General features: G+C 35.6%; 1 protein-coding gene across 1 annotated transcript; it reads left to right on the top strand.

Annotated features, from left to right (window-relative positions):
• The first annotated feature begins 33,752 nt into the window (after window positions 1–33,752).
• On the top strand, window positions 33,753–36,033 carry LOC131067089 (AT-hook motif nuclear-localized protein 24). The gene has a single exon (XM_058002020.2). It carries the CDS (start codon window positions 34,698–34,700, stop codon window positions 35,595–35,597), a length of 900 nt encoding a protein of 299 aa, XP_057858003.1. The 5' UTR covers window positions 33,753–34,697; the 3' UTR covers window positions 35,598–36,033.
• The last annotated feature ends 36,056 nt before the right edge of the window (window positions 36,034–72,089 follow it).

Here is a 72,089-nt window from a genome sequence, read left to right as displayed (position 1 = left end):
AACTTGCAAAATAAAAGAAGTTAGAAAAGCATAAAACCTCCTTGTGGGCTTACACAAGCCTAAATTCCAAGTTTAGGTTACAATTTTGGCCTTTATTACAAATGCGTTACAACAGAGAATGTATGCACTAAAGGATTTAATATATGCACTATAAGAGAGGACAAATGCACTATAGAGTACTTTGAATGCACTAAAAGAGACCACATATGCGCTAAAAGAAGTTTATCAGACAGAAAGCCAAAAAAGACAGAAAAAATCCACAGGACACAAATGCGCTAAAAAATTGTTTATATGCGTTGTAACAGAGCACATATGCATTGGAACAGAGCACATAAGTGCTAGAATAGAGCACATATGAGCTATTTTGTACCATGTATGCTTTGCAACAGTTGATGCATGTGCTAAAAGAGTGTCAAAATTCTAGGCCGAACCTATGCGAAAAGGTTAACATTTTGAAAAATTTAGGGGTTGAGCTCCACAGTGGGTGCCAAAAATGTATACTGGAAAGTGTGGTACCTACAAGAGAGACTCAAACAACATCAAACACACACGTGAAACATTATGTTAGAGTTAGAAATCAAAATTGAAACTAAACTAAGTTAGCTTCAAAATCAAGAACCCCAAGCACATCTCATGTTCCTCTATCTCCAACGATCTTCAAGAATTAAGGTGGCTCTTACTTGGAAGAGAACTTGACCTTTTAGATGTCAACCTAAAAGAATTAGATTGAAAGATATTCCAAGATCAAAATGAATGCAACTAATATCCTAGCTAGATGTGATAGTCCTAAAAATAACTGCACAAGAATTTTCATATTTGAGCCAAAATATTGGTCATTCTAGATTTACTTTGCCCTTTGTCAAAGTTCAAGGTCTAGGGTTTAGGGTTTGTGAATTTCTTCTTAAGTCTTATGAAGAAAAAAACCTAAGCCTGATATTCATGGTATGATGAAATAATAAGGATCTAGTCAACTACTGAGAGGGGGGGGGTGGTGAATCAGTAGATAGAACTGATATAAACTTTCACCAATCTAAAAATCAACCTCTCAATGCAAACTCTAAACTAACTAGTTTAAATACTAAACTTCAAATGCAATATTACTGATAAGTTAAACCGGTTGACTATATAACAGACTAATAATAAAACAACTCTGAAACTCTCAAAACCTTTTAACTGAAACATCCAAATACTTTATTGACATAAGTAAAACATATTTCAGATTGCTGTCAGCTAACATAAAATATCAAAGTTGATTTAGTAGTTAAGCAATTCAACCATAGTAAACATAACCACAAAAAATTAACCACTTGACACAATATTTTTGACGTGGAAACCCAAATGGGAAAAACCACAGTGGGGATGAATACCAACAAGTATTCAGAACTCTTCTGAAGTTCACCCTGTTAGGAGTCAAGCTTGTTAAAGCTTTACAAGTCCTGTTAAGAACAAATCCTGTTAGGGACCACCCTGTTAAGGGATTGACTATAATGCCCTATTAGAAGAAATACTCTATTAGGAGTAACCTTGGTATAGGACTTGAAATCTAGGCTAATGGACCACTTGGTTAGAGGATTTGAATAACACTAAGCTTGTTAGAGCTTACCCAGTTAGGGGATTTAACTATTGTAATTGTTAGAAAACAACGAGGATTTTTTGATCTCTTTGAATAGCACTACACTTTCTTCTTCAAGTCCTTTTCATGCTCCTATCTGCCTTTACACAAACTGCAGATACATCATCTAGTTCTGCAACCATACTCTCTTACTCTCAACTACAAATTGCCAACTCTTTAACAAAACAACTCATCGACCTTATAAACAAAACAATAGGTCAGTAACACATCACAAACCTAATTCTCTCATAGAGATTACAAACAAATCGGTTCAAGTAATGGCCATTGGATTACATAATAATCACTACACATCATTCAAGATATCCTTGACCACTCCTAGATCACCAGTTCATCAAACTTTGTAACTCATCACGCAGTTTACATTACGTGCAATAGACTTGCTCATTCCCAAGATAAAAACTGTTATCTCTATGCACCAAAAACCATTTGAAACTCTTCTCATACAACATTCATATGTGTCATAATCATTATCTCTTATCATTAGATCATAAATCAATACAACCAATTCACCAAACTTCATTGGTTGGGGTTTATCATATCAACAGGTAGGGTTTACCGGTTGATCTCACTTCTTCTCTAGTAATATCAGTTTCCTTCACAAGCTCACATATCGGTTGCAAAACAACATTATAACATCATTACCAGTTAATTGACATCAATGACAACATAACATTTCATTAATGAAATCATCATGCAAATGCCAACGATCTCCCCCTTTGGCATTGATGGCAATATAAGTATCAATACCCTTGATTGCTATGGTTGTGAATAGGAATCCTGGTTTACATTTTACCATGTACTCACCTTGTCTTTAGCTGGTAACTAGCTATAGATATTCTCTTTGTTAATCATACAATTCTTATTCGTCATAATCACATAATTCTTCTCCTCCTTTGACAACAATGCCAAAGTGAAAGTAAAACATGCAATGTAAAAATTCATTGTTTAAGCATCATCAACCTGCAACTTGATGCTCCTCTTGTGGAATAACTCCACTCTACACCAATCCTTCTATAAAATTCTACAAGTAGCTCAGGGACTGATGTAATATATATCATGCTCAATTGACATCATGTAGGGGTACACCCCCTAGCTGAATTCTAAGATACTCAAAAGAAGTCCTAGGCAGAGGTTTAGTAAAAATATATGTGAGTTGCTCCTTGGTAGAAACATGCTCCAATATCACATCTTTACTTTGCACTTTTTCTCTCAAGGAATGATACTTCAATTAAATATACTTGGTTTGTGCACGCAAAACAGGGTTCTTTGAGATATTTATGGCACTAGTATTGTCACATAAGATCTTTACCGGTTCTGAAATCTTCATCTTGAATCCTTCCAAAATGTGTTTCATCCAGATAGCCTAGGTACAATTCATATAAGCTTTAACATACTCATCTTCAGCAGTAGATTGTCATATACAGCTCTGCTTCTTGCTACTCCATGAAACAAGTTTTTCTCCAGGAAAGAATGCTCCACCGGTTGTGCTTTCCCTATCATCAACATTATCTGCCCAGTTTGCATCTGTATACACCTTCAAATCAAGGTTACCTACATATGGATACCATAAACCATAGTCAATAGTACCTTTCAAATATCTGAATATCCTCTTGGTTTCTATCAGGTGTGTTTCCTTTGGATTCTTCTGAAATCTAGCAACTAGACCAACTGCACAAGCTATATTTGGTCTATTGTAAACAACATAGTACAATTTCCCAATCATTGACCTATACTCCTTTTCATCAACAGATGTGGCTTCATCCTCTTTAGATAATTTACAACCTATAACCATTGGTGTCCCAACTAGTTTAGAGTCACTCATTCCAAATGTCTTTAATATCTCTTTCACGTACTTAGACTGTGTGATGAAAATACCACTCCTCATTTGTTGTATTTGCAAGCCTATGAATTTTTTTATCTCTCCCACTAGAGACATTTCAAACTCACTGTTCATTTCATTTACAAAGTCATCACTCATGTCATCATTGCCTCCGAATATGATATCATCCACAAACACTTCACTAACCAGTATCTTATCTCCTTCAGATTTGAGATAAATGTTGTTGTCTACACTGGTTTGCTGAAAACATTTCTTCATCAGGTGTGAATGTATCCTTTCATACCATTCTCTTGGTGCTTTCTTTAACCCATATAGTGCCTTCTGCAATTTGCATACCATGTCTTTTTCATCAATCAAAGCATAACCATCTGGCTACTCAATGTATACTTCTTCCAGTATCCCATTCAAAATGTTGACTTCACATCCATCTGATATACTTTGAATCCCTTATATGCTACAAATGCAAGTAAAGTCCTGACACCTTCCAGTCTAGCAACTAATGCAAAATTCTCACCATAGTCTTCTCCTTCTTATTATGAATAACCTTTGCAAACCATTCTAGCTTTGTTTTGGACTACTACTCCATCTTCATCTAGTTTGTTCTTGAATACCCACTTAGTACCTATTACATTTTTATTCACCAGTCCAGGTACTAGGGTCCATGTATTGTTCTTCTTAATTTGATCAATATCCTCCTCCATAGTTTTAATCTAGTGATCATCTCCAAATGCTTCCTTAGTAGTTCTAGGATCAATGGTGGAGATCATGCATGACTCCTCTCTAATTCCCCTTTTGGTTAATACTCCAACATCCTTATCAACAATAATCTGGTCAGGATTATGATTGAGTCTAACATACCTCAAAATTAATATGATCATTATCTTCAAGTTCTATTCTTCATTCTCATCATCTTCTTCTTAATCTACCTATTCTGGTTGAGCTAGTACAACAACATTCTCTTTATCAGCTTCTGGTTTCACTGGTTTTGGCACCAAAATTAGAATGCAAGGGTCATCATCCTTTTTCTCCATACTAGTTTCCCCCGAGTCTTCAAGATACTCATCCACTTGAACATCAACACTCTCAATAATTCTCTATGTCCATTTGTTATAACATTTGTAGGCCTTACTCTTGGTGGAGTAACCAAGAAATATGCCTTCAGCACTTTTAACCTCAAACTTGCTAACATAGTCACCTCTCTTAATAAAACATTTACTACCAAATATCTTAAAGTAACTGACATTAGGTGATCTACCATACCAGTATTCATAAGGAGTCTTATCCTTACCTCTCTTTACCAAAATCCAGTTCATAGTGTAGACAGTTGTGCTGACAGCTTCTCTCCAGAAATTGTTTGCTACACCTCCTTGCATCAACATCATTCTAGCAGCTTCAACTACTGACCAGTTGTTCCTCTTGATGAATAATGATGAACAACAAATGCCCTAATCAGTACTGAGAGGGGGGGGGGGGGGGGGGTGAATCGTACAGTCAAAAACTTTCTCAACAGCTTATCAGCTTATCAAGTTAAAGAAATACTAACTAGTTGTCTTCATCACTAAACTTAACCATGGAAATATCGGTTAAACATAGTAAGACTACAGACAACATAAACTGATAAGTCTAAACACTTCAAATATATTCAATACTTGATAACAACTTCACCCATAAACATATGCATGTGGTATACCAGTAATACCATAACCTATTACCTCTACATGCATAATCACCTAAACACAGAACACTTAACCATCACATGAAAAACACACAACTCCTGACACACAGATTTTTCACGTGGAAACCCAAATGGGAAAAACCATGATGGGGATGAATACCCACAAGGCTTTTTTGAACTCTTATGAAGCTCACTCTATTAGGAGCCTAGTCTAGTTAAAGACTTTACAATAAGGTTTTGTTAGGAACTAATCCTATTAAAGATCACCCAATTAAGGGATGGCTATATACCCCGTTAAAGGTTGAAACCCTATTAAAGGTTACCTCGCTAGAGGATTTGAAGAACTCAATGATCTTGAGTCACCCGGTTAAAGGATTTACAATAAGCCTATTAAAGCTACCAGGTAAAGGGATTTTCCAACTATTGAAATGGTTAGAAGACAATAGGTAAAACTCTGATCTAATAACAACACTACATGCCAAGGTAGATCCTTTTCATTTCCTCTCTTCTGCAATCACACTTTGCAGTTTTCCTCTTACTGGTCTGGCAAGTATCTCATCACTCGGATACACACACAACATATGCCAACAAAAAACAATAACAAACATCATCAACCTTATAGACAACACTTAGGTCGGTAGCATAAACCCTAAACCCTAAGCATTTAGGTTTACAATACAAGCGATCCAATCCTGACCATCCAAACACTTTGCATAGAGAAATACAATTTTAAACAGATCACAAGACTATCTGTATCATTCATTCTTCACCACATATGGGAATCAGTAACCCATCACACTCTCTTCTCATACCACTAAGAAGAATGATCATTCCCGAGGTAGACATTTAATGCAATCGATCTTCACATGCAAGATCCTCAAGGAAATCCTTCACGCGTACAAAACTGATGTGGCACCTTGATCTCATTCTCATCTCTTAGCTAACTCATCACAAAATTTCATTGGTTGCATTGCACAAACTGGATTGCCAAACTGGAAACCCTAGAGTTGAGACTACCAACCGGTAGTCACACTTAGTGAAACCCTGACACCGGTTCACTTACAAATCTTCATACCGGTTCACCGTCTTCTTCCAATCTGCATACCAGTTCACTTTCACTTATTGACATCAATGACAACATACATTATCACCATATCATCATGTCAGTTCATCATATGCCAATAATATCTAGCACCTCTCTGCAATACCATTCTGTTGTGGTGTCCTCGGTGCAGAAAGCTATCGTTTGATACTATTTTCTTCACAATATCTAGTGAATTCCACGGAAGTGAATTCACCACCTTGATCAGTCCTCAAACACTTTATCTTCTTACCACTTTCCTTTTCAGCTAAGGCCCTGAATGCCTTGAACTTACTAAATGGTTTTGTTTTATTCTTCAATAATGTGACCCACATCATTCTTGAGCAATCATCAATGAAGATCATGAAATATCTATCACCTTGAATACTTTTGGTCCTTATGGGTCCACAAAGATACGTATGAACCAAATCTAACAAATGTTCTGCTGAAAAAGATTTTCTCTTAAAAGTTGAGGATGTCATCTTTCCCAACTGACATTCCTTACATAGAGCATTAACCGGTTTGTCCAACTGAGGCAAACCTCTCACTATCTTCGACTTACTCACTTTAAAAATGTTATCAAAATTTATATGAAAAAATCTCCTATGCCAAAGCCAACTATCATCTACTTCAGCAATTAAACAGTTGTTGACTTTAGAATTCAGGTGAAACAGGTTACCTTTAGTCTTCTTATCAGTTGCAATCAGTTCACCTTTTCTCCCATAGATTTTGCACATTCCATTCTTAAACTCCAATGGATATCCTCTATCATTGAGTTGTGCGACACTCAAAAGATTGTGCTTTAGTCCTTCAACCTAGTAGACATCATCTACACTGCTCTTTCCATTAAGAGAAATAGTTCCCTTACCTTTTACCATGCAGGGTGAGTCATTACCAAATCTCACAACTCCTCCATCAAATTCCTTCAAGGAAAGAAATTTTCTCCACTCACCGGTCATGTGGTGTGAACAACCACTATCAATGATCCAATCATCAGAATTATCCATGCAAGAAACTAAAGCTTTTTTATCAGATGTCTCCTCTTTAATGGCTACAAAGACAATGTCTTCATTAGCATTACCCTCAGATTCCTCATCAGTGATACCACCATCAACTGTAATGAGACAATCTCTTTTGCCTTTTCCTTTGTACTTATTGAACTTCTCACACTTATGCTCATTGTCACCATTAGGATAGTTAGCTGCAATGTTTCCAATCTTGTTGCATGCAAAACATTTCAAAGTTAATTTACCTCTGTACTTATCGGTACCTCTGGGAAACCGCTTGGCCAATAATGCTTCAAGCTCAACCAAACTATCTTCATCATCAACTTCTCTGCTAGATCTAGATTCATAGTTGTGCCTAACATCTCTACTTTTCCTCATAGAAGGGTTGTCATATATATGTTGCCATAGAGATCAGCTCTTTGTCTTCTGAATGATATTTCAGTATCCTCACTTGCCTTGTCCTGTGCAAGTGTTGCAAGCTTTAGTGCTTGAACCAAAGATAGAGAACTAAGATCAATAGGTCCTTTGGTGAGATCATTTGTGTCAGTGATTATTTTCTTGCCCTTGTCTACACTCATAGTGTCTCTTGCTGCTAGAACTTGTTCATCTTATCTCCATCTATCTCCTTCTCCACTTCCTCTTTTTCTTCACCTTTCTCTACATCTTCACCCTTTCCATCTCCAATCTCCTCAACTGCCTTCTTAGATTCAACATTTATTACCAAAGGATTCTTGTCAGCTTCACCGGAGTAAGTAAATTTAGTAGTATCAGTGTCATCTTGATCAGTTGTTTGCACATCCAGAGTGGAGGTATCCTGAATATGCACTTCCGACGGGGTGTCAGCTTTTGCTAGATTAACCTCATATCTATGCTCTTCCAAAAATTGTTTCAAAATTGTTTTAGTCTCCTTGGCAACTTCATCTATCTTCCTGAGAATGATCTTATTTACTCTCTTTTTTCTTTTGCATCTTTCCTTTGCAATATTTAGCTATCTGTCAACTTCAGCCTTAGAAATGACAGAACACAAGCTAACTAATACATATTCTTTTATTCTATCATCCTCCAAACTAGCAATATGCCTTCTGGCATCCAAAATATCATACAAACCTTTCAGAATCATAGATGATAGTTCTATCAGGGCTTTTCTATATACATTCATGTATTGTACAATGGCTTCCTCTATTGCTCTTTGGTCATTTTCATCACAATTCTCATAATATACAAGTATATTCTTCAAATTACCTTCCTATACCACTCCATCAACTATTTCATTCAATGACATTGGGGGCACAATAGTATGAGTACATTCTGTTTTACTGGATTTCAGAGCTTCATCAAGCTCAGACTTAGACTTCCTATTGAGGCGAGGTCTACCAGATTGTTTAGCTCTAATTTTGTGCTTTTTGCTTGTATGTCCTTCACCGGATGGTGACTTCTGGACTACTCTGACAGAGGTGGCAATCTTCTTTACTTCCCACATTGCTTCACTAGACTCTATCTCTTCCTCAATAGTGGCTACCACATTGCTACCCCCCCTTCCCTCTCAGTTGTTCACCAGTTATCCTAACAATTTGTATCAGAGCTTTGGTCCTCTTTTGTAGAAGCTTAACCACTTGAGGTAGATCCTATGGTATCTAACACTTCTAATCCACCGACAAGTATTTTCAGAAGAGAAATCCCTAAGCTTGATGGAACAAATTATGGGATATGGAAAATTCGAATGGAGACTCATCTTAGATGCCTTGGCAAGGATATTTGGAGATCACTGAGAAAGGATACACACCTTATGATCCCACATCTAGCAATCCTGCTCCTGTAGACTTGGATAAGAATATTGAAAATGATTGCAGAGCTAGAGAAGCCCTCTTGTGTGCACTTACTGATCAACAGATCATGGGATTGACTGATAAATCATTGGCTAAGGTTATGTGGGATAAATTGCAAACTCTGAATGAAGGTGATCCTAGTGTCAAAATTACTAAACTTGATGGTTACGGGGTAAGATATGAAAACTTAAAGATGGAAGATAATGAGAGAATTGTTGTGTTTATGGAAAGAGTAAATGAGATTGTTATGGGAATTCAATGTTGTGGAGGATTTCTAAGTGAAGATAAAATAGTTTCCAAAGTCTTGAGAGCCCTTCCACCAGCTTACAAGATGAAGGCAACTACAATTAATGAGTTAAGAACAATGGTAAACTCTTCAATTAACAGAGACATTCTGATTGGGAAATTATCTGCTTTTGAGCTTGAAGAATTTAGATCTTCTGGAGCTGTAAAGTCTGAACTTGCTTTTCATGCATCATCATCATCATCTACTAGCAAAAGTGATTGGAGAGCCCTATAAGAAAAAGAATTGGAAGACATGAGGAAAGAAGATGAAGAACTTGAGCAACTTGAAGCCTTATTTTCTAGGAGAGTACCTAAAGGACCAACTGGAAGTAAGTATGAAGGAAAAGTACCTTTTAAATGTTTTGCATGTAACAAGATTGGTCATTTTGCATCTAGATGTCCTGAAAGGAATGCAAGGTTTGAGGAAAGAGTTAAGAAATCTTATAAGCCTAGCTAGAATAGATACAGATTCAAGAAAAGTAAACAATGCTACGTAGTAGATGAGGAGGGAGTAACTAATGACTGTGGAGATGAACCGAGAAAAGACTCTGCTAGTGGATCCAGCAATGGAAAGGAATGGGTATTCTATTATTTGAAGGAAGATGAACCATAACTGGCTATCAAGAATGAAGAAAAGGTCCTCGCAGAAAAAGTTGAAGATAAGGATGAATGGGTAATTGATAGTGGATGCTCACATCATATGACTGGAGGTAAAGGGAAATTTTTGTCCCTGGAAGAATACAATGGCGGTCAAGTCAGATTTGGAGATGACAAGGCATGTATGATCAAAGGTAGAGGTATTATTTCTTTGGATGGCAAGCATAATACTAATAATGTCTATTATGTAGAAGGTTTAAAGCATAATCATTTGAGTGTAGGTCAATTGGTTGATAAGGGTTTTCAACTTCTGTTTAAAGATAGAAAATGCAAAATCATTAACAAGACTAGTTTGGAGATTGCAACCGATATTCATACAGGAAGTAATATCTTTCACTTGAAAACTAGTAATAAGATATGTTTTATTACTCTATTGGTATTTTTGATGATTATGTTGTGATTATCATTGATGGAGACACACTTGCATTGAGATCATTTTTGTATGTATGAGTTATGCTCAACCAACAATTCTTCCAATCGGTATGATACATTATAGTCCTTAGACTATTGGTGTTTTGCAGAAAGTGTTTACCGATCTGAAGTGGTATGTTAATCCCAAGCGGTTCGAGGATCTCAAGCAGTACAAAGGATCAAAGCAGCAGAACACATATTTCCCAGTCTTCATTTTATCAAACCGGCAACCGACATTTTGCTTGAACCGATATTTTCTATGAACCGGTAATACTCTACGATGAGTTACCAACCGACATTTTGTGATGAGTTACCATCCACCGATTGTTTGACGATGCCAACACTTTAACAGTGCTTTTTGTATCATGTTACCAGATATGTCTAGATGCATTGAACCTAGGAAATTGTATTGTAATCCTACTGGATCGACATGAAATCAAATTCCTTTATAAGGACATCATGTCTAGGGTTTTAAGTTGTTGTTGTTGCGGTTGATGTTGTTGCTAGGGTTTAAGGTGGTTGAGGAGTCAGAGAGAGTATGAATGTATAGAAGACTGAAGTAATGTTGGAATGCATTAGGAATGAGCTATCAAGGATCTAACCAAGCAATATGTGCTATTTTCTAGATCACTCACTTGTTGATTACTCACATCTTCGACAAGTTTGTAGCCCTTAACCAGGAAGGCCCAAAAGCCTTTTGTAAATCCTCTAACAAGGTGGTTCACATCTGTGGATCTAAAATCCTCTAGCAAGGTAGTCTTTAATCGGACTTATCTCCTAATAGAGATTGAGATTCCTAACAGGATTTGTTCTGGTAAAGAACATTGTATGACCTTAACCGGTCTAGTTCCTATTCTGCAGATAGTTACTTGTGAGTTCCATCTCACCATGGTTTTTCCCATTTGGGTTTCCATGTCAAAATCTCTTGTGTTATGGTGTTTGTGCTTTTGTGGGTGAATGCATAATTTTCTATTTGGTTTGCATGTGTGCTAACTGGTTTGTCTACTAAATTGTTTTACTGGTTTATTGTTAGTCTTGCAAAGTGTTTAAGTGCAAAGATTTTTGGCATACTAATTCACTCCCCCCTCTTAGTATTCATCAATTGGTATTAGAGCCTACCTTTCTATAAGTTTAACCACTTGGAAAGAGATATGGGGGAATACACATTGAGGGAACTTACTCATTGGCTCACTCAGTCTGAGGAAGCCTATGATGATCTTATGGTCAAATACAAGGCATCTCAAGCAAAAAGGAGAGAACATGTAGAAAAGATGATGGAGCTATCTGAAAATAGTTCCTCTGATGAAGCAAACATGGAAGCCCTAATTCAAGAAGTAAAAAAGATAAATGAATCCAATTCCAATCTGAGAAAAGAATTGGAAGGACTGACTATCCAAATGTGCCAAAAGCTTGAGAACTGGAGGAAATCTAAAGATCTGGTCAAAGACAAAGATCATGAAAACTCCAAGCTAAAGCAAGAGATCAGTGCCCTAACTACTCAACTCCGTGCGAGCAAAGTGGAAAAGGAAGACATGCAAGGAGAACTAAACATTGCCATCTCTGAGAATGAAAACCTGATGGAAACAAATGCTACTATTTCCAAAGAACTCTCTGAGTCAAAGGAAATACTTGCTAAGTTCAACAAGAGTACTGTCAAGCTAGAGAAAAAGATTGAATCTTCCAAACCTGTGAAGAATATTGATGGACTTGGTTATTTCGGTCATGAGGAAGGTGAGACCTCTAGTACATATGCTAGAACATCAAAGAATCAACCGGCATCAAAGGATAAAGGTAAGAAAAAGTTTAAACTTGTTTGCTTTAACTGTCTTAAAGAAGGACATACTGCCAATGTGTTTAGGAGTAAGGCTTACAATAATTTTCCTTATTTTCTAAATGATAAGCCTAGATCCTATAAATTCAATGGTAACTGTTATGCATGCAACAAGTTTGGGCATAGAGCATCTGAATGCAGGTCTGTTATGAATAACACTGGAAGATATCCTCAGAGGACCCAAGGAGTTGGTCCTAAACCTTTTGTGAACCAGAATCACACCGATTTAATGCCTTCAATCATCAGCCAAGAAGCGGTGGCTATCAAGCGGCAACCGGATGGAGAGCAAATTGTATGGTCTATCATGGTCATGGTCACACTGCTGCAACATGTAGAAGGAAGAATGACAACATGAATAATGGACCTTGGAGAGCACCTGGATTGGTCTACTATCACTACAACAAACCGGGTCACATTGCTAGATTCTGTAGATCAAGAAAGAACATATCTAATGATATACCGGTCACTTCGAAAGGAAACATTGATGTTGAAACTGTTAAAGTGGATATGAACAAAACCTGGAAGAAGAAACTAGCAATGTTGCAAGAGGAACCAATTTCTGCACCTAGTGTGGAAATCACAGATCTGACAAACTAAGCTTTAGAAAAGCTTAGGGGGAGCAAACGGTGAAATACTTCGAACCCCCGATTTACACTGGTAAAAGACCTTAACCAGTATGCGATACCTATCATTTAGCAGAAGACCAGAAACAGTGAAAGGCAAATTAGGGTTTACACCCTAATGGTGGAGCATTAATTGTGGTAGGTGAGGAATATGTTTAAAAGGAATTTTTCAAATCATTTCTCACTATCAGTTTTCAAGTGCAGAGCGAAGAAAAGTGATTTGTGCTGCGATTCTGAGAAATTAAGGAACCTTGAAGGAGATTCAAATTTAAATTGCAAATGGTCAAGTGAAGAATGCAAAGCAGTGATTCTGCAACCGACGAAGTGTGAGGTGGAGAAGAATCTGAAAGCCCTAAATTCATGATTTCTGAAAGGTATTTTTTGAGTTTTCAGTTTCTATCATGGATTTTGCATCCCATACTAGCTCTAGTGCATCTATTGATTCAGCAAGCTTTATTCAACACAAGTCTAAATATAATGCCCTATCACAAGTTCCAGCCAGTGTGATAGTAGAAGAGGGAATCTCAGATTCAATAGATTGTAAAATTGAAGACCTAGGGTCTCTAACAATTCACTCGTAGCTAGGTTTATTTTGTTGAAAAGATAAAAAGATCAAACCGGAGTATAGTATTTTGGAGAAAAAGAATCTCCATGATGTTGTTTATTTCCTAGAGGATTTCACAGATGATGACATTAGGATCATTCTGAGTAGAGTTCATGGTGACAAGATGTACCTGGAAAGAATGCATGATATTACAGCACAAGCAACTCATGTCATCACCGGTTTGTGCAATACAGGGGAAGTGCCAGCCCTAAGGATGGTAAGCAAGACTGAAATGTCCAAACTCATCAGTTCAATGAGTGACTCACGAGGTATGACCATCAATTCAATCAAGGACGATCTGGTCAAGTATGCCTACATGGTAATAGGCTACCAGACGCTCTCTGCCAATAGACTTAACTCTATATCTGTTGCAGCAGTAAATGCCGCTTATCAGATGATCAAGGAGGATGCATCATTTGACCTGTACACCAGTATGCAAAGGCAACTCCTATTGAATCTTAAATCAATCAAACAGGATAATGCATTGAGGTTCAAGTTTGGACAACTACTGGTTGGGTTGTTCTTTTACTTCCAAGGCTACTTTTCAGGAGTAGGTGATGTCCAGTGGTCTGTTGACCAACTGGTAACCAAGCAAATCAAGGAAAGCCTTCAAGTAGTTGGAATCGGTTACCTTGAAGTTCTGAATAGGTACTTTGATGAGTTCAGACGCAAAATGAGTTAGAGGATGAGAATATCAGGTGATATTGTCAAGAAATATGAAGATGATATATGTTTCACCATTAAAGTGGATCAATGCATAATGGAGGCTGTTGAGCCCAAACAGGAGGAAGTGAAGCCTATGGGCTATGAGGTAATGAATGATATGGTGGAAGGATATGTGTCTACCCTTATTGCCTCACCACTTGATCCAAAGGAAAGGAGAACCGACACCTACCTAGAAAGGATAACACCGGTTGAGGAACCCTCAGCAAAGAAAGGAAAAGAACCTTTAGTGAAGAAGGAAAAAGTAGTGCCTTCAACATCAGCACTGGCTACTATAGCCAGTCCTACAGTGACCAAGCGGTCACCGGCTAGAAAGAAACCGAAAGTGGCACCTGCTAAAGTGTTCGAGAGAAAGAGGAAGACAAGGAATGCCTCACCAGACTCAAAAGAAACCATGTCTGAGGAAAAACCTAAGAAGACACGACAAGCAAAGAAAAAGACAAAGAATGAACCGACATCATCGTCACCGGTAAATATTGACATCTCCTCCTACAAACCTTTGACACACTATCAAATAACTATCAAAAACATTAGGAGAAAAGTGTTGAATAATTTGATTGATTGTTTTGATGGTTTTAATGATGATGAAAAGGAAGCGGTTGAAAAAGAAATCATTCAGTATTTATGTGTTAATGACCGATCACCTTCAGAAATTAGATCTGAGACACCGAATTCTTTGTATAAGTCCTTAGACAATAAATGGCACATTGCCATAGAGAAGGAATAGGAAATGAGAGAGAAAGTTTTTGCTGAACATTTTCCTGATGTATCAAATTCAAAACTGTTTGAAGTAATGAATAAATACAAAGGCTTCTTCTTCATGAGAAGAAGAAGACTCCTATTACTGGAAGGGAAGGGTCAAGAAGTGCTCAAGAATACACACACTCTTGCTCTAGAAGCTCTTCAGATGCATAGAGTGGCTGAAGCCAACATGAAGGCTAAACAAGAATCGACAATAACTAAACCAGATGAAGTGTTTGATGATGAAGGAAATCCAGTTGTTGAACCTATCGACACTATTGATGTCAATGCTCTGGATGGAGAGGATGTTGCTCAGGGTACACCATGGGAAGCTATAGGATAGGAGAAGTAGGCAGAATATGAAGTAAAGCAAAAGGAAACAAAGGACAAAAAGGAGGAAGCAAAGAAGCAAGCGGAAAAGAAGAAAGAAGAAGAGGAAAAGAAGAAGGATGAAGAGGAGAAGAAGAAGAACAAAGAGGAGAAGAAGAAGAAGGATGAAGAGGAGAAGAAGAAGAATGATGAAGAGGAGAAGAAGAAAAAGGAAGAGGACAAGAAGAAGAAAGAAAAAGATGAGGAGAAACAGAAATAGGAAGAAAAGAGAAAAGAAGAAGAGAAGAAAAGAAAAGAAGAGGAAGAAGAGACAAAGAAACAAGAAGATGCAAGGAAGAAGAAAGACGAAGAGGATGAGGAGAAGAGAAAGGAAGAGGAGAAGCAAAAGGAAGTAGAAAAGAAGAAGGAAGAGGAAGATAAGGCAGAAGTGAAAAGGAAGGAAGCAAAAGAAGAAGGCAGAGGAGGATAAGGAAGAGGAAAAGAGAAAAGAAGCAGAGAAGAAGAAGGCAAAGGAGAACAAGGAAGCTGAAGTGGCAAAGAGAACATAGATGGGGACTCCAAAGGCAACTGGTAGTCAAGCCAAACCGATTGACCTCACCAGTCTTATTGACCTCTAGTCCGCAAGTGAAATGGAGCTGCGACAGAGCATTAAGGTTGCTCAAGAAGGCCCTGAGGTGTTAAGGAGGAAGATGTGATCCAAGCGGCGGTGGACACTCTTACCGGTTTGTTACCCCGTACAAACCTCCCCAGTACCGACTCATCATTGGCACAACTGAAGCTCCTATGCACAGTAGTAGATGATCAAGTGCAGAGCTTAGAGGAGGTAGCAGAGGCAAATGCCAAGAAAGAGCATCAAAAGGCTCTCAACATTGCCCTGGTGAAGAAGCTTAATGAGCTCTAGTTTGAGCTGCAAAAAGCACAGAAGGATATAAGAAATGCTCTAGATGAGGGGAATCTTCTACTCAGCAAGATTTGCCAACCTCATCTATTCTTTGACGATGTGCTTGCACAAAAGTAAAAGCTTCAATCTGATTTGCAGTTATATATGAGCACCTTCAAGTTGTCATATGACTCTTTTACAACTTATGGGCAAACTATTCACCGGTTTCATATCCAGTCTACTAAAATAGAGCATGAGATCAACACCCGGTCATGAGATTTGTAGGAGCTACAACTGGTTCTACTCCCACATCTGCAAATACTTCAGAAGTGCTATCTTAATCTGGATGCCATAATGGCAACATAGGAGATGAGCACAATAGGCGCCATGGAAGAATAGTTATCCCAGATGCAAATAGAGAAAGAAGTGGCAACCTCCCTAATTGAGTCCTGGTCCTTATCTATGAAACAATTTTTGCAGGACTTCAAATCTGTTTTTGACAAGTTTTACTCCTTATTGTCATAAACTCTTATTCTTTTAATCCTAATGACACAGGTTTTAATCTATAATATTTTGTTGTCATTGTTGGAAAAGGGGGAGAAGTATAAATTTTGAATGTTTTGATGTATACTTTCATATTATTTCTGTTAAGAAGTAGTATACATTGTATTTTCTGCAAAAGGGATAGTGTATATGCTTAGGGGGAGTAATTTTGATTTTGGCATATTTTTGTCGTAAAACACTCAGATGTCAAAATTTCCTAAGTGTTGCCATCAATGCCAAAGGGGGAGATTGTTGGCATTTTTGATGATTATGTTGTGATTGTCATTGATGGACACACACTTGCATTGAGATCATTTTTGTATGTATGAGTTATGCTCAACCGACAATTGTTCCAACCGGTATGATGCATTACAGTCCTTAGACTATTCGTGTTTTGCAGAAAGCGTTTACCAATTTGAAGCGGTATGTTAACCCTAAACAATTCAAGGATCTCAAGTGGTACGAAGGATCAAAGCGGCAGAACACATATTTCCCAGTCTTCATTTTGTCAAACTGGCAACCAGCATTTTGCTTGAACTAGTATTTTGTATGAACTGGTAATACTCTATGATGAGTTACCATCCACCGATTGTTTGATGGTGCTGACACTTTAACGGTGCTTTTTGTGTCATGTTACTAGATACGTCTAGATGCATTGAACCTAGGAAATTGTATTGTAATCCTATTGGACCGACATGAAATCAGATTCCTTTATAAGGACATCATGTCTAGGGTTTTAAGTTGTTGTTGTTGCAGTTGATGTTGTTGCTAGGGTTTAAGGTGGTTGAGGAGTCAGAGAGAGTATGAATGTATAGAAGATTGAAGTAATGCTGGAATGCATTAGGAACGAGCTATCAAGGATCTAATCAAGAAATCTATGCTCTTTGTTAGATCACTCACTTGTTGATTACTCACATCTTCGACAAGTCTATAGCCCTTAACTAGGTAGGCCCAAAAGCCTTTTGTAAATCCTCTAAAAAGGTGGTTCACATATGTGGATCTAAAATCCTCTAGCAAGGTAGTCTTTAATCAGACTTATCTCCTAACAGAGATTGAGATTCCTAATAGGATCTGTTCTGGTAAATAACATTGTATGACCTTAACCGGTCTGACATTAACCAGTCTGGTTCCTATTCTACAGATAGTTACTTGTGAGTTCCATCTCACCATGGTTTTTCCCATTTGGGTTTCCATGTCAAAATCTCTTGTGTTATGGTGTTTGTGCTTCTGTGGGTGAATGCATTATTTTCTATTTGGTTTGCATGTATGCTAACTGGTTTGTCTGCTAAAATGTTTTACCAGTTTACTATTATTCTTGCAAAGTGTTTAAGTGCAAAGATTTTTGGCATACTAATTCACCCCCCCCCTCTTAGTATTCATCATTCTTATATTGATGAGAGTTGGTTATGGCATAAGAGGTTGTGTCATGTTAATTTTGATTGTATTATTAAGATCAGTTCAACTAAGGCAGTTAGAGATATACCTAAGATTATGAAGCCTCACAATCCGCTATGTAAGGAATGTCAATTGGGAAAGCAAGTTAGAAGTTCTTTGAAGAGCATACATGATAAATCTAATGATGTACTTGATTTCATTCACACTGATTTATGTGGTCCAGCAAGGACTAAAAGCTTTTAGGTGATAGGTATTTCATGTTGATTATTGATGACTACTCTACAATGATGTGGGTGACTTTTCTAAGGGAGAAGTCTGAATCTTTTGAGAAATTCAAGATCTTTAAAGAAAAGTTTGAAACAGAAACTGGATTGAAAATCAAATTTCTAAGATTAGATCATGGCAGTGAGTTTACTTCTCATGAATTTCATAGTTATTGTGAGACAAATGGAATCAGGAGACAACTATCTACACCTATGACTTCTCAACAAAATGGAGTAGTGGAAAGAAAGAACATAACCATTTTGGATGCAGCAAGATCTATGATAATGGAAGCCAAATTGCCTCATATCTACTAGAGAGAAGCAATGAGTACAACAGTCTACACATTCAACGGAGTTCACATCAAAGGTGAAACTGGTAAGACCCCTTATGAACTATGGTTTGGACATACACCTACTTATAAGTATTTCAGAATCTTTGGAAGTAAATGCTATATCAAAAGAGATGATTCAATTGGAAATTTTGATCCTAGATGTGATGAAGTGATATTTCTTGGTTATTCAATTCAAAGCAAAGCATTATGATGTTATAACAAAAGATTGCAGAAAATTGTGGAAAGTGCTAATGTGAAAGTGGATAAGTAGTACATAAATCATTATATATCATATGACAAGGAACATGACAGTGGAAATGATCATAACTGAACCGGCAATACCTTGACCGGTACGAGAAACTAAGACAGTTACACTAACACAATCAAAAAATTCAACTGTGACTAATGATCAGAGCAGTGAACTTGAAGTTCATAAGACACCAAGGTATGTAATATTAAATCATTCCGAAGATCAAATTATTGGAGTTAGGAACAAGGGAGTTATGACAAGAAGAAGACTGGAAAATGAAGAGGTGTGTCTTATTTCTCAAATTGAACTGGCATCTGTTATTGAATCTTGTAAGGATAAACATTGGTTAAAGGCTATGGAAGATGAATTAGATTAGATAGAGAAAAATGAGACTTGGTCTTTAGTTCCCCGCCCTAAAAATAAGAATGTTATTGGAGCTAAATGGGTTTTTAGGAATAAACTGAATGAGGATGGTCAAGTTGTAAGAAACAAGGCTAGATTGGTTTGTAAAGGATATTCTCAAATGAAAGGAATTGATTATGGTGAGACATTTGCACCTGTAGGTAGAATTGAAGTTGTTAGACTATTTCTTGCCTATGCAACTTACAAGAACTATAAGGTTTATCAAATGGATGTTAAATGTGCATTTTTGAATGGTGAGCTTGAGGAATAAGTTTACATTGAGAAAACTGATGGATTTTCAATGACAGATGATAAAGATATGGTTTACAGATTGAAGAAAGATTTATATGGTTTGAAACAAGCTCCTAGAGCTTGGTATGCAAGGTTGGATAAATATCTTTTGAACCTTGGGTTTATTAAAGGCAATGTTGATAGTAATTTATATTATAAGATCACTGATAATGATATTCTGATTATTGAAGTATTTGTTGATGATATCATTTTTGGAGGAGAAGAAAAATTGTGCATGGAATTTGCTAACAGCATGAAGAATGAATTTGAAATGTCCATGATTGGTGAGATGATTTTTTTATGAGGTTTGTAGATTATTCAAACTGAAAAAGGCATTTTTATCTGTCAAACTAAGTATCTGAGGGAGTTGTTGAAGAAGTTTGGTATGGATAATTCCAAACCGGTAAGTACTCCTATGTCGACAAGTGAGAAATTATCTATCAAGGATTCTTCTACACTGGTAAATCCGACAAGGTATAAGTCTATGATTGGTGGTCTGTTATATCTAACTCAAACTAGACCCGATATTATGAATGCAGTAAGTATTGTTTCAAGATATCAAAGTAATCCTAAGGAAAAACATGAATGTGCAGTAAACAGGATATTTCAGTATTTGCAAGGAACAACAGAATATGGTTTATGGTATTCTAAAAATGATGTTATCACTTTATGTGCATATATTGACTCAGATTGGGCAAGAGATACTGATGATGGGAAGAGCACAAGTCTAGTGGAGCTTTCTTTCTTGGAAAGAAATTGGTTTCATTGATCAACAAAAAAAAGTCATGCATTTCTTTATCTACTGCAGAAGCTGAGTATGTTGCAGCAGCAACTAATTGCACTCAAGTCTTGTGGATGAAGCAAATTTTGAAGGATATCAGGGTAAAATGTAGGGAACCGGTAGTTATCTACTATGATAACTTTGCAGCTATTGACATGTCTAAGAATCTGGTATTTCACTCTAAGACTAAGAATATTTCAATAAAATATAACTTTCTGAAGGACAAGGTAGAAGAAAAGGAAGTCAAATTAGTTTATGTGAACACTAAAGAACAGATTGCAAATATATTCACTAAATGACTGTCTAAGGAATCATTTGAGTATTTGAGAAACAGGTTAGAGGTTTCTACCCCTCTGGTAGAGACTTGATTGATAAAGTTTGTCATCAGTCAGGCATGCATTATTAGAGACATTATTCATTTCGGCACTGATGAGAGGTGCTACTACTCAAGTGGAGTAGTCAGCTTTGAGATTCAAAGGTTTACATTATTTCTTTGGTATTTTTGTCAGATTTCTGGCATTGATGTCAAAGGGGGAATGATATTGATATGAAAGTCATTCAGAGATATCATTCATAGGAGGAGAGCTATTGATATTCAGGAGATTGTTGATTTTCTTCCATGTTGGTATTATGGATGACTTTGTCATGTCTTGCATTGGTTTTGTCATTGATTTCAACACTTATCTTCTTGGAGGTCTACATTATGTTCATCGGTATGGTTAGTGGCTTATGCACAGTCACCGATATATGTTCGCCGATAGGTTATATGGTTCACTGATAGCAATGATAACTTGGAGATCATTTAATTATGTCAAAGACATGGATTGGATGTTTGGATTTAGTGTTTTTCTTATTGGTGTAATCGGGTTGACAGATTTGCATTTACTAGCAGATAGGTCTAGGTTATGGATCGGTACATGATATCTATTCTAGATCAGCACGACACATTATGGAGATGGTTTATTGATTGGATAATGTGGTAAATGTATTGAGCCGACATGTTGTATCGCATCAAGACTTATTTATAATTGATTTAATTGTAATATCTTTAGTGAGCCAACCTATACATTTGGTCTTAGGTTTTGTATATATGATTGAAAGATCTTATTGAACATTGGGATATAGGAATATGGTATGAGTGTGTTCGAATATTGAAGAGAAAAAATAAGCAGATCCTTGGGCGAATCACGTAGACATTATTTGAAGGTTGAAGGAAGGTTATGAAGGTGTTTGACACTCATGTTCAAAGATTAAATCGGTAATGAATCTAGCATTGCAGATGCTATTTTGAGAAGTACATTATCATTGGATTTAACCACCCAATTGTAGTTAGTGTGACTCCTATTTTGTGATTGAGCAGTGAGATCTAGGCGGTTGGCCTTTTTGCATGTGCAAACCCCATTTGTATACACTTACTATCTACAATATCATCTGATTGTGGGTAAGGTTTCCCACCGTGGTTTTTCCCCTTATCGGGTTTCCACGTTAAAATATTTGTGTCATGTGTTGTGGATGTTGTTTCTCTTTATGTTTCATGCATTAAGTTAAACTGGTACTGCTATAACTGTTAATCTATTTTACCGACACTTAAGTTTGGTTTACCGACATTAAGCTTAAGTTGGAATAATTTGCATTTGGATCACAATTTATTGAAAACTAGTTTACAACTAATTCACCCCCCGCTCTTAGTTCCTAACAATTGGTATCAGAGCTAAGTCCTCTTTTTTCAGAAGCCTAACAACTTGAGGAGATCTTATGGCAATAAATATTTTCAGGAAGGACAGTCTAAATCTTGATGGAACTAACTATGGTATATGGAAGATCAGAATGGAAAAACATCTTAACTACATTGGAAGAAATATATGGGATGTTATAAAGAATGGCTATGTTGGTCCTACTCTAAATCAACCTCATCCACCAACATTGGCTAAGGACTTGGACAATGATTGCAAAGCAAGAGATGCACTTCTGAGCACATTATCAGATCAGAAAATCATGGGATTATTAGACCGATCTATTGCTAAAGCTATTTCGGATAAATTGGAAACATTGAATGAAGGAGATACCACTGTAGAAATTGCAAAATTGGAATGTTACTGGGTCAGGTATGAAAATTTAAAAATGGAAGAAGATCAAAGAATTTATGCATTTATGGAAAGAGTTAATGAAATTGTTTGAGGAATACAATATTGTGGAGGATCTTTAAGTGAAGATGAAATTGTGTCTAAATTTTTAAGAGCTTTTCCACTAGATTACAAAATGAAAGTGACCACTATTAATGAATTGAGAATAATTCCTAATACATCAGTTTCTAGAGATACTTTGGTTGAAAAACTTTCAACATTTGAGCTTGAAGAGTTTGGTCTTGTTGCTACAGTAAAGACTGAGTTAGTTTTCAAAGCATCATCATCATCATCATCATCTGACAAAAATGATTGGAAAGAACTTTATGCAAAAGAACTTGAAGATATGAGGAGAGAAAATGAAAAACTTGAAGCACTATTTGCAAGGAAGATGCCTAAAGGTCCAATAGGAAGTAAGTATGAAGGTAAAGCACCTTTCAAATGTTTTAATTACAATAAAATTGGTCATATAGCTTCTAGATGTCCTGATAGACATGCAAGACTAAGGGAGGAAGCAAAAAGATCATATAAGCCTAACCCTGAATATCAAAGATATAGATCTAAGAAAAACATAGATAAGTCATGTTACTATGCAGATGAAGGTGTTACAGATGATTCAAATGAAGATCCAGTAGATAGCGGATGGGCTTTTGTTGCAATAAACAAAGATCAACTGACACCTATTATCAAACCGGTAGAGGAGGCATTGGCAGCAAAAACTGAAGAAAAAGATGAATGGATTATAGATAGTGGATGCTCGCATTATATGACTGGTGATAAAAGAAAATTCTTATCTTTTCAAGAAATTCATGGAGGTCTAGTAAGGTTTGGAGATGATAAAGCTTGTTTAATCAAAGGAAGAGACACTATATATTTGGATGGTAAGAATAATACTGACAATGTTTATTATATAGAAGGTTTAAAGCATAAGCTTTTGAGTGTCAGTCAATTAGTTGAGAAAGGATTTTAGTTACAATTCAAGAATGGGAAATACAAAATCATAAACAGAACTGGATTGGAGATTGCAACCGGTAATCAAACTAAAGATAATATCTTTCACTTGAATACCAATAATAAGACATGTTTGATTGCACACATTGATGAAAGTTGGTTATGGCATTAAAGACTGTCATGTGAATTTCGATTGCATTATAAAGATCAGTTCAACTAAGGAAGTAAGGGATTTACCTAAGATTGTGAAACCTCATAATCTAGTATGTAAGGAATGTCAAATGGGAAAGCAAGTTAGAACAACATTTAAGAGCATTACTAAGAAATCCAATAATAGTCTTGATTTGATTCATATTAATTTATGTGGTCCAGCAAGAACAAGAAGTCTACAAGGTGATAGATACTTTATGCTAATAATTGATGATTATTCTAGAATATGTTGGGTTACTTTTCTTAGGGAGAAATTAGAAGCTTTTGAAAGATTCAAGATATACAAGGCAATGATAGAGAATGAAACTAGCAAGAAAATCAAATGTTTAAGATCAGATCAAGGAGGAGAATTTACATCTAGAGAATTTAATGCATTCTGTGAAGTGAATGAAATCAAAAGACAACTATCAGCACCCTAGACACCCCAGCAGAATGGAGTTGTAGAAAGGAAGAACAAAATTATTATGGACGCAACAAGAACCATGTTAATGTAAGCAAATCTACCTCATGTGTACTGGAGAGAAGTAGTGAATACAACAATTTATACTTTCAACAGAGTTCACATTAAAAGTGAAACTGGTAAGACCCCTTATGAACTATGGTTTGGTCGTATTCCTACTCTTAAGTACTTCAGAATATTTGGAAGCAAATGCTTTATTAGAAGAGATGAATATATTAGCAAGTTTGATCCTAGAAGTTATGAAGGAATATTTATTGGTTATTCATTTAAAAGCAAGGCATATAGATGTTATAATAAAAGGTTACAAAAAATCATTGAGAGTACTAATGTGAAGATAGATGAACACTTTAGAGGAGATTCAAGATCTGTAGAATCGATAGTTGAAATGATTATAGATTAGCCAAGATAGATTGCACCGATACAGAGTGAAGATCCAGTCACACCGACATGATCAGAAAACTCAACTGTGACTGAAGAACAACAAAATGTAAGTGGAAATCAGAACAAACCTAGGTATATAAGATTGAATCATTCAGAGAATAAGATAATTGGAAACAAGAATCAAGGTCTTATGACTAGAGGAAGATTGGAAAATGAAGAGCTATGTTTAATTTCTCAAGTTGAACCAACATCTATTATTGAAGCATGTCAGGATGAACATTGGATAAAAGCAATGGAAGATGAATTAGAACAAATTGAAAAGAACAATACTTGGACATTGGTTCCCTGAGCTAAAGACAAAAATGTAATTGGAACTAAATGGGTATATAGAAATAAAATTAATGAGAATGGTGAAGTAATCAGGAAAAAAAAAAGATTAGCTTGTAAAGGTTATTCATAGAAAGAAGGAATAGATTATAATGAAACCTTTGCACCGGTAGCCAGAATTGGGGCAGTTAGACTATTTCTTGCATTTGCAGCTCATAAGAACTATAAAGTTTATCAAATGGATGTAAAATGTGCATTTTTGAATGGAGATTTTGAGGAGGAAATTTACATTGAACAACCTGATGGATATTCTTTGAAAGATAATAAGGATATGGTTTGCAGGTTAAGGAAAGCTTTATATGGATTGAAGCAAGCTCCTAGAGCTTGGTATGCTCTAGACTGGATAAAAATTGTTTGAAGCTTGGTTACTCAAAAGGTAATGCTGACAACAATTTGTATTGCAAAGTTACCAATGATGATATTTTGGTTATTGAAGTATTTGCAGATGATATCATTTTTGGAGGTGAAGATGGATTATGTAAGGACTTTGCTAGCTAGATGCAAAAAGGATTTGAAATGTCTATGATTGGAGAGATAAAAAAATTTCTAGGTTTGCAAATTTTTACAAACAGATAAAGGTATATTCATATGTCAAACAAAGTACTTGAAGGAACTCTTGAAGAAATTTGGTATGGAAAATTCCAAACCGGTAAGTACTCCTATGAGTACAACTGATAAATTGACATTGAAGGATGATTCAACTCCTATTAATCTGACAATGTACAAATCTATGATTGGATGATTACTGTATTTGACACAAACCAGACTTGATATAATGAATGCAGTGTGTATTGTTTCAAGATTTAAAGCAATCCTAAAGAAAATCACGAATTAGCAGTTAAAAGGATTTTCTGGTACCTACAAGTTACAACAAATCTTGGTTTATGGTATCCTAAGAATGAAAATTTTGATTTATGTACATACACCGATGCAAATTGGGAAGGAGATGTAGATGATAGAAAGAGTACCACTAGCAATGCATTCTTTCTTGGCAGAAGATTGATTTCATGGATAAGCAAAAAGCAGACTTGTACATCATTATCTACAACAGAATCAAAATATGTTGCAACAACAACTAATTGTACTCAGGTATTACGGATCAAGCAAATGTTCAAGGATATAAAGGTAAAATGCAAAGAACCAATAATTATTTATTGTGATAATTCAGCAGCAATTGATATATCAAATAATCCGGTATTTCACTCTAAGACAAAGCATGTTTCTATTAAGTACAATTTTTTGAAAGAGAATGTTGAAGCAAATGAAGTAAGATTGGTTTATGTGAATACTAAAGAGAAAATTTTAGATATCTTTACAAAGCCTTTGCCTAAGGAAACATTTGAATATCTCAGAGAGAAGCTTGGGGTAATTTCCCCACTGGCAGAAACTTGAATGATGGAGATTTTAATCAAACCGACAGGGACTAGCAGAAAAATCTTTTTCTAGCTTTGATGGAGGAGAGCTACTTCTCAAGGGGAGTAGTTGGTTGAATGTTATGTTTTTGAATTCTTAACTACTTTGGCATTTGATGTCAAACGAGGAGAGATATCTATGGAAAAACATTATACCTTGAGGGAGGGATATACTCTTTGGATATATGTATTTTGGTTTTGGTTTTTGTTTCTGTTACATAACTTTGTATTGATCTATTTTTGGGAGATTGTTGGTTTATTGGTTTTTGGCATTCTTTTCTTGGCACTTAGATGTTTATCCATATAGTGTTGCCATCAATGCCAAAGGGGGAGAATGTTGGTATTATGGATGACTTCGTCATGTGTTGCATTGGTTTTGTCATTGATGTCAACACTTATCTTCTTGGAGGTCTACGTTATGTTCACCGGTATATTTAGTGGCTTATGCACAGTCACCAGTATATGTTCAACAGCATGTTTTATGGTTCACCGGCAGTGATGATAACTTTGAGATCATTTGGTTATGTCGAAGAGATGGATTGGATGTTTGGATTTAGTGTTTTGTTTATTGGTCTAATCGGGTTGACAAATTTGCCTTTACCGGTAGATAGGTCTAGGTTATGGACTGGTACATGATATCTATTCCAGATCAGCATGACACGTTATGGAGATGGTTTATTGATTGAATAATGTGCTAAATGTATTGAGCCAGCATGTTGTATCGCATCAAGACTTATTTATAATTGATTTAATTGTAATATCTTTAGTGAGCCGACCTATACATTTGGTCTTAGGTTTTGTATATATGATTGTAAGATCTTATTGAAGATTGGGATATAGGAATATGGTATGAGTGTGTTCGAATATTGAAGAGCGAAAATAAGCAGATCCTTGTGCGAATCACACAGACATTATTTGAAGGTTGAAGGAAGGTTATGAAGGTGTTTGACACTCATGTTCAGAACTTAAATGGGTACTGAATCCAACATTGTAGATGATATTTTGAGCAGTACATTATCATTGGATTTAACCATCCAATTGTAGTTAGTCTGACTCCTATTTTGTGATTGAGCAGTGAGCTCTAGGCGGTTGGCCTTTCTGCATGTGCAAACCCCATTTGTATACACTTACTATCTGCAATAGTATCATCTAATTTTGGGTAAGGTTTCCCACCATGGTTTTTCCCCTTACTGGGTTTCCACATCAAAATCTTTATTTCATGTGTTGTGGATGTTGTTTCTCTTTGTGTTTCATGCATTAATTTAAACCAATACTGCTATAAATGTTAATCTATTTTACCGAGACTTAAGTTTGGTTTACTGGCATTAAGTTTAAGTTGGTATAATCTGCATTTGGATTATAATTTATTGAAAACTGGTTTACAACTGATTCACCCCCCCTCCCCCCCTCTCATTTTTCCTTCTCGGTTCCTAACATTCCACAGGGGATACTTGTTTGGCACTTAGATGTTTTTCACATCTAGTGTTGCCATCAATGCCAAAGGGGGAGATTGTTGGCATTATGGATGAATTGATTATGTTTTGCATTGATGTTTTGTCATTGATGTCAACACTAGCTGTTATGGTTGGTTACCAATAGACAAGTTTTGGTTACAGGTAGAAGATCTAGTGTTAGCGGCATAAGAGACTATCTGTTGGACACTTCTAACATGTTTGGATCAGTGAAGTATGTTTGATTACATGTGATACGTGCTTCATGAGCATGTTTTGGTCATTTGTTATTGGCTTGGTAATCAGATGCTATCATACATTCTAGTAAACCCTTACCAGCATTGGTTTAAGGCTCTACCAACAGAGCTTTCACTAAGAAATCTTGACAAGATGCATAATTGATGTTGGTACAACTTCTATGTGGATTTTAGGATCCTGAAGATGTTCTTTGATCGTGCTTCAACTGCTTCAAGACATTTCTTTGGCATAGTGGACCCAGAATAGGTCCGATACCTATCTAGGTAATGGACGAGTATCATGCTAACGTGTACTCTACACATTACCAGGATGTTTCGAGATGATTTATAGATTTTTTATTATTGTTTTGGTCTTAAGCCGACATGGCATATCATTGGAATATGGAGGGTGAATTCACAATACTGGTTCCCACTTTTTGACCAGCGTTGGCACTTAGATGAATATTTTGAAAAAAACTTTCACTTTCCGACACCTATAATTTTTAAACCATTAAGAATTTGAAGATGATATAAACTAGTGATTTTTAGCATCTTGTTTGTAGATTCTAAATATATTTTTTTCAAATTTGTTTGAATAAAATTTTATCGATTTTTCCATCTCCCTCAAAAAGTAGTTTTTTACAGCAAACAACATTTTTTAAGAGTGATGTGGGTCCTAAAACACATAATTTTTTTTCTATAAATGATAAAAACTTAATTCTTTTGAATTTTGGTTTGTAACATCAATACTGAGGGCATGCAGTTGGTTTGATAGTGATATGTTGAACACTTTTTATTTTATTAAGTTTTGAAGTTCAACTAATTATCAAAATTCAATTTTCTTTTTTTTGTTAGAAAGAAAATACCAATACCTAGTGCATAGATATTTTTCAGAATTTTTTTGAATTAGTTTACTATTTTTCCCAATGCATTGAACAAAGAACTTCATGTTCGGTGAAAAAACTACATTCAAAAGAAAAAAAATAAAAATATATTAATGAAATTAAATATATTAAAAGTTATACTATTTGGAAAGTTTATAATAAAGACTAAATACGTGAAAAAAAATTAAATTAAATGAATTAATTTGACCCCCCAAAAGCTAATGTAAAATTGGTTTTTTATCAGCATTTGATAGATGCAAAGGAGACTCCATTGCAAGTATGATTTAGAAGTAGAGAGGTTCTATCCAAGAAATTTTGATCTAAGAGCCTTTGATTTAACTCTCTTTAATTAATTACTTAATTTGGGACCTCTTAAAGCTTAAATCATTATATTTTCTAAAAAATGTATGATTTCAACAAAAATCAGGACGTACCAAAAAGTGGGAACCAGCTTTGTGAGTTCACCCTGGAACTATGTAATGATCTTATTGTAATATCTTTTAGGTGGCCGACCTAATTGGTTTAGGGCTTAGGGTTTGTATAAATAAGAGGTAGAAACTCTTTGTAGAGTATCATGGTTATCGAAAAGGCCATGGTCAAGGAATGTAATGTGCAAATATTGTAATATCATTCAGGCAGAGGAGTTGGTCGATCATTTGTGATCGAATTGGATTCAAAAGAGGATTTAGTCCTCCGACTTTGGGCTAAACCAGAACTGTAATCAAGCATGGTAGATGTTATCTTAGGTAGTTCACTCTATTGGATTGTTGTCCATTTATCTTTAGATGTTTCTAGCCTCTTTGTAGTTAGTGAGACTCTTTTGTAATGAGAAGTACGCTCTAGGAAGTGCGCCTTCCTGCATGTGCATTACCCTAATTGTAACACATACTTTCTACAGAAAATAGGAAGATCAGTTTCTATTCGACCAGTTTCTAACCCTTATCTTATGATGTGGGAGGACTATCTCTTTGTCTTACAAAGGGTGAGGCCAACCACTTTGGAAAAATTCTCAAAGAAGCCATAGTTGATTAAAAAAATTAGGATCAACATAAGAATGGCTAAAAGATATGGATTTGACCATTAAATCTTTGAAGAAGTGTAGGGACAAACTAATAAAATATCAAACCTCCACAAACCAAGTATTATCAAAGATTGAAGAATTTATAGGAAGCGATTCCTCTACATTTCCTGTCTAGAAGAATATTTTTGAATAAGACATATTTATTAGGAGAGATTATGACCGTTACATTTCACAAGAGAACCTTTAATTATCTAGAGATGGAACTCATTTACTTCTCTATTATATTAAAAGAAGATCCACAATAGCCATCTATGTTATTTCCATAATTTATTCACTAATTTCTCCCTTAATTCTCAACTCCTAATTTTCTATGATTTTTCTTCTTACCAATTAATCTAGAAGTATTTTCTATTTAGAATTTTAGAAGCTAAGTGACAAAGCACGAGAACAATGTATCTTCCAAGCAACTGCCTTGGTTTCAAGATTAATATTACACTAGATACCCATTGAGTTAGGATATGGTGTTTTATTTTAGAAGTTAAGACAAGGAGAACAAAATCAAATTTAATAAAGGACAAGTAACTTACCTCCATATTCTATTTTCTTTACATCCAATCTAATATTTCATTATTCACAATCACTTTTCCTCACATTACCCTACTACTACCCTTGAGACAAAGGGTTTGACATTTTCTATATCTTATTGAGGATTAAGATGAACTTTAGAGACACTAACACAAGCCTTTCCACATGAGGAGAGTACACTTGCATACTATTTTGATACATATTACTAGCATCTATAGAGGATTCCATAAACACTTACCTTTAGATAATGATTTCACTTATTCCTTCAAAAATATTCTTTAAAATAGTTTATAAAATAATGATTCTATGATTTTACTCATAAATATTCAATTATTCTAATTTGATACCAAAAGATCTACATGCAAAATTTTCTATATTTTTTTCATAGCCAACCCTCCTCGCTTCCCATTAAATGTTACCCAAAGAGTACCTATTATATTTCTAGGACATAACACTTTACTCAAAATTTAACAACTAACATTACTATTACACTATGTTATTTTTTCAAATCCTTAATGATATTAAAATTGATTTCCCCTCGTATAAATTTAGAAGTATTACTATAATATCATTTTAGTAATAATTTTTTCTTGATATGAATTATTAATGACATTTATTTGTAATGATCAATATTTATAAAGTAAAATTTTACATATTTGTAATATAATAGTTTTTTTTATAGATAAATTTTATTTCTAATATATTATATTTTTTATTGATATAATTTATTTTCTTTTGGATTGATGATATAACTCATTCTTATTAATCAATATTTATTGCATTTTAATTCTATTTTAAAAATAATTATTTTAACTTTTATATCAATTAAATTAAGCTTTTATTACATTTTCAAATTCTTCTTTCTTTTGAATTTAGTCTTATGAAAATATTTCTTAGAATCAAAAATATTTTAATTGAAAAGAAAGTTGAATTTCAATTTATTTTTATTTTTAAAACACATTTGATACTTAGATTTTAATTTATTGTCACTAAGTCATTTGATTATTTTATTTCAATATATTGTTTCAAATTTTGTCCAATAAAGAAGAAACATAAGGAACATTATTATAAATATATAATATCAACTCTAACTTTATAAATTGATATGATTAATTTGTAATTTATTTCAAAAATCATTTATATGTATAGTGTTAAAAAATATTTAGATATGTAATTGAATTTATATTTCCAATCTTAAAACTTATATTTTTATATCTTCAGATATATTTTACTTTGTCTTTTTTCAACAAAAATTATCCTTATTTTATGTCGCAAATAATGTAAAATATTTTTTTGAAGTTAAAGAAATTATAATATTAATTTAAATCATTTACATATTTGATAGTGAATTATAATTTCTATAATAACAAATACTATCATTAGCATCAAAAGTTATTATTTAATTATATGTAAAAAATAGCTTACACATTATTAGTTAAACATTGAATTCATATATTCTCTATTTAAAAATTATAAATAAAATAAATAAAAAACACTTATGAAACTATTTGAAATTTTTTTAAAAATTATAAGTCTAATAAAAATACTTTCTTAAATTTCTATGATGTCTATTAATATTATATTAGAAAGTTAAAATTGTTATTTTAATTAAAAATTAATTATGATTAAACAATATCTATAGATATTTTAAACAGGAAACAATCATGTCTTCAACCATAGATTTATAATATAGGATTAAAAATAATTATCCTTAACTTATAAATGTCTTTATCTTTAACTTCTTGGAAAAGGGATTTTATCTTTAGGCTATAACATGATTTAATAGTATGATTTGCCAAGTCATTATAAAGATTGACAAAGAAAGTTGAAATATCTCATTGTTGTAGAACAATATATTTATTCAAATAAAATAAAGTCTTTAAAACTTTTAAAAGAAACAATTAAGAATAAAAATATCATAAGATCTCTTTTATCATGTTGAAATACAGTACACCATAGAAAACAATTCTCTATAATGAGCCATTCAAGAATTTTGGAATATGCTGCCCAAATTGATCCCTCTTCATTCATAAAATTTGTTAGACCTGCCTCAATCTTTGAAATGTAAGAAGTCCTCTGCCCTTGGAGATTGTACAAGGTTTCAGTATATTTGTACCATGGAGAGGAATGAAGGGTAGATATGAAGCTAAGAACAGTGGTCACAGGTAGAAAGAAATAGTGATGAATAGGGAAAAAAACACTCGACTCCTTTCAAGCACGAGGTACTACTTCACACAGTAACCCAAGCTAATCCCACTAAGAAAAAGAGAACCTGAATTTCAAATGCCTCAAAATCACTGTTATTCATCAACTTTCCTAATAAGATGCATAAACTATTTGGAATGTGGAGCACAGGATTTTTAGCAAACAATATATTTTAATTTCTCAACTTTTTAACGGGTCATTATTTATTTTTTAACTATTTTTGATGAGATCATGATTTCAACTCGCACACAAGCATGACAAGTGAAGGGGGAGCACAAACAAAGCATCCATCAAGCCTCGGGAGAGGGGACCGCATACGAGGTGTCCTGGAAGATCCCTTGAGAATTAAACAATTATTTTACAAATTTATATGCGTTTTCACTGTATTGACTTACAGGACCCAGAGCTTAGAAATTTTTTAAAAGGAAGCTTCTCAGATGCCCACATAATTTGTTGTGGAGAGAGAAGAAGCTGTTGGTGACATGGCTAACAATATTTAATTCACAAACTCCAATTCTATGTTTAGATTTTTTTTCTATTGCAGGTTTGATCCGAAAACTTGCATTTCACATGTGATAGTGGGAAAGCTAACTTGTAGATGAAATAAACATATGTAGGTATGTCATGCCATAAGACGGCTGGTTGGCTAGGTGCAGTTGGAAGTGACTTATTCTATGACACAACCATATATAAAAATGGAATTAAAATTAATATATGGGTGCTGGGCTTTCAGTAATGGAGAACTTACAAGTACCATGAGAGTGGACAACAGTGAATGTGGAGCATATGACACAACTGTATATAAAAATGGGAATTAAATGAACATATGAGTGCTGGGTTTTCTGTAATGGAGAACTTAGAAACCATGAAGATGTGATTTAACAGTGAATTAATAAAGAATCTATTGTTGTAAGAAACCATGAAAGTGGACAACAGTGAAATAAATAAAGAGTCTAGAGACATTTGTTTATAAATTAAGAAGAGGAGAGAAAAGGTTGAATAAAGAAAGAAGTGAACCCTATTGGCAGCAGAGAAAGAGGTGTTTAAAAAAGAGAGAATATGTAGGGGTTCGAGTAGTTTAGTGTTAGATGCAGAGCGAGATGTATAAAAAATGAATGAATATTTAGGGGCTCGAGTAGTTGTGGAGTTAGAAGTGGAGATAGGAGAGCGTTGGGAATCGAGCAGGAGGAGGAAAGGAAAGAGACAAGAACGCGGCCCATACCCCACTTGCCCACGCGCAGGCTGCCCCACTGCCACAACCCTAATTTCTGTCCAAAAGAAACAACCTTAAAAAAAACCATGGTTCGCGGGCCAAAAAAAGCAGTTTTGATTTTATATTCCTATTTGGGCTTTATTTGTTTTGTCCCGTTCACGATGCTTTATTTTTTATTTTTTTACTTATAGCTCGGGGGTGCTGGTCTTTATTCCTGCTGCTGGGCGAGAGAGATCAATCGATGGGATTTCGAGTCTCCCAAGAGTCGAACCTGTGACATGAGGGCAAAAAATTGAGTCATTCTGAGCTTAGCCTCCTCTCCAAGGGCTTACGGCTGAGTGCTCAGGGCTGAGGGCTGAGGGCTGAGGGATTCTCCAACGCATGCCACCCACAGGCTTGTGAGAATTCAACTGGGTATATATGGATTCGATCCTTGGTACGGTGCACAGGCATTCTCTTGCCCTAAAATAGACTCCAAGGGAATCAAAATCAGTGTTGGAATTAAGTTTAGTGTTCCTGGACTCCCAGGGAATTGAAATTGAAATCTCTTCACTTGGGCTCCAAGGAATTGAGATTTCTCTGCTTGGGCTCCAAGGAATTGAGATTTCTCTACTTGGGCTAGATTTCTCTACTTCGGCTCCAAGCAATTGGAATTAGTGGGGGAGGAGAAGACAGTAAAGGATTGTATAGGAGAGGAGAGGGATTGGGTTTTGTTTTTGAAGTGAAATTCAGAACGCAGAGCTGGCAAACCGGTGGTGGACAGGGAATGTGGGCATGCCGGGCGTGGATCCCGGCGGGGCGTCCGGGCACGGGCCTGGCCCAGGCCATGGGCACGCCTCTGCTCATGCCCACGGTATGCAATCCACCAGAGACCTGCAGAACACTTCGGAGGACGAGAACAGCGGGAACAGCGGGCTGAAGAAACGAGGGCGTGGGGAGAACAGCAATACTGTGAATAACAATAACAATAAGGACGAGGGGCAGCACTCAGGAGAAGGCGGAGACGGCAACAGGCGTCCCCGCGGACGTCCACCGGGCTCGAAGAACAAGCCGAAACCGCCCATAATTATTACCCGTGACAGCGCTAATGCGCTGCGTGCTCATGTCCTGGAAATCGCCAATGGGTGTGATGTTGTGGAGAGCGTTGCGACCTTCGCGCGCAGGCGGCAGCGTGGTATTTGTATTCTGAGCGGCAGTGGAACGGTGACCAACGTGACTCTGCGTCAGCCGACTGCGCCCAACGCGATCGTGACTCTGCACGGGCGCTTCGAGATCTTATCTCTGTCCGGGGCTTTTCTTCCTCCACCTGCTCCACCTGGGGCAACGGGTCTGACGATTTATCTGTCGGGTGGGCAGGGCCAGGTTGTGGGAGGGAGCGTGGTGGGAGCGCTTCTGGCTTCTGGACCAGTAGTGGTGATCGCGGCAACGTTTATAAATGCAACATATGAGAGGCTTCCTTTGGATGAGGAGGAACCGCCGATGCAGTTGCAGGGTCCGAACGCCGGTGGACCTTCGCTTCAATCCTCGGGTCTCACGGCATCACAGGTTCAGCAAATGACGGATCCATCGGTGAACATGCCCATCTATAACGTTCCTCCTAATCTGCTCACCAATGGCCAACTGCCTCATGACGTTTATGCGTGGGCTCAGGCCCGCCCACCTCCGTATGTTTAGTACCTGACCTTTCTGTCAGAAACGAAGAACCTGAGGATCAGCCTGTCTTGACCGGGCGGTCACTTGGCTGCCTTGCTTCTTCCCCTTGCGCTTTGCCCCTTGATGATGATGATGACGATGATGATGATGGCAGACCTTTATGAGGTCAGCGAATTCATAAAACTGGAACGAAAAAGGAAGGAGATTTTATGTACAAATTATAACCCAGAGTTGTATTGTGGTTTATTCATTTTTATTTTCAGGTTGGGTTTCGTCATGGTGATTGGGTGATCACCGGCCTGAACATGAGCCAGAAGAGAAAAAAAACACACATATTGTTACCTAGCTAGCTTACTTGCTGCTGCATCTCAGGTGTAATGGAAAAAGGTTTCTTTTGTTTTCGTTTACTTATCCTTTGTAAAGGTTGCTAGATCTAATTTTAATTCAAATTTTCTTCCTTCTGAAAATTTTGTGGATGTATGTCAGTGGAGAATAGATTTTCTTTAAAGTTGCTTTCCTGGGACTGTCAACTGTTACAATAGCTGCAGATCTCTTCTGTTTTTGTTTTTTTTGGCTTTTTCTTTTTAATCATGATGTTCATGATTGTTCTGGGCTGCTCAGGCTTATTACTCCACCATTAATTATTCTCTGTATTAGTATATGTATGAACCATCCACAAGAAAATAAAAGTGGTACTGAACAACAGTGCATACGAATTTACGAATTTCCCAGTGTTTTAACATCAGCAAATAGGGCTTTAACAGGGCCTGAAGATTGGAATATTTTGAAGTTAGGACATGAAAATTTCAAGTAGTCTGCATTAATTATTGAGCTTGGAGATTGATTTAAGTAAGCAGTCATGTGAAGTATTTATGATTTAGAACCTGACAAAGAGCGGAGATTATCAGAAATCTCCTACCAGCTAAATTATAAATATTAACCTTTGTGTACTACTTTCATTTCTTCTCACCTGCCCCGGGAACCAGATAGAATTTTGATTCACAACTACAAGTCTTCTGCTTCATCTATGTCTAATCTTTTCTTGTGGATTTCTTGGTTTTTTCCTGCTTTGTAACTCACTTTCTACATTCAACTATAATGGCTTCTGGTTCATTCTTCTCTACTGTAGACATTCATTTGTCTAGTATCTTCTTTTGGGTTTGTTCGCTTCTACAACTTTCTATTTTACTTTCTACATTTAGCTGTATTCGAGAGCAATACATTCAAATTTAGCAGCTTGGCAGTCACGACGTCTTTTATACCTTTTATTTTTCTCTACTGTCGTAAACTACCAATTTTTATGAATTTGATCTTGAAGTTGGTGAGGTTAAAATTTCTATGGTTATTTTTTTATTATTAGGGAGTCTAAGTTCAAAGGTGGGCTAGAGTAGCAGCAAGCGAGAGAATTTTGTTTTCTTCTTAGAAGCTTATTAGCAAGTTTCAGTGCTAAACCATTTTCCACAAGTTATAATTACTAGAAGCTTTGTTCAATTTCAAGCTCAGTTTCGTTGAACTCTTATCGGGTTTCAATGCACATGTGAATTTTCAAGATAATGTCAACGGCGATGGATTTTTTCCTTGCGTTTTTTGTTTTTTGTTTTATGCTTTTTTTTTTAGCTCCTTCCATTCAGCTCGTACGCACTTGTTTTAAAACTGCTTTTTTGTTTTTAAACTGTTTTTCTAAAGAAAATTCTTTAATCACTGCATGCAGATAACTTATAAGAAAGTTCGTTTGTAGTTTGTTGTTGATATCTACAGCCAATTTCATATGCAGAAATAATTGTTATCTTTCAATGAGAGCAATAGTATCTAGCAATTGTTTTAGGTTTTTTTTTTTAAATGAGAAACCGCTTTTCAGTATAATGTTAGACTTCAATTTATATCTTTCAAATTTGACCTTTAGAAAATCTTCAGTTTGTTGCTCGGATTGGGCTCAGACTCTCCACATCTGGTAATCCATCAAAATCCCATGTGAAATATAGTTGCGTTTTAATTAGGTGGAATCACAAATACAATGCCTTCTAGCTTTTGCTCTCTTTACATTCTATTTTCATGGAATCACAAATATAATCTCTTCTAGCTTAATCTTAGTTACGGGACTAACAGGACATTACTGAAAGCGTCAAATAGTGAAATCCTCACAAGACCTTACATTAGCAATTAGTCTAGAAATGTCAATGATTTCCATAAAAATTGCAGATTCCTTGTTGAAGATTTCGTTCAACTATGATACCAAACACACTACTTTATTTGGTAGTTCATACAAGCCCTATAATTAATATTCTAGTGGCTAAACAGCTTGATTCTTTAGATCATCAGGTGGAATGGTTCCATGGAAGTAAACAACATAGTTCACTAAGTTGTGTATTCTTTATTTTTATTTGGTTATTTGTGTTCAAAATTGGTCTGTCATAAATTCCTAGTCTCTGGTACATTTCTGATCACATTTCTGTAGTAAATTATCTACTGTTGCTGGAGGGGTAAACTAAATTCTTCTGTCATATGGGCATTGGACATCCGCTCCATTGATCATAATGCATCATCTGTATAATCTCTTCCATGCACATCCGTATCACCTAAATTAAGTAGCTAAGTCTGTTAGGCATTTACTCGTAATGCAATCGAAAATCTAGTGTAATTTATCTATAACAGTTAAACCAGTGAAGCTCGTTGTAGTTGCATACCAATACTTTTAAGCTATTAATTACATAGAGGTGACAAATGGGTGTTTTCTCTTTTGCATTAAACCTTAGATGAAACAACCATTATGACCTCGAAAAGTTTTTGACAGTTAGTAATATGACGATAACGAGCTCCTTTGATGATAATACCATTTTTATTTCACTTAGTGACAGTGTACTCGTTGTGCCATTAATGGATTTTAGAATGTGAAAATTTTGAGATTTAAATGTGAAGTAAATGGAGTTAGATATTTTTATCTATTCTAAATCTCAAATGCACATCAAATGCTACCAAATTTAAGAAACTAGCTTGTTTACAAAGGAAAACCATATGTGTTCATGATATTCAACAGCTGCTATTCATGAATCCAAATCTATATAGGAATTAATGCAGTCCAAAAAAGGCGTGATGTCATATAACATAGAGAATTTGTTTCAATTACTGTAATTTGCTGTATATAGTTAAGACTTTTGAAAATGCTCCATCTATAATATCTTAGAGTCTTATAAGATCAAACACATTATCCCTGTCTGTTCATGGCCAAGCATACAGAAGAATGTTTGGATAATCATCTTTGAAACCCTTTCCAAAGAAAATGTATGGACGGACGGAGAACATCATTATCCTATCTCTCTCTATTAAACGCATTCTTACTTAACCTAAATTAAGTATTGAAATGCCCACCTTATCACATTATTAAGGATCAAAAATGAGTTTTTTTTCTTTGTGATTGTTGGTTGTGTACATTACAGAACCTTTTTTCCTGCTTTTTGGGGATTAGATTTTCTGTTTTCTAACATGAATTCGAAACTTATTTTCACCAAAGGTTGGGCTATAACCTAATTGTAATTAGCTACCTTTAAATCCAGTGTTTTTCTGGAAGAAAATCAGATGCCCACCAACTATATTAGCAATAGTTGACGAAGCACCAATATAATTAATGTAACAATCGTTGACAAAGCACCGATACATGGTTTGCGAATAATGTATATATATCGTATCCATGTATATCTATTGAATGTTTTACTACACTTATAGATTATGAATTGAATTACAAGTTTTGCATGGTAGATGACCAATATCACAATTTTTTCTTCTCCAAACGAGACTCATAACATGACATTTTTATGGGCTGACAAGATTGAAACAATATAGTTGACTGCTTCACTGCATCCATTTTTTTTTAAGAATTTGAGGTTGATTTCACATGACGGCTTCACTACTTCCTATTTTTTAAAGGATTTGAGGTTAATGTCACATGTTGGTGGCCTCAATGGTTGAGTAATACGACTATACAATATGCCACTTAGCTACTTATGCGTTTTTTAATTTTTCAAAGTTTATGAGCTTATATGCAACTCATTCATCCACAACCAAATCTTGAAGAGCACGCTCTAAGTTTTACTGGAAACATCTGGAGATGTATGCAACTATTCTACTCAGAGATTATAAATCATATACTATTAAATATCCATATACTATATGTACTATGAATGATATTATTCCAATTGTCTTCCATTTAGAATATTTATACGATGCTCAACCTTGTCTGCTTAATTGAATATGAGCATACAACTTCTATGAGTTCTCTCAACGAACCTATCTTTCTAAAGTTCTCAAGGCCCTCTTTCATTAATTGTTTAACCTACAATTTCATCTAACTTTAGTAGCCATTTCTTATCGTAATTCGTCTGGTGTAATCCTTAGTTTAGTTTTCTCTTAAAAAGTTTTGATAATAAAATATATCCAAAATATGTGAATATAAGACTGTTAATTTATTTTGATATATCTGTTTTTTATTATAATATTTTATAATATTTTATTTTATTTTTCAAACTTCCATATAAATTAAATGATCTACAAATAAAATTGATTGAAAATCCAGAAAAAAAAAAGAGAAGTAAAATGCTATTAGTGAGCTTGGAGGTTTGATAGTTGAAGATAATTAATTAAAGAGAGCACAAAAGTGTGTAAAAATTGATAACTATTGGCATTACTTCTTACATTGATAGACTTTACAATTTTCATTGATTTTCTTTTCAATTCATGTGTGTGGTAGATTTTTAAATATCAAGGTTTTGGATCAAACTTCTTGAATCATCATTATTATAGATAGAGTGATAAAAAGAGAATGTCACAACTATCAATTTTCACACACTTTTCATGCTTTCTATTATTATATTAAGTGTTAGCATTCTTATGTGAGAATATATGCTTGTCACTCTTTTTTTTTTCCATGCATTTTAGGTATGATTCTTTAATAGCAACATATTGATGTGTACCATTATATGCTTGTTATTGGTTATTTTTTCTAATATATTTTAGATATAATTTTTAAATATCAATGTGTTAATTTAGATGATTATTTAGTGGTTTATATTTTCATAATTAATATTTTCAAGTACAAAATAGTTTTTATTTTATTTTAGATCAGTATGAATATATCTTTACTTTGGTTTGATTCAAAGGAGATCATAATTACAATATTTTCTCTTATAATAGTAAAAGTTGACAATTAATATCATTTAGATATCAATATTTCAATTTTAATTTAGATCAAATGTGAGCTCTAAGAGACTCTTAGGCATATCAACATTAAATTTATAATCTAGATGTCAACATGGGAATTCTAAGTCCCATAGATATCAATTTTCTATTTAGGTAACACTATTAGAAGTTCAAGAGTAATAGAATATCAACATTAGATTCTAAATTGGATATCACTATTAAATGTCAAAATTGGAATTGAATTATTCACAACTTAGATTTTAACATTAGATATCCCATAGAATTCCATGAATCACAACTTAGATTTCCACATTGGATGTAACTTTGATAATTGAACTTGGTTTTTCGCAATTCCAACTTAATCATTTGAGGAAGTCGGTTCAACCAATTAAAAATAATATTTCAGATTTATCTAATTAGGTCATTATTTTCATATATTTTTATTAAATTCTCTTTAAATATATATACTATCAACTTTGTTACAATAATTTATTATCATTTTCATTTTGTAGAAGAGGAAAGTGTATACCCTTACACTTTGTATCAATTTTTATGTCACTTTGAATGATTGTCTTTAATATATGTTCATAAGATTTAGTTGAGATCTCTTCACAACTCTACAAAGAACAATAATTTTCATAGACGTTTTGTATTCCAAATAATGGCACCTCTAGACATATCCTATCACATCCATCAACAGTGTAGTCACATACACTATAATAGGAAGTGAATAATTCATATAAGCATCTATAACACATTCAAGTGTAGAGAAATAGGTGCAACAAATACCCCCATGCCAACAACAAAAATACAATGTATCATAGCATGCACCACACAACTCACTCATTTTAGGCTAATGACGAATTTCAGTTGCACCTTCAAAGGTAACACTTTAAGGGTCCACACTAAAAGATGAATGCTATGAAGTATGGTGCGTACACCACTATGCATGAAATTGTGAGAATACTTTTGTTCTTGATCTCTCACAATAGTTGGGCTTGTACCTAGCATTCAATGAGGGACTTCTTAAGCCATATTTTCATCCACTCTTGGAGCTAGCAGCAACTCAACATCCTTAAACTTGGATCCTACAAATTTGCATACAATTGTGTGGTTAAGCCACATTTACTTTTACTAGCTGCAATGCACATTTATTGTTTCATGTAGTTGATGCTGAGAAATCTACAAATTAGGCTAAGTGGTACAATCTTCAACAAATCCAAAGGTAGTTTCATCAACTTACCAAATATGCGATGGGGGCATGCCCCTCTTTTTACAATCTTGTGATTTAACTCTCAAAGAATTACCCTCCTTATAGTAGATCATGCATATTTTCTATCTTCTAAGGTAGAGTGTATCTATGACCTCATCCCTCTATCCTCAAAGTTAATTTTACTATTTTTCAATGTCAACTCTTTCATATTATAATTCATATCTTTTGAAAGCATGCCAAAAGTTTCAAGTAGTGTTTTTATAGATTTTATCTAAAGGAATTTCACCTTAATTTTGATTATTATATAAATGAAAGTATTTAGTAAAAAATATGATGAAATATTAGAAGAATATATATTATGACAATTATAAGTTCAACTATAGAATATGCTATCTCTATAACAAAACTTGGCACCTCTATTATAATCTAATTATTATGGTCAACGTCGAATCTATCGTTTGTCTAAAATTCTTATAAGGAACTTGACCAATCTTACCAATTGTTGTCTAAGGTTCTAAAGGTGTTTTTAAATACCACACATTATTCCTTACATAAATATATATCCAGAAAATGATTTTAATATGTATCAAAGGTTTATCTCTATCTAGGATGAAACCAAATCATCGTGATATAACTACTCCAAGTGGATCAAATGTAGGGTGTATGACCTAGTTTTAAAAGATCAAATTCTTGCATCTATGATTTTGATTCACATTCCCAACTTCAATCTATGGATGATACCACCTTGATATGTGTAGTTAAAATCTAGGAGTATATCAGTTTTACTAGTGCACTAGATATGTTTTTGTTTTCTTATGGTAAATAGATTAGTAGTGCAAGTCATATATTAATTTCTTTTATTCTTGATTGGCCATTCAATAGATAAATTATCTTAAACATATATTGTGAAATTGGAGAGCTTTTATTGGATTATCTTGCTATTTCTTTGTTATTGGGTCTTCTTAATCAAATTCTTTATAAGATTATTTTTTATAGGTTTAGAATGCGGATTTTTCTCTAAAATTTTGGATGGTTTTTTTTTTTTAAATTGGGTGTCTTACCCTTTTAAAATTTGTGATGTAGGATTTTCCAATTTATAGATTTTTGGCTCTTCCTTCTTATATTTTTTCCCTAAAGGATTTCAATTCTATTTCTAGTAAATTTTAGTGAGCATGGAATCTAGACTTCAAAAAATAGAGTCTTATTAGCCAAGATTGAATTTGTGAGCATAAAGAAATGGTTGTCTGGGTCTATAGTTTTTTTAGTTGAATAGTCAAGCCTTTGCTACTAAAATTTATTAGAGATGGTCTAACCAATATGATTAAGATTTTTCAAAGTTCTAACCTAATAAATATTTATAAGGTGATGATGTTACTAAGGTTCCTACAAATTTTGATTATGAAAGGCTCTATGATTTGGAATATTATTCAGAATTGTGCATAACTTGTTGCTATTTTGGGCTGCAATGCTCTTTTTTGGATAAATTGATGGGATTATCACCCCTTGATTCTCACCTCCTCTTCCCATATGCTCACTTTAAGTAAAATAATTTTATATTCTATTTATTATAATGTGTTCTACTTTAAATATTATTTCTTAGAGGTGATTTCACACATTTTTCATTAAAGGGATCCAAGTTATTGGCCTTTGGGTGGAGATTTGATGCTTGGGTGGACTTATCCTCTATTTTGGTAGGTTTCCCATGATGTTCTTCTAAGGAAATTGGTTTTCTCTCTTGGGGATACATGATGTTCCTTATTGGATTTATTCAATTTTTCATTAGTATAATACTTTTGAATATGGAAAATTTTAGTCCAAAGAACACCTTTAGTGAAAAATATTTGGATAAGTATTATTGGCCTAGATAAAAAAATTCTTCTAACTTTCTTTTCTTAAATAAATGTCTTACCTAGGAAAAAATAAAAAGAGAGGATTCCAAAGTCCTATATATGCTCTTTGTGGAGTTAATAAGGAGTGGGTGATTCATCTTTTCTTATCATGCTTCTTTTCTATGATCCTTTAGAGATGGTGGTGGAAAATATAGAACTATCCTATACCTCATGCTAATTCTCTATATAAATTTTGAGCTAATATGGGATATCCTCTTACTTATACCTCTTTAATTTTGGTTTCCTAGGATATTGGGTGAACCAATAGGCTTTGCCTTCATTCAAGGGTTACTACTATTGGGGAAATAAAGAGCATGCCACTACCTTAATGATTATTTTGTTCATAAGATTCTAGACGTGATAATATAAACTTTAATGGCTAAATTTTCCATTGATGAAATTTTAGTTTCTTAGGATGTAGTTTTAAGGAAATTAGATTTATCTCGTTTGGTTGGCTCTAATATTTCTATCTCTAGATCATATCTTTTACAAGTTGAGCAAATTAGGTGAATTTTCCCTCTTCCCCATTTTTCTTTTCAAAAATTAACATGGGTGGTTCTTTTTGTGGAAACTTAGCTTTTGCAAATTTTAATGGACTTAAAAAATGTAATACCAATTTACTTCACTTTGTTTTTCTTTTTCTTTGTGGTTTGCCACTAAGAATAAGATGGAGGCTCACTAACTCCTTGTGGTTCTAGAGAAATCCTATGAGCTAGGCTAGAAGAATGCAATATACGATATATATTCCATGAATTTGGTTCCCCTTATAAATAATTAAATATGGACATAACTATAATAATTAATAAAAAACCTTACAAATATAACCATCTAAAGAATAATGATCATATAAAATACTAAAAGCTTTAGATAAGTTGTTATATAACATTAGTTAATAAGAATGGTTAACAAAGAGAAAATAAATGTGTTGGTAATTTAAATGATGTGTACTTTTGAACACTTAGCCTTGGCTTCTATCTCCTCTTAGTTAGTTTAGACTGAAATTATTTCTAATTTAGTTCCTTGGTGAGTTCTAAGGTTGACATAATAAGATTTAATATATTTGACTTAAGTGTTCTTTAATAAAGTCACTTTATAACTTAAGTGAAAGGGTAAGTATTCATAATTTTTCTCCCCTATTTCTACACCTAGGAAAGAGGGCCACTTTAAGTATTTTTAAAAATAAAGTCGAGACTCCAAAGGTGATGCCAAGAAAAGGTGAGGTGCTTAATATTTAAAAAATTTATTTATTTCCTCAAGAGGTGATGCCAAGATTGGAGATAGATAAATTATTTTGAAAAGATGATTTTGGTGAGATCAAAAGGGGTCAAACTAGAAGAGGTAATTTCTTTTAATTTAAAAAAGTGAAATGAGAGGGAAATGGATTCAAATTCAAATGGTGTTGCCCTAAATCTTCCCTCTTCTTCTAAATTTGATTTTGAGCTCTCATTTGTGTATATTGGATTTGACGACTTAGAGAAATGTTGCAAGTATGAGCTTTGATAATTCTTCTTTTTTTGCTTAAAGACAAAAATCCTCTTCTTGGTTCCTAGTTTTGGTGGTGAAATATCCACCCTAGCTGGTTGGTGTGGCTAGTTTTAGTTTTACAAAAAATTTGACTTCTTTGGTGATGTAGGTTTAAATATGTTGAATATTAATGAGTTTTTTTGATATGGGTATTGAGTTTTTAATGTGGTGTGAGCTTTGTTAGACTGATGTTAAATTTTGGTAGTAATTTGGTGATTTTTTAGTGAGCTAATCTTTATTTTCAAGATTTTTTAGGAAACATAGTTCTTCTCATAACTCAATGGGGGTTCAACATTCCTCATAGTTGCGTGTCATCTTTTGGTATGTCACTTGTATATTTTAGTGAAGGAATAATTTTACTAAATAATTAACCCCTCTAGGTTGGGCACCATTCCTTATTTTGTACAAGTTTTTCTTATCAATTTTGTAATGGTGAAAATGTTAGGGTTTCCACCATGGAAAGAAAAAGCCGCTAATTTTTACTTAGATACCATTACATTGAAGGAGGGAGTTAAACCTAATGGACCTAGCAACAAACCAGCAAGGATAATACATTAAGGTAAACCTAATGGATCTAGCCTCTAATGGATTTACTGGATTTGATTGGATTGGCCTCTTTTAAGTTGAATTGTGAAAATACTGAAATTGGGGTGAATGTGTTCGAATTGATATAAAAATGCATAAACACTGAGCTATAGTCATGAGATCGAGCCACAAACTTGGATCTGAGGATTGTAAGTATTTAGACCTATTCCTAGAAGGAGCTCCTGATTTTCCAGGACCATAGCGATGGTCGCTCTGGTCCTCTGCACTTTTCTCACTCCAATGGGAGATTAATTCTTCACTGTGAATAAATCCAATTCTAAAGATCACATATCTGTACCAATTCTTGTGCACAGTAGAGAAGGGAAATAGGTTGGGAATAGGGGTTTGCCTTAGGTCAAACCCCAATTTTGGAATTAACCATGAAATAGAAATGAAACATAATTGAATTAGAATAATGGAAGTGTTCTCCTTTTGAGGGAGATGTTGAATAGTGACTAAAACACAAATGTTATGCCCCCATGTAAAGTTTTGTTTGTCTCCCCATAGAATTAGGGGTTTATGAAATCTTCAACAACATAGAAGATGAATGTCAACTCCAATGCTTGAATCTTGACTTTACTTCTGCTCCAATGCTTGAAAGAAGATTGATTTCTTGCTTACTTGCTTGATTGCTTGAATTGGTTTGTGTATATGCTCAAATGTATTTAATATTTATCAAAATGAGAGGGGCAGACCTATTTTTATACTTGCTCATCGAAAAACAACTTAATTTTTTGACATGAGTTGACATGGGGTCTGGATTCTTGCCCAAACCTTGTGACCATTAAGGGGCCCAAAAATGGGTCGTAGTTGGGAGGAGCACTAGAATAAAGGGGGAAGTGAAGTGAAGGGGTCACAAGTATTCTAAATATGCACGGCATGAGCAAAATCAAGTCTCCAATCAAGCCTTAAGGGATCAACACCAAAGTGAGGGCCCAAATGATGAGAAAATTGTAAGAGTATAATTTAGGACGCTACATTTAGCCCCCACTTTAGTGGGAGTATGAGACTAAGCATACTCCTGGTAAAGTACAAAAGTTCACATTAAAATTATTTCATCCAAATGCTAAGGAGGAAAGATATACCAAGCCCCCAATAGACTTTAGGTATCTTACATCTTCAAGATCAAGATGAAAGGGAAATCATAAGAGAAAGAGAACCATGGCTACTATCCTAGTAAGGTTCACTTACCATAAGTCATGAAAAGGAAAATACCAAAATTACAAAGCAAAAGACTAAGTTTGCAAAGTAACTTGAGTATCAAGATATGAAAAAGTGAGAAACACTGAGTGGAGTGTATGCCCCCATGTTAAAGAAATTGCCTATGCCACAATGGGAGCAATTAGTTTAAGGTGGTATATATTCATCTGAAAAGAGAAGCATGTTATCACAATGAGATGCCCCCAAGAAGGATACATCAGAGGATAATGATCATAAAATACGAAACACATAAGGGTTCTACTTAACTTCAGGGTCAATGTTCTCTTATGATAATTAATGTATATCATCTATTTATTTTCATTGAATTGTCCTCATCCCCCAAAGAAAGTAGAACCACAATGGAAGAAGGGCACATGTGTCTTTTGAGTCAACATGGGAGAGACCAAAAGAGATCTCAATGGTTTGTATTGTCCTCAAGTAGAAAACACTAGGGATAAAAAGTAGAAGAATTGAGAAACAAATAAAAGAAGGTTATAAACAATCAAGAGAGGAGTGAGGGAGAGAATCGACAACACAAATGAAGCTAATCAAGAAAGTCATCCACCTCTCAATCTTGCTCAACATTGTTTTGGGAAGGTGGTAAATATGCAAGAGGAGAAAATTCAAGCACAGTTAATGGAGCTACCAAAAGTTCCAAACAAGAACCATGCTCTAATGATGGATCACTTTGTTTGTTACTAGGAGCTAGGATTAATGCTTGTGAAAGTTGTTTAGATAAATCATTGTCAACATCAACATATTAATATTTATAATTGGAATCATTAGCATAAACATTGTTAGAATGGACATTATTTTCATCCATCTCTTCATCAAGATTAATCAAAATAGGATCTTTAATATGAATAGAACATGAACCAGCATCTTTCTTAAGCATTTTATGTCTTGGAGATTTAGGTTGAGCTTCCTCGCTAGGTTTAGGTGAAGGCTGGACAAATGGAATCATGTCAATATTTAGATTCTTTGGGGAGGAAATGGGTTGAGAAGCAAGTTCACGAGCCTTGGCCCATGACGTCTCTATCAGCATTCTCACACAACAATTTCTTTTATTTTTAGCTGAAGGTTGTGAATTTTGGCTTCTTCTCTTATTTTAAAGAAGGATGCACAAGAGAAGGTTTATTAGGTTGAAAGATAGGAGATGTTAGGCACTTCCTTTTGTAAGATGTAGGAGGCAGAACCATAGCATATAGAGGAGGAATAGAAGGTGTAGTAAGAAGACCAAGTCCATCATGAGGAGGAGAAATAGGTCTATCATAAAGAAGAGGAACGGGTTTAGGATCTCTAGGCTTACTCAAATATAACATCATTTCATTCTTCCACTTTTGGTAAGATCGAAAAACAACATCACTTTGAGGCTTAAGAGGTTCAAATTGTTTAGACTAAAATTAATCAAGATTAAAATCTCCATGCCTCACCGTGGGTTGATACATGCTATGATTAATTATTATAATTTTGTCATTAAGAGGGAATTTCAAACACTTATGAATGGTAGAAGGAATACCTTTCATGGAAGAGAGCCAAGCGTGTCCCAACTTCACACAAAATTGATGTGATGTAGGAATGATAATAAAATTGGCATCTAAGCACTTAGTACCAACCTCCACGGGATGACTAATAGAACCAATAGTGGGACAACAAAAACCATCAAAGATCTTAATCACCATATCAAATCTCTCATATGTTACTTGATGCAATTGTAAGGTATAATGATATTCTTCAGTTGTCACATTCACCATACACAGTAGATCAATGAGTAACCCTCATGAGAGTATGTTTTTAATCATTGTAATGATATATAGTGGGTCATCAGGTGCTTCAATAGTCTCACTACGATCAAAGGTAATGCATAATTCCTTAGGAGGTGTAGACTTATCAATAAGATTCACCACATTATTAGACTCAAGTCCAAGATCATTAGGAGAAAAGGCAAGATGCTTAGACTCAATCACATTAGTAGAATGAGAAGGCAAAGTATTAGTAAAGATTTGGAGGAGCTAGATTTGTTTCCTCTGTCATTCACACCAGCTACAAACCTTTTTTTATCAATAAGGTCTTGAATTCTACTCCTTAGGGAATAACACTTTTTCAGTTTCATGACCAGGTTGACGATGATATTGGCAAAAAGCTTTGGCATCATGATAAGGTGGCAAAGGTTTGGATGTGTCAATTGGTTTGATGGGAGGAAGTTTCAACACATTTTTATTCAATAATTATCTTATGATGCCAATGCAAAGATTCAGAAAGAGGAGTAAATTCTTTTCTAAAATACTTGGATAAAGAAGGCATACCTATTGTTGTGGCTACTACCCAGGTATTGTTTTTGATAAAGATAAATAGGTTTTATAGGGACCTAAAACCCAAAGTTTTACAGACCGAGGCCAGCAACCAAAAAAACATTAATCATAAGCGAAATAGGGGATAAACCCCACAGAGACCCGACACCAAAAAACAAAATGAAAAGTCTCCAAAAAAGATAGGAAAAGGCCCTCAACTGAGTGAGTTCACCAATTCAGTATTCTTTTAAATAATCTTCTTACTGATTTTCTCCAGATCCTCCATGATGAATCTGGAGGTACCGTGGTCCTAGCTCCAGCTCCTGGTCCTAGTACAGGGACCAAAACTAGTCTTCCCTCCAGCAGCACTCTGACCACCCTCTGAAGAATTATTTTTCTATTTTTCCCCCAAGGGAGGATTGCTGCCTATGGGTCTAGTTCTATAGTCAACCATCATGGCATTGATTTTCTCCAAACCTTCAACACCATTACTCATTGCCTCCCTACTACATTCTAAAACAAAACATGTTTCTATCAAACTGAATTTTCTAAGGGAAAAAGTTGAAGAAAAGGAGATAAAACTAGTTTATGTGAATACTAAAGAACAACTTGAAGATATTTTCACAAAAACCTTTGCCTAAGGAGACTTTTGAATATCTCCGAGATCATCTTGGAGTCATACCACCACCGATAGAGACTTAGAGAGTTGATGATTGTCATCAACCGACAGAATTAACAGACAAATCTTTTATTCTGGTCTTTGATGAGGAAGCTACTTCTCAGGGGGAGTAGTTGGTATATTGAATTGATTGGTATTTTGTATATGAACTTAGTTTTCTTGTAACTTTGGCATTTGATGTCAAAGGGGGAGAGATATCTATGGAAAAACACATTATCTTTTAAGGAACTTTGGATAACACATGTTGCTCCCAGGGGGAGAGATTGTTTGGGAGAGACTATTACTCTTTGTATTCTGGTTATGATCTTTTTGGAGATTGTTGGTTTTTGGTATTTGGCATTTCTATTTTGGCACTTTGATGGTTTTTCCATCTTGTGTTGCCATCAATGCCAAAGGCATACCAAAATACCAACACTCTCCAGATGCAAAACTAGGAAAAAGAAAAACCACAAATAGGGTGAGCTGAAGTTTCTAGAGTTTCTCAAAGTGGTAATAATTTGAATTACCATCCACATGGCTCCCATACCATCATAATCTTCCAACATTAAAGTCATGTGTAAGGCCAAAGATATTGATATCATTTCTCACCAAGTTGCACAGAGTTTTTGGGAAGGTTCCCCTTTCGCTCCACCATTTTACCGCCACATTATCAATAGCCAAGTTGGCAGCATGATTGGCCATTTTATTTCCTTCCCGAAAAATGTGCGAAATATTGAAATCCTCCAAGCCGGCAATCATTTCAAGGCAATCCTTGATTGGGTTTGAAATAGTCCAGCTTGGCTCCATACTACTCCTGATGCATTTCACAATGTTAAGCGAGTCACTTTTCAACCAAACCCATCTAAAGCCCTCCTTGGTCATCATGTGTAGCCCTATGTAGGCTGCACTGGCTACCTAGGTATTGTTTTTGTCATTGAACTTGATGAATCCCTTGTTTAGTTTAAACTTCACAAAATTTTGTTGAGCACTTTCATTCTTATCAACCAGAGCCATTAAAGATGATTGTTCAAATTGACTCACTTGAAGTTAATAGTTATTAAGTACTACACACAATTGCATAAATGAAGTAAACTTAGAAAAGAGAAGCTTATCCCTAATGTCTTTTTGTAAACTAGAAGTAAAATATTTGAATATTTTGATTAGGCATAGGATAAGAAATTTGAGAATACAAATTCTTATATCTACCAATAAAACTAGTCACTTTTTCTTTAACACCTTGCTTACAATGCATCAAATCAGTCAAAGTAATCTTAGGACCAATATTATTGTGAAATTTTTGAATGAAATAATTAGCCAAATGATGTAATTGAATGAGGAAAAGAACAATACTATTGCAAAGATTTATCTCTAAATGTTCTAGTAAACAATTTAGCCAAAAGCCTTTGATCATAAGCAAAATCACTACACAACATTTGAAATATTTTAACATGAGTCACAGGATCACCTTTTGCATTATAAAGCTCTAATTGAGGGACTTATACATGTTTAGGGGAGGATAGCATGGATAATATCATTAGATATTGGGCTTGCTACATCAAATGTGGGAACATTAAACTTGGATTGGTTCATAGAAGCTATTTGTTGTTGCAAGGATGACACGATTTGCATTGGCCTATTAGTGGTTTCTTTAGTGGATGGGTTGAAATTAGATGTTGGATTGGGATGGAGGAGTAACAAATTGTTGAATGAAGAAGGGGATTGAGAATAAGGAAGTGGGACACTATGATAGGTAGGTATGGGAGATGATTTGGTAACAAATGGAAGACTCGTGTAAGGAGGGATGAAAGAGTTTTGACTAGCAATGTTTCCCCCTTGACTAACATGTGTAGGAATAACATTTTGTGTGGAAGTAGCCATGATGTTGGATGTAAAACTAGGCACACTAGTCATAGGAATAGAATGATTAACTTCACTAGGAGGTTGAGTGTAACTAAAGGCTTTAGCTTAGCTTTTCAAAGGTATAATATTAGTGTCAACAATATGAGAAAGGTCACGCAAAAAATCAATGCCAACTTTATCACTTTTAACCATTCTTTTTAATCCTTCAATCGATGGGATAGCCTCACTTCTTGGGTATTGTTGACTCATCCATTGTTGAATATTTTCAAACTCATTGTAAATCTTCTCCAATTAGTCAATATAAACCCTAGTTAGTGATTCACCCTCATCATGAGAATCATGTAAAGAAGGAATAAATAACATCAATTGTTGGAATAGAAGAACCACCCACATTCTCATGAAATAAGTTATCCAAATAAGTATCCATATCCTTAGTAATTAAACCTTGGGAAGCCTTAATTCTATAACTTGTTCTCACGAGAATATTATAGGTAGGAATAATAGTAGTACAACTCATGCACAAAGGAGGGAAATTTGAATTTGAATTTGAAAATTGTGATTGAGCAATACAAAATTTTGTGAAAATGGTTGATTAACCAATTAATTAAGCTATTTGATTTTTTAATTTGAAATAAAATGCATCTAGATCATAGCATAACATTCATAAAGATCAAATCTGAAAATTAATTTGAAAAATTATGCAATCCTCATGATAAAGTTTAGAATTATAAATTAAGATTTTTGTAAATTCAACCACTAAATTTATGTAATTCAATTTGAAAATGAGATCTAGGAGGGAAAATTAAGTGAATAATCAGATCTGAAATAATAAATCCAAATTAGACAACCCACAAGCTTAATTTTAGAATGAAAAATTAGGGGTTTTGTGAATTTAACCTCTAAATTTATAAAATTCAATGAAAAATTAAAATTGCAAATGTAAATTTGAATTTGAAATACATAAACACTCATATTTGTGAGCGAAAATTAGAATGATAGGTGTAAGATGTCGGGTTCACCAAAATGTAATGGTAAAATTATAAGGGTTTCTACCATGGAAGGAAGAAGCCAATATTTTTTACTTAGGTACCATTACATTGAAGAAGGGAGGTAAAACCAATGGATTTAGCCACAAACCAACAAGGATAAGGGTTAAGAATTTTATTGGATTTACAAGATTTGTGTTGGCAATTGACACTCATTTGATTGGTTTCATATGTTGTCATTGATGGCAACATGTTCCAGCTTCATTCCTTGGTTTGGTTCTTCATTGGCAGGTATCTTCACCGACAAGAAGGATTCTATGGGTGCTGGCATTGAAGGCTGACATGACTTACAAGTAGGGTACCGGTATAGGAGGTCAACATCATTGGGAGATCCGACAATCGGCAATTCATTTTGATATTTATGTATATATGTAATGAGCTGACATGTATAATCATTTTGTAATTATCTATGTAAGCCGACATGAGTCATGAAGGATTGTAACGGTATATAGGTCAGTTGATTAGATCATTTTGAGAGATATGTTAGGTATGATGAAAATGATTGTAATTGAGGATGTTATAATGTGAAGGTTATTCTCATAAAGTGTTTAGGGTTTCAAAACCAGAATAGCCGGTGCTTGAACTGGAACTCAATCAAGCATAGAAGATGCATTAAATGAGTTCAGTCTTATGTTTTATTATTCAAAGAGATTATAGTTAGTGAGACTCCTTTGTGTTGAGCAGTGTGCTCTAGGCTGTAAGCCTTCCTGCATGTGCAAGCCCCCATACTATGTAATATCTTTTCATATGGGCAGTGGATTGATATTGTGGGTCACAAATCCCACCATGGTTTTTCCTCTTTGAGGTTTTCCACATATAATTTTTTGTGTTATGGTATTCATTTGTGTGTTTGTCTTATTCATTGCTTTACTTCTTTCAATTATATATGTACCAGTTTACCGGCTGGTGAATGCATGTTATGATAAGGTTAAAATTGAACATTCTAGTAGAACACTGATTCATCCCCCCCCCCCACCCCTCTTCGTGTTCTTAGATTCTGATAATTGGTATTAGAGACTTGTACCGCAAAGGAAGTCTAACAGCTTGAGGGAGATCTTGAATCTGGAATCCATGGATATGAGTATGGAGAAGAAACTTGAGGTAGCACTTGAAGATTATGATGCTGAAAGGATGAAGAACCTAAAATTACAAGATGAATTGAATTTTGCCAAGGAATTCATTCTTATCCTACAGGAGCGGTTGTCATCTGTTCAAGCTAGGAGGAAGGAACTTCTGCAAAATCAGGATAATGAAGAGAAAGATGCCCTTAATGAAAAATGTCAGAAGCTAAGTCAAGAGAACATGGTCATGAGGAATGAAATGCAAGCCCTAACTATGAGGATGTCAAAGGAGATTAAATACCGGAAGATGAATGAAGAAGATCTTAGGAGATCTCTGAAAGACAGATCTGAAGAATGCATCTAGTTGGCTCATGAAAATGATATGTTGAGAACAAAATTAGTGCAATCCTAAAGTAATGAACAAGAACTTGAAAGACAAATGATAATTCTAAGAGATGATCTGACTATTGCAAGTGAGTGCAAGGACAAATTCAAGGTGAGTTCAGCACAACTTGATGAATTATTGAAAAGCCAAAGACTGAATGGAGATTCTAGTGGACTTGGATTTGAACAAGGTCAAAGTTTTGGTACTACAAATAAAGATCAAAACTAGAATACATTGGTAAGGAAGATTAATGCTAACAAATTTAATGGTAGATGCTTTGTTTGTAATAAATTTGGTCACATGGCTAGGCAATGTAGAAATAGAGAAAATGAGAACTATAATTCTACTCCTGGTTAATGTTCTAAATGCAATAAGTATGGTCATAAGATAGAAGATTGCAGAATGAATGTTAAATGTCATGCATGTGGAAAAATTGGACATATGGATAATCAGTGCAGGTCAAGAAATTATACCGGTTATAGCAAAGCAATTCAAAAGAACAAGGTTACACGTTATGCATGAAACAAGATTGGACACATAGATAAGCAAAATCCATCGGTTAGCAATGACGGATCAAATGATAAAGCGAAAGAAAAGGTCAATGTAATCCGGCAAGATCATATCAAGAAATGGGTCAGGAAGTCAGATGATCAATCAGCAGATGGGAATGCTTGGGTTATTCAACCGGTAGAGGAGGTTGCTCCTACACCGGCAAGAAGCTCATCCGATAACTGAGGCAGATGCCTTATGGGTAGGAAAAATTCATAAAAATATTGCTTAAGCCCCAAGAAGAGGTTCTGAAAGATGTTCCAGACATTGGAAAAGTGTAACCGGTATGGAGATGTTTGACCAAGATCTGGTATGTTCCACCGAAATTCATTCATATGAATGATGGATTAGGGTTTCTTGAAGGTTAAAAGGTTGAATCCACTTCATTTTTTATCACCTTTCATTCAAGTGATTAAGAGCAATACAAAGTGAGTCTAAGGTGATTCAGTGCGATCAGATATCTTCTTCAGCGATTCCACTAGCGATCGAAAGAGTTCTCTAGGGTTTCACCAGCAACCATTTCTCAGGTACTTATTAAAATAATCTTTTATCATGGAAGTGGGATCATTGTTTGCACCTACTTTCATTACAAATCCTACTGTTGTCGAGGTTAAGGACCGTCTGAGACCTATTTTCAAGAAATGCCCACATATTGCAACCTTGGATGATTCAGTTGGTGCATTTTCTCATGTTTCGAAAGGAGTTGTTTATGTGGAAGACCTCAAAGCATACATTCACTACCACATTGAGGATCTGGGTACTAGTGACATCAAGAGCATGTATATGAGCAAGTTAATGGGAGTCTCTAAAAAGATCAAGCTCGAGTATAAGCACATTGAGGATCTAGGGTTTACTAGCATTCTTGATATCCCTAAATTTGAAGATAAGATCATTTGATATGTACTAAGAAGAGTTCATTTGGTTGGACAGACCTTATAAGATCAAGAAGGAGGCCATTAGGGCCATCACCAGTTTGTCGTAGATTGGTCAACATCCATAGAAAAAGATTTCAAATGATCAGGTTAACAAAATCACCGTTGCAACTTCAAACCAATGATCAATGAGGGTCAACACCATCAATGATAGAGACATCAAAATTGGCAGCATGATCATTGGGTATAAGGTAACTCAATCCAATCGTCCCAACTCTATTTCTAGCTCCTGCATATATGTTGCACATAAGATTATGAGGGAAAATGAGAAGATAGATCTCTGTAGATGGATGTTAGATGAGTTGTTAATTTACCTTTGGAAGATCAAAGGAGAAAAAAAGGGGATATTCTAGCATGGGAATCTTATTGTCTGCTTGATACTATTTTTTCTTAATGAAACTTCCAGTTTTGGGAAGAGATGATGGGCATTTGATATCCCAGTAGGTAGACAACTGAAGCAATCTATTTCTAGTTTGGGTATTCAACGAGATGATAAGGTTTGGGGTTATTTTAAGGCATATTAGAAGGCAATGAAATCCAGAGAGAGAGTTCCTAAACAAATTGTTGAGAAATACTCAACTAAGATCTACTTTATAGTCAAAAAGGATGAAACCTTAATGGAAGCAGTTAAACCCCAGAAGATATGGATAGAAGAGATGGGATATGAGGTTGATGCTAAGATTCTGGATGTTTATGCCAAAATGTTTATTGATGCTCCTATTGATAAGACTGAAAAATCCTTTGGTATTGTAAAATAGAAGAAGCAAGAGGTTCAAATTGAATTCAATCAGAAGAAGAGGGAGAAACAACAAGGCAAGGCATGCAAATTTGTTGAAAAAGTATCCTAGGACATCAAGGCCTTAATGGATGTTGTTCTAACAAAAGGAAGGAAGAGGAAAAAGCCTGAAATCTTCATTGAGCCTATTCCATCAAACTTTGGAACTGAAGATGACACACCTTTAGCATTCAAGAGGTTATAAAGGAAGTAATGTGAGTTGTCTAAGGAGGAAGCAAGGAAGAAACTGGTAAGGAAGGTCACAATCAAGGTACCAGCAAGCAAACCTAAAAAGAAAAGAGATCCAAAGGAAACATCTCATACACCTTCTGCTCCATCTAGTACTAGCAGAAGAAAGAAGATGGATGACATAGACCTTTCTATTATATCCAGTAATGTAACTATAATCCCACCCAAGACTTGTGCAAAATTGATAGATGAAATCACTAAGGATGGTATGCTGAAATATGTACAATTATATTATGAGCACTTAGAAGATGATGAAGGAAGGATCAGTGTACAAAGGAATAATTGATCAATCAATCCCAATTTTGCATAGACTTGTCCTGGAGTGCCATTTTGACAAAGGATCAAGCCCATCAAACAAGCTCAAAATAATTACTGAGCACATTTCTAAGGATTTTCAATCACTGCAACAGATATCTAACTGGCAGGCATTGAAGAGATTCACACAAGCTAAGAGAGCTACTTTTGATCAGATGATTGAATCAAAGAAGAAGAGATTTCTGACAAGCTGAAGTTAATTGATAATTCTTTAAGGAAATGTACTAATATATACAGAGTGTGATGTAACACCGGTTTACTTACTACAGATATAGATAAAGGGATTAAGGATTCTCAGGATAAAATTGTAGGTATAGTCAATTCTTTTGATGGTTCCAATTCTTTGATTACATCTATTGATAGACAAATTTTGGTATTAGAAGCTCAAATATTAGCTATTGAAAGGGATAAAGACAAAATCATAAGGAGAGATAAAGGTCTCAGAGGATTGGTGAGTCCTCGGTTGGACTCCTTAAGTCTACATAAGAAGGAATGCATTGATATGGTTGGTAAGCCTACACCAGTAGAGTTTAAGGATAAATAATCCTATGCTCATATGCTTAATGGACTTGTATCAGTTTCTAGCACATTCAAATTTGGTTAGGACACTTATCTAGAGATTTTGGAGAAAGCCTATCCAGAAATTTTCAAGTATATTCAGCTCCGGTAAGGTGTTTTGGGACACATTCTTTGTCCTGGTTTTTGGTATTTCTTTTTGACATTGATGTCAAAGGGGGAGGTATAAGTGAAAAATATATTCTTGACATCATGAGATATGGAGATATGGAGTATTTGTATAGATCATGATCACAAATGGATATTCAACTCAGGGGGAGCAGTCTCAGGGTGAAACCGACAGATGGAAACCATTATCATTTTTCACATGAGTGTTTCCATCAATGACAAAGGGGGAGATTGTTGCCAATTGACACTCATTTTATTGGTTTTGTATGTTTTCATTGATGGCAACATGTTTCAGCTTCATTCCTTGGTTTGCTTCTTCACCGGCAGACACTTCACTGACACTGATAGGTATCTTCACCAGTAGGAAGGATTATGTGGGTATCGGCATTGAAGGCCGACATGAATTACAATTATGGTACCAAAATAGGAGGCTGACATCATTGGAAGATCTAATAATCGACAATTCATTTTGATATTTATGTATATATGTAATGATCTGACATGTATAATCATTTTGTAATTATCTATGTAAGCCGACATGAGTCATGAAGGATTGTAAGGATATATAGGTCAGTTCATTAGATCATTTTGAGAGATATGTTATGTATGATGAAAATGATTGTAATTGAGGATGTTGTAATGTGAAGGTTATTCCAGTAAAGGGTTTAGGGTTTTAGAACCGAAACAGTCAGTGCTTGAACCAGAACTCAATCAAGCATAGTAGATGCATTAAATGAGTTCAATCTTATGTTTTATTATTCAAAGAGACTATAGTCAATGAGACTCCTTTGTGTTGAGAAGTGTGCTCTAGGTTGTAATCTTTCCTACATGTGTAGGCCCCCATACTATGTAATATCTTTTCATATGGCCAGTGGATTGATATTGTGGGTCACAAAAGCCCACCGTGATTTTTCCTCTTTGAGGTTTTCCACGTATAATTCTATGTGTTATGGTATTCATTTTTGTTATTGTCTTATTTATTTCTTTACTTCTTTCAATTATATATGTATCGATTTACCAGTTGGTGAATACATGTTATAATAAGGTTAAAATTGAACATTCTCGTAGAACACTGATTCACCCCCCCCTCTCCTTGTTCTTAGATTCCAACAATATGATTGGACTACCCTCTTTTAATTTGAATTGTGAAAATGAAATTAGGGTGAATGTGTTGAAATTGATTTAGAAATGCATAAACAGTGAGCTACAATCATCAAATCGAGAAATGAACTTGGATCAGAGGATTGTAAGAGTATTCAAACTTATTCTTAGAAGGAGCTCCTAATTTTTTAGGACTATAGCAACAATCTCTCTAGTCCTCTACACTTTTTGTACTCTAATGAGGGATTAATTCATCATTGTGAATAAAGCCAATTTTCAATAGCATAGCTTTGTGTCTGTTCCTATACATAGTAGAGAAGGGAAATAGGTTGGGAATAGGGGTTTTCCTTGGGTCAAACCCAAGTTTTTTGAATTAACCATGAAATGGAAATAAAATATAATTGAATTGTAGTAATGGAAGTGTTCTCATTTTGAGGGAGATGTTGGATAATGACTAAAACACAAATATTATACCTCCTTGTGAAGTTTTGTTTCTCTCCACACAGAATTAGGGTTTCATGAAATCTTCAATAACATAGAACATGAATGTCAATTCCAATGCTTGAAAGAAGACTAATTTCTTGCTCACTTGCTTGATTTATTGAATTTATGTGTGTGTATTATCAAATGTATTGAATGTATCAAAATGAGAGGAGTAGACCTCCTTTTATACTTGCCCATCAAAAAACAACTTAATTTTCTGACATGAGCCAAGACAAGGTCTACATTCCCACCCAGACCTTATGACTATTAAGGGGCCCAAAATGGGTCCTAGTTGGGAGGACCAGGGTGTTGGGTTCTCTATTCCTAAGGGGACCAGGGTGCTAGCTGTTGGCATTATGTGAACCGGTATGAGGACATAATGACATAGTGTGTTTTCATTGATGTCAATATGATGAAGAGAAGGGAACCGGTGTAACACTGTGAACCAACATTTGTGCCAAAGTGAAGTAGTGTGTTTGTTCAAGGTGAACCGGCATATGGTTATGGGAACCAACACATGGAAGCCTTGTATGACTACCAGTTGGTAGTCTCAACTTCAAGGTTTCTGGTTGAAGTGCTTCAAGCCTGTGTGGCTCAACCGGTGACTTTGTGTGATGAGTTAGCATGGTAACGAAGAATAGATTGTGTTTCCACGTAAGCCTTGTGCGTGTGAAGGATCTTACATGAAGGATATTGTTCCTATCTACCTCAGGAATGTGCGAAGTCTATAAATGGTGATAACGTGTGACGGGTTATCAGATGCCAAGAAATCGGTGGAAAACGAACGATGGAGAATGTCTTGAGATTGGATCAAGACTATTGCATTTAATGCAATGTGCTCAATGGTCAGGATTGAACCATTTGAATTCCTTAACCTAACAAGTTTAGGGTTTAGGGTTTATGCTACCGACCTATCTGTTTTCCTATAAGGTCGAAGTTGTGTTTCTTTCTGAGATTGTTGGCAAAAGTTGTGTGTGTGTATCCAAGAGAAGAGATACGTGATTCTTGCCAGACCAGAGGAGAGAAGTGATACCTACAGAGTGTAAGTTCAGAAGGTGAAGAGGAGCTTAAGAGGATATGCATTGGCATTGAGTGTTGTTACCAGATCATTGCAATACCTATTGATCTCTAACTACCTCAACAGTTGGAAAATCCCTTAACAGGGTAGCTTTAACCTACTTGCTATAAATCCTTTAACAGGGTGACTCAAAACCATTGAGTTCTTCAAATCCTCTAACAAGGTAACCTTTAACAGGGTTTAACCCTTAACTGGGTATTCTAGTCATCCCTTAACCGGGTGATCCCTAACAAGATCGATTCCTAACAAAACCTAGTGTATCAGTCTTTAACCAGACAAGGCTCCTAATAGAGCGGACTTCTAAAGAGTTCAAAAACAAGCTTGTGGGTATTCATCCCCACTGTCGTTTTTCCCAATTGGGTTTCCACATGGAAAATATATGTGTCATGTGTGATGTCTTCTTCATGTGATGCTATGTTGTTTTCTGTCAAGCGGTGAATCATGTTGATCTAGTTGCTTATATGTATATCTTTGATGGTAGGTTACCTGTTCATGTATTAGGGTGAAATGGAAATGAAGTGTTAGATTGTATGAGAAGATAAGTGTCAACCAGTTTATGCTTGTCTCAGTTATTCTAGGTTATGCCAGTTGTACTTTGTTTAAGTACTGGTGTTACTGTTTGTCTGTCAATGCACAGTGTCTGCTCACAAACCAGTTTAAGAGTGTGTTTTTGTCTGTACTGATTTACCCCCCCCCTCTCAATACCAGTTTGGTACTATTCATTCATCATTGAGTTATCAATTGGTATCAAAGCATCATCCAGGTCCTCTGTGTTATAAGCTTAATCACTTGAGGTAAAGATCCCAGTCTAATGATGAAGAGGGAAGGTCCAAAGTTTAACAGAGAAAATTTCAATATATGGAAAGATAGAATGAAGATATACATCAGAAGCATGGGTGCTCAACACTGGAGCTATGTTGAGAATGCCTATGTTGCCCCTATCGATACTCTCACCGATGACCAAAAGAGAGAAGTGCAGGAGAATGGGCAAGTCATGGAAGCCCTAATTAGTAGTTTATCTAACATTGAGTTTATTGATGTCCAAGATAAGGTAAATCCCAAACAGGTATGGGATACTCTTGAAAATATCTATGGAAGTGATGAGCATGTAAAACAAGATAAGGAAGAAAGCCTTAGAGGGAAGTTTGAAGATATGCAGATGGTTGAAGGTGAGACCATTCAACAGTATGGAATAAGAATCAAAACTATTGTCGGAGATATCAAGAGTGCAGGTGGTAAAATGGAAGACTCCATTGTGGTAAGCAAAGTCCTGAGATCCCTATTGCCAGTCTATGCAATAAGGGTTGCTACTATTCAAGAGCTGAGATCAATAGACAAGACTACCTAGACTCCATCATTGCAAAGTTGAAAGCCTATGATCTAAATAGTTTTGATGGTAGTGTTCAAAAGACTGAATCAACTTTTAAAGCTTTTGTTGTACCATCCAGAAAAGGAAAAGAAGCTAGCACCAGTGGTGAACCAAGACAGAGTAGAGAAATGGATGATGAGGAGATTCTGATGGTATTTGAAGCTCTCCTTGCCAGGAAAATTCCTAAACGAATTGGCAAATACAGAGGTAAGCTCCCATTGAAATGCTTTTCTTGTAATCAGATAGGACATATTGTTGTAAACTGTCCAAATGGCGACAACAAGGACAAACCAGAAAGGTTCAAGAAATTCAAAGGAGGAAACCAGAGAAACTATTTTATGGCAGTTGATGAAGGTGTCACAGATGAAGAATCTGAAGATGAAGAAAATGAAGATATTGTGTTTGTTGTTGTCAAGGAAGATGTGTTAGACAAGAAGGCTCTTGTCTCTCGGTTTGATAATTCCAATGAGTGGATTATTGACAGTGGTTGTTCTCACCATATGACTGGTGACCAGAGCAAGTTTCTATCCGTGGAAGAGTATGATGGTGGTGTGGTTCGCTTTGGTAATGATGCACCATGCATTATCAAAGGCAGAGGGTCCATCCCTCTGAATGGAAAGAGTAGTGCTGACAATGTGTATTGGGTTGATGGTCTCAGACACAACCTTCTGAGTGTTTCCCAGCTGAATGACAGTGGTCTCACTCTAGAATTCAAGAATGGAGTGTGCAAAATCAAAGGAAAGAATGGTGAATTGGTGGCCACCGTCATGTAGACCAAAGGTAACCTATTTCAGTTGAATGCAAATATAAGTACATGTCTAATGGCTAAATTTGATGATAGCTAGATATGGCATAGGAGACTCTGCCATGTAAACTTTGATAACATTGTGAAGGCTAGTAAAATCAAGGTAGTTAGAGGGTTGTCAGTGCTAAGCAACCCGGATAATACCTTGTGTAGAGAGTGTCAATTAGGGAAAATGTCTTCCTCAACCTTTAAAGGTAAATCTTTCACTGTAGACAATTTGCTTGATCTTGTGCACACTGATTTGTGTGGTCCTATGAAAACTAGGAGTGTGCAGGGTGATAGGTACTTCATGATTCTCACTGATGACTGTTCAAGAATGATGTGGGTCACATTCTTGAAAGATAAGTCTAAAGCTTTTGTAAAGTTCAAAGCTTTCAGAGCATTAGTGGAGAAGGAAAGCGGTAAAAGAATCAAGTGCCTGAGAACTGATCAAGGAGGGGAATTCACTTCTAGTGAATTCAACAAGTACTATGGAGAACATGGCATCAAGAGGCAACTGTCTACCCCCTGGACTCCATAGCAGAATGGCCTAGCAGAGAGGAATAACAAGACTGTGGTTGAAGTAGCTAGAACTATGTTGATTCAAGGAAAGGTCGACAGAAGTGGTGAGCACTATAGTCTACACAATGAGCCAAGTACTCATTAAGAAAGGTAAGGATAAAACTCCTTATGAATATTGGACCGGTAAGACACCTATCGTTAACTATTTTAGAGTGTTCGGTAGCAAATGTGTAATAACCCACCAAAATTTGATCCAACAAAAATTGAGTATATTTTTTTTTTTCATTATGTTTTATTCAATTGCATACTCTGGGCATCCATCCAATTAGGATTAGGCATTCATCCATTCGGGATAAGCTTCTAACCATACGGGTTAGGTAATTGTCCATACGGGACGTAAATTTCCATCTATCCAATACGGGATAGGCATCTACCCATACGGGGTAGGCATCTATCCAAACGGGATAGGAGATGCTCTGGCCAGAGACTTAGACTCATCGGGACCCTTCGGGTCCTGAGCCACTCACTAAGTACTACATTCTTCTAACAAGAATGCACCGAGGTCGCCGTCCTTAGGAGTAATAAAAAAAATAATACAAGCTTGAATTCCGCCTCGGAATTTGGCTTAAAGCCTCAGGAAGTCAAGCGAATCCATACGGGATTCCTTCCGAGTATGCATTGAATTAAGTTTGATTATCTTATCTTTCAATTAGGATTCTTACTCAACCAAGCCTAGACCCCACCCACAAACGCCTGAGTACGAGGGACAACTCCGTCCCAAGACTGCCTACATACCTGCTTCGGCACGGGATCAAGGCGTAAAGTATGTAGTTCTGTTTTCTAATCTATGGTTTGATGTAAACTGATTTGTGGGTATGCAACCCTTTCTAGGGTCAGTGTCCCAGATAGTTTCTCTGCGGTTGCTACCCATGATGGTAGCACTTAAGCGAAGGCTCAAGATGGCCTATTGCTTGTGGCCTAAACAAAATAACTAGATCCTAATACTTATCATGAGCGTCACCCAATTGCAAATCATCAATATCCCTTCGAGATGAATTAAATAAATAAAGAAAGTAAATTTCATGAGAGCTTTTAACTTGACCATCCCTAAGAGGGGTTTACTATGGTTTATCTCAACGGATGTGGAATTCATTTAAGAGTTATCTTATTAAATTATCGATCCAAGAGGGATTACCTGCCCCTTGAATTTTTAACTTCCAAATGTCCCTTATTACTCCCCGACGATTTATAGGGGCGATGCCACAGACGTCGTTAATGCAGCTTTATTAGGCGTTAAGTGCAGTAGTTCAACACGACGGCATTACCGGTAAGCGTGACCCAGAGGCACCATATATACCGAACGCTGCTAGTTTTGGGTTTCCAACTTCCTTTGTTTAGTTTTCTAATCTACGAATAACAAAATGAAAGCGTAATAAATTGAAGTAACTACTTGAAGTGTAATTTGCATAACAAATGAACTTGCATAATAGTAATTGCATGAAAGATATAATTATCCTATCAATAATTCGCATGCTATGAACCATTAACGAAAGCAATTAATCTATGATGTAAGAAGACTTAACGAGTCCAAAATAATGATTAAATCTAAGTATTTGTGATAAGGTAAGTTAATCTCTAAGGACCAATCGAGTGTCCCAACGATTCTTAATTTTAGAAGAATATAGTCTACAATTTTAAAGTTTATTAAGGATAGTTTAATTACGATCTTGCTACACATTAATCCCATTTTTTTTATTGAAAATCAATATCCTTAAATTTACACTAAGGAAAAAAAATCATCATTTCCTAAATGTCATTATTATCAAACTTAAAAATTTAACTAAATAGTAATTAACTTAGATTATTATTTAAAAAAAAAAAACAAATTAAAACTTCAAATTTTGAAATAGTAAAAAAAACAAATTTTAAACTAAATGGCAAAGGCTTTGTTTATATATTTGATGGTATGTAGGGTTGCGGGGTGGGGACCACAGGTCCCATCACCCCTGCGGCCCTGCATGCGCAGGTCCGCAGAGGTGAGGGGACCCGCGGGCCCCTCCGTACTCTGCGACGGTTCAACGTAACCGTCCATGCACATTTGCCGACGTCCAATGAAAACGCCATGCGTTACGGGAGTTTTTGGGAGGTTTTTCTAACGTTCAATAAGATTTCTCGCTTTTTGGTTATTCATTTATATATATTTATATATATATATATATATATATATATGTTATAATATTATCATTATCATTTTTCTTATACAGGAGTATTATAATTTTTTTTCTTTTAAAATTATTGAAGATTACTCAGAGCAGGGTAATAATAGGTAATTAACAATGTTTGTAGATTAATTTCAGGGACAAAATGAAGCAGTAACCAGAGGGATTTTTCCATTTCCTTTGTTTTCCACACAGCGAAATTCATTCACAGAGAAAGGAATAGTTTATTTCTTTTGTTTTTCACACAAGGAAGTTCTTTCACAGAGAAAGGAATAGTTTATATCTTCTTCTTTCATTTCTTTTGTTTCCTACACAGGGAAAATTCATTCACGGAGAAAGGAATAGTTTATATCTTTTTCTTTCATTTCTTTTGTTTCCTACACAGGGAAATTCATTCACAGATAAAGAAGTAAATTTGTTTGTACACATAGGGAGATCTGTTCACAGAGAAGGGAGATGATTTATTTATACACACAGGGAGATCTGTTCACAGAGAAAAGAGAAAATTGTTTGTACACACAGGGAGATCCAATTTTTATCAAAATAAACTGAAGACAATGAATCTAATTTCCATTTACTCTACTTCTTTCAATCTGAAACTAATTTCTTATCAGAATTAAAACAATGAATCTCATTCTCTACAAAATCTGAACTAATTTCTTATCAAAAATTTAAACAATGAATCTCATTCTCTACAAAATCTAAAACAAATTTCATATCAAGAATTTTAACAATGAATCTTATTTAAACAATGAATCTCATTCTCTACAAAATCTAAAACTAATTTCATATCAAGAATTTAAACAATAAATCTCATTTAAACAATGACTATCATTTTCTACAAAATCTAAAACTAATTCTTTAACAGAACACAAATGAATTTCATTCTCATAAATAATTTAATCAAATCTAATCTACCACAAAAATAAGATGCATAAACTAAGTTGAAGGAACCTGGATGCTTGAAGATGGTGTAGAGTCTTCCTTGATCCTCCAAATGGAAGAGAAATCCTCCCAACAAAATCTTAGCTGCCAATGAAAATGGACTACAAAGGAGAATTTAACTTGCAGAATTTCTTATGGAAATAGCCAACACTTATTTTGAAACTTGTACCTCTTTTATAAAAGAATTTTCAATTTCGCACTACCTAATTATTAATTGAAAAAAAAGAGATTCTCTCCCAATTTGGACTCCATGCAAATTGATTAGGCTTAGTGGGAGGAGTTACATGCAAGGAGGTGGAGAAGCCTCTAGAAGCTTCTTATTCCTCCTATAACATGTGCCTTAATTTGGGTGAGGGAAATTAAATAACAAATTAAAAATATATATGTACTTTCCATGTGTGTGTGGTTTATTATTTTTATTCCCTTACAATATTCATTCAATAATTTATCCAAGGAACATAATAGAGTTTTGTATTTAAATCAAAAAGGTGATAAAGGAGGGTTGTGACATCCTCCCCCCCTTAATCTGTGCATTGTCCCGATGCACTTATTAAATGCATTCAAAAGAGTTTATAGTTCATGTTCAAAACAAAAAAGGAAATAGCTGCTGCATCTCCTTAGTATCCTCCCACGTGGCATTCTTCTCGTCATACTGGTCCCATTGCACTTTGCACTGATCAACCTCTCTGTTGCGCAACTGGCACTGGCGCTTCTCCAAGATTCTGAATGGCTCTATCATTATTCCCCCCATTTCTTGGACCTGCAAAGCATCCCAATTCAAAATGTGTTTCTCATCAGGTACATACTTCTTAAGAAGAGATACATGGAAGACATCATGGATTCGGCTCAATTGGGGAGGTAAGGCCAACCGATAAGCAACTGGATTAATTCTTCCCAATATTTCAAAGGGTCTGACATAACGAGGTGCAAGCTTAGTCTTTTTCCCAAATCTTATGGAACTTTTGTGCGGCCTAACCCTTAGGAAGACTTTCTATCCTACCTCAAACTCCCTTGGTGTTCTGTTTTTATCTGCATAACTTTTCTGCCTATCCGAGGCTTCCTTCAATCTTTGCCTAATTTCCTTAGTTTTTCTTTCCATTTCTTTCAACATATCTGGCCCAATAATCACTCTATCTTCAAGACTATCCCAACTCAGAGGTGTTCGACATGGTCTACCATACAAAGCTTCGAAAGGTGCCATTCCCAAAGATGTTTGATATGTATTATTGTAGGCAAACTCTACCAAAGGTAGGTACTCTTCCCATTTTCTCTGTTGATCCATGCAGTACATGCGAAGCAGGTCTTCCATAATCTGATTTGTCCTTTTTGTCTGACCGTCGGTTTTCGGGTGGTATGCGGTGCTAAAATTTAGTTGAGTTCCTAGAGCTGATTGAAGAGTGGTCCAAAACCTGGAAGTGAATCTTGCATCTCTGTCTGATATGATTTTCTCTGGTATTCCATGCAACCTAACTATCTCCTTAACGAAGCGTCTAGCCAAGGTGGGTGCATCATCCGTCAGATTTCCTGGTATAAAGTGTGCCACCTTAGTGAGTTTGTCAATTACCACCATTATTGCATCATGCCTAGAAGGTGACATGGGTAACCCTTGTACAAAATCCATGCTAATAACTTGCCACTTATGTTGAGGTACATCGTGCAATTGTAACAATCCAGCTGGGTGCCTATGTTCTGCCTTTACTCTTTGACACTCCAAACATTTAGCTACGTGCTTGACAATATCGCCTTTCAACCCTTGCCAAAAGTATAGCTTCTTTAGATCTGCATAAAGTTTGTTAACTCCTGGGTGGCCTGAATAAGGGGCACCGTGAGCCTCCGAAAGGACTACTTCCCTTAAGTTCCCTGAATTAGGAATATAGATTCTATTATTATATCTGAGCAACCCATCTTCATCGAATGTGTACCCTTCGACCTTAGGGTCGGTCGGGTTGTGTCTTATAGTTAATTTGACTCGCTCATACCATGGTTCATGTCTTTGTTCATCCATTACTTGCCTTTTGAAAGAGGTTTTGAAGGTTGCTATAGTCATCAAGTGTCTCCTCCTACTTAAGGCATCTGCCACCCTATTTTCTTTTCCCTTAATATATTCAATTTCAAAATCATATTCACTTAGAAACTCTAACCACCTTCTTTGTCTGGCATTTAAGTGAGGTTGGGTAAAGTTGTATTTTAGTCCTTGGTTGTCTGACTTGAGCTCAAAGGGCTTCCCTAGTAAGAAGTGTCTCCACTTTTGCAGGGCATGCACAATTGCTGCCAACTCTAAGTCGTGGGGTGCATAACTGACTTCATGAGTCTTTAGCTTCATAGATTCGTAAGCCACTACCCCTTCATCTTGGACAAGTACTCCTCCTAACCCTTCAATAGAAGCATCTGTTACAACTGTGAAGTGTCCATTTGGGTCTGGTACCTTTAGAATGGGTGCTGAAGTTAGTTTTCCCTTCAAGATTTGAAATGCCTTATCACTTTGCTCGGTCCCTACAAACCTTTTGCCCTTCCTTTGCAACAAGGTGATGGGGTTTGCTATCTTAGAGAATCCTTCCACAAACCTCCTATAGTAACCTTCTAGCCCCATAAAGCTTCTTACCTCTGAAACATTCTTAGGGATTGGCCATTCTACTATCGCCTTTATTTTATCGGGGTCGACTGCTATTCCTTCCTTTGATATTATATGCCCAAGATAGTGAATCTTTTCCTCAAAGAAGGTACATTTGGACAATTTTCCATATAACTTATGTTCTCTCAATCTTTGCAAAACAATTTGTAGGTGCGCTAAATGTTCCTCTTCATTTCTAGAGTAAATCAATATGTCATCCAAAAATACCAAAACAAACTTATCCAAGTAGTCATGGAATACACTATTCATCAGGTTCATGAATGCAGCTGGGGCATTAGTTACTCCAAAAGGAACTACTATGAATTCATAATGTCCATATCTCGTCCTGAAAGCTGTCTTCGGAATGTCTTCTTCCTTAATTCTGAGTTGATGATACCCTGACCGAAGATCTATCTTTGAGAAAACTGCCGCTCCTTTCATTTGGTCAAAGAGGTCCTCTATGCGAGGTAAGGGATACCTATTCTTTATGGTGACTTTGTTCAACATCCTATAGTCGATGCATAGCCTTAAGGTTCCATCCTTCTTCTTAACAAATAAAACTAGCACTCCCCATGGTGATACACTTGGCCTTATTAATCCCTTAGCTAAGAGTTCCTCTAATTGCATTTTGAGCTCTTGTAATTCAGTTGTGTTCATCCGGTAAGGTGCCTTTGATACTGGTTCAGCTCCTGGGAGTACTTCGATAGAAAAGTCAAACTTTCTCTTAGGGGGTAAACCGGGTAGTTCTTCTGGAAAAACATCCTTAAACTCCTTTAAGAAAGGGGTATTTTCAAATGTTGGTGAATTTTCCTCCTTTCCTTCATCAATTTCGACCATAAAGATTTGTCCTCCTCTTCTCCTTTCCTTCTTTAATTGCATTGCTGAGATAGTTTCTATATTAATGGGTTTAAACTTTCCTTGGATTTTGACCCTTTTCCCCCCATCATCCAAACATTCAACAACTTTGCTATAACAATCTACATTAGCTTGATGGTCTGCTAACCAACTCATTCCCATAATTACATCATATAATCCTAAGGGTGCCACATAGAGATCTACCCTTGTTTCGAACTCAGGGAATTGTACCCTTGCCCTCGGTAAACACTTAGTTACTTCCCTAGTTGCCTTATCCCCATATTGAACCGTCCATGATGACTCCATTTGATTAACTTTTAATGCATATTTGTTCACTAATTCAGGTGAGATGAAACATTCAGATGATCCAGTGTCAATTAGAATTGATATTGGTTGTTCAAATAGTGTACCTATAGTTTCCACAGGAACATTCTGGTATCTTCTTCTTTGGTTCCTAACTGCTGCATGAATCCTCTGTTGGGGCCCTTGTTGGGGTTGATTGGCTCTAATTTGTCCTTGCATCCTGGGGCAATCTCTAGCAAAATGATTTTCCCCGCACATAAAGCATCCGCCTGGAGGACCTCTCCTACCTTGATTTCTAGGGGGATCATTCCTTGTTTCATTTGCCCTGGGTGGATAAGTTATCCTGTTCTACTGGTCATTCCTGTTATGGTTGCCCCTGTTATCATTGCCTCTGTTATTATTGCCCCTGTTATTATTGCCCCTGTTATTATCATTTCCATTCCTCTGATATTGGTTAGGCGGTGGTCTTCTTTCGAAAGAGTTATTCCTTTGACCCTTGTTGAAGTTAGTGTTTCCATTGAATTCTTGCTTCCTTTTAAATGAGTGGTTCCCATTATAGTTCCATCCTGCTAGTGTTTGAATCTTCCTCTCTTGCCTTAGGGACTTTTCAAGTACTTCATTCATATTTCTGGGTCCATGCATATCAACCTCTGCCCCTATGTTGGTATTCAGCCCCAAAATGAATTTCCTTGCTTGGCCTTCTTCATCCCTTTGGTACATAGGCACATATTTAAGCAACTTGGCAAACTTATCCCAATATTGTTGAACGGATAGGGACCCTTGACGTAGATTATGGAATTCTGTCACTTTCTCATCAAAGAACAATTGAGGGAGCCACCTATCTCGAAAATGGTGAACAAATTGATCCCATGTGATCGTATCCCTGTTATACCCATTTTGTTCCTTGGTGTTGGTCCACCAACTAGCCGCCTCCCCTGTGAGTTGATAGGAGCCCCATAAAGCCTTGGTTGTTTCGCTAAAATCTCTTAGCTCAAAATATTTTTCCATTTCATTTAGCATATTCTCAGCCCCTTCACCAATCTGCCTCCCATCGAACTTAGGAGGGGTGATTTTCTTCAAATCCTTGGAGAGTTCCAATATGTTATTTTCCTTCCCATTACCCATCACATTTCCTTGATTACTACCAGGGTTTCCATTCTCGGTACCACTTCTATTCTCATAGTCATTCTGCCTTTCCCTAAGGTCCTGCAGTGATTGTTCCAGGAAGTTGATTTTATCTCTTTGTTCGGTTAGAAGGTCGATTATAGCTTGGACCGCATCTCCGTTATTCCCTAGGTTGTGTCGAACCTCTTCATGATCTTCCTCATGGTTCCCTTCATGGTTTTCCTCATGGTTTTCCTCATGGTTTACCTCCCTTTGACTCCTGGTACGTCTTCCATTACCCCTTCCTCTTCCTCTTCCTCTTCCTCTTCCTCTTCCTCTTCCTCTTCCTCTTGCCATTCTAGGTTTTACCTGAAAGTTAAATTATGTTGTTAGTTTTTTTTTCCTTGTAGAATAAATTTAATTTCTATTATTGTAAAACATTCCCTTAGTTGAATAAATTGAAGTGAGCACAAGGCCTAGATTTGAAACTTGGCTCTGATACCACATGTAATAAACCACCAAAATTTGATCCAACAAAAATTGAGTATATTTTTTTTTTTCATTATGTTTTATTCAATTGCATACTCTGGGCATCCATCCAATTAGGATTAGGCATTCATCCATTCAGGATGAGCTTCTAACCATACGGGAGGTAAATTTCCATCTATCCAATACGGGATAGGCATCTACCCATACGGGGTAGGCATCTATCCAAATGGGATAGGAGATGCTC

The sequence above is a fragment of the Cryptomeria japonica genome, chromosome 8 (assembly GCF_030272615.1).
Source record: "Cryptomeria japonica chromosome 8, Sugi_1.0, whole genome shotgun sequence".
In the NCBI taxonomy this organism is placed as follows: domain Eukaryota; kingdom Viridiplantae; phylum Streptophyta; class Pinopsida; order Cupressales; family Cupressaceae; genus Cryptomeria; species Cryptomeria japonica.
Note: the sequence above shows the minus strand (reverse complement) of the source record. Positions and strands in the feature narration are given on the sequence as shown.

What these genes read in the sequence shown, in the direction of transcription:
- LOC131067089 (XM_058002020.2), top strand. Translation starts at nt 34,698, where the DNA reads ATGCCGGGCGTGGATCCCGGCGGGGCGTCCGGGCACGGGCCTGGCCCA.